Here is a 72089-nt window from a genome sequence, read left to right on the forward strand (position 1 = left end):
TTATAAATAAAGTAACTGCTTGCATGGTGTTCTATACTTTATTTTCATGCACCCGTGTCTTTCCTTGTTTCTTGTGGTGCTAGGGATTAAACACATCATCTTGTACATGGCAGGCAAATGTTATATCCTTGAGAGGCACCCCACACACCTCCTGGGTGTGTATGTGGTATATGAGTGTGTGTGCAGTATATTCAGATGCATGTTAGAGATAATGCATGTGGAGGCCAGAATATGCTGTTGGATGTACTGGATATTCACCTCTATCTCTCTCTACGTTTTGTCTCTGAGACAGCATCTTCATTGAACCTGGAGCTAGAGTAGAGGCTAGCTCTTCTTGTCTATCCTTCTCAAAACACTGGGGTAAAATGAGTATGCAGAGCTACATCTGGCTTTTTACCTCAGAGATGGGCATTTGAACTCATGTCCTTACTCTTGAGTAGCTAGCACTCTTATGTAATAAGCAATCTGAGCCCTGCCTATCCCATTCAATATTCAAACTGATAATTGAAATATATATGTACATATATGTAATTTTATTTTATTTTTTTACAACAAAAAATAAGTATTGGAACATTTGCCTTTGGATCTATAGATGGGCAAAAAGAGTTGATTTCTATGAGAAATCTTTCAAAACACAATATGTGATTTATGATTTTGTTTCCTATTCTTGCCAAGCAAATTACCTTTAAACTTGGGGCCTATGAGGACTATGTGTTAGTAGAATTCACTCAGAACTTGGGTAGGCTGGTTTTCAGTTTTATATATAGTAGTCACTTTAGAGAGATGGAAGCAGAGGCAGAGTAGACAGCATGGCTTCATTTGGTTGTTTAATAACATGTAGAGAATATTTTGGTAATAGAAAATTTACGTCATGATTCATATGGCTATGTACATATGGTCAACCTTGGGTCCTTTCTCTGGGTAGGTATGATGGCTGATTGGTTGATAGTGTCAGTTTAACACAGTCTAGAATTACCTAGGAGCCAAGCCTCTAGGAACATCTGTGAGGATTATCTAGAGTGGATTAATTGAGGTGGGAAAACCAACCCTAAATGTTAAGCAGGGCCATTTCATGAACTGGAGTCCTGGATTGAATAAAATGAGAAAGTATGAGCATGCTCATTAATCTCTGCTTCCTGACTACTTACTCAATGTGACCAGATGCCTCAAGCTCCTGCTAACAGGACTTTCTTGTGTGATGAACTGTGAGTCAAAACAATTCTTTTCTCCCTTCAGTTGCTTTTGTTGTGGCGTTTTTGTTTTGTTTTGTTTTCTGAGAAAGGGTTTCTCTGTGTAGTTCTAGTGTCTATCCTGGATCTCTCCCTGTAGACCAGGCTGGCCTTGAACTCACAGAGATCTACCTGCCTCTGCCTCCCCTGGGATTAAAGGCGAGCACCACAGACACCTTGCTTGTTGGGGGGATTTTCTACATCAATAAAGCATGTAATGAATGAGGTAGGTAACAGAAATAAACATTCCAAACAGCTAAAGAAAGCAGTACACTTTCCCAAGCTCAGACCCAGGAGTTGCACAGCACCATTTTGGCTGCATTCAATTGATTAACAAACTCCACAGTTGGGAGATTGTATGGGGAGAGGAAGGAGACCCAGTGGCTGGATGAGAGAACAGTGAGGTTATGAAGTGAGCAGAGGAACAGTCATTTCTGGAAACCTTGTTGGAAACCCAATCTGCTGCAGCTTGGTTCACCTGCTTTCATCATTTTTTTCCTGAATCTAACAGAGATGTAATCATGGTATGTAAAACATAACAAACTATATTGCCTCTCCCATAATGTTTCAGATCCATCCCCAACAAGATCCTGAGAAGGCCAGCTCCAGCTGTCAGCCACAGCGGCGTGAGTTCTAGGAGTATCAGGAAGCTAGACTCAGACCAAACTGGGAGTGACGGCTTCAACACAGAAGATAATTGCAGGGTGACCCAGGATGAAGAAGTTGGTTTCGTTTGGGTTTTTGTTGTTGTTTTATTTTTGCTTTATGTCCTACTTGCATTAGATTTTAAACGTGGGAGTTAATAGAGGAAAGGATGCTCAGAAAGACATCTGAGTATTACTATGCATGTCTCAGAGAGGCTCATGTTTCATCTCATCAGGTCTATAATTTCTCTGTAAAATAAATAGGAAACGGACCAATATAAATTTTGTGCTGTGAAGGTAGTCTTAGTAGTCTAGCTGATAGTTTACAGTCCCTTCTCTTAGAATATTCGATGATGCCTAAAGTGCGGCAGGAATCCAATTATGCTTTCCTATTGTCAACTGTGCTTTTACCTACATCTACTGTCTGGGAGAGAGGAGCTTGCATATTTATTCTTGTTTTTAACACCTTGATTATCTCACATACTTTTGCATTTTACCTTTTTATGTAAAATACCATTTCTCTCTTCACATGTACCAAATATAGAGGAAATACCTTCACTTTACAGGAAATGGAACTTTAATGGCACAATAAGATTCATTACTTGAGGATTTATGAACTAGGCAACCTTGGAATCAGAGATAACTAATTTTAGTTAAGCGGTCCCTTCCTTTGTTACACAGATAAAATAAATGGCACAAAACTGAAATATTAAAATTTTGTTTATTGCCACTGATAGTAGCTACCATAAAGCAAAGCAGCCCAGTTTTGGGGTCATGTTAAAATTTTGGGGTCCAATTCTAACATTGCTTCTGTCAAAATTACCATTCTCAATAAAGCAAAATAGTTTGAATTGTTCCCAGACCTTTCCTCAAAGTATTCCATTTAGCCTTTCAAAACTTATGGTGCAGTTTCAAAGGGAGTCAGTTACCCAGACAAATGAAACTGATGAATTAACTAACTTGTCTCTCCCTAACTGTTTTGATGAAACTCCATAAACAGGCTGTTCGTTACATTCCTCTGAGCTTTGAACAGTTTACTGTTTGTGATGATAAAAATGCAATGGGGAATACTTCATCCTATGCCAGATTCAAACTGAGTGAAACATGACAGAAGATTGATCTTCATAAAATATTTGCATATAAAATATCTGTTCAACACCATAATTCTAGAACCTGAATGAACTGGACTAGAATGCTACCATGTGACATGCTGCATGTTAATAGTAATCACAGTGTGTGTTTTCTTATCTGCATTTAAAATATTCCTCTTTCTGGGATCATTTTGTAAGTAATGTTCTAACTGATAACATGAAATGACAACTATAGAAACAGCCCCCACATACATCAGAAATACTTGTGTAAAAGTAATGTATATATTGAATATATTAGGGATTGAATGAATTTATTCTTTTTCCATTGTTTTCATTCAGATAATGTGTGTAATGTTAAAGCTTTTTATTCATCTTTTTTTAAATTTTAAATTTTTAAATAAGAAATAACATTTTTCCCCTTTGTTTTACATACTGATCACAGTTTCCCCTCAGAGGTGGTGTATTGAGGACATTTTTTTACTCTTTTATTTTTTTCTTTTTTCTTTAAAATTTTTGTTTTAGTTTTTTATATTTATTTAATTCACTTATCTTTCTTTTCATTTATTTTACATAATGACCCAATTTCTCCTCCCTCCTCTTCTACCTGATTCCCATCTACCTGCCTCCCCATCCACCCACTCCTCCTCCATCACCATTCAGAAAGGGGCAGGCCTCCCATGGGCTTGAATACAGCAGGGTACATCAAATTGAGGTAGGACCAAGCACCTCCCCCTGTATAAAGACTGGGCAAAGTAATCTAGCATGGGGAACAGGTTTCCAAAAGCCAGCTAAGTGCCAAGGACAGGTCCTGACCTTACCACTAAGAGCCCCACAAATAGACCAAGATATACAACTCTCACACACATGCAGAGTGTCTAGGTCACTTCCAGGCAGCTTCCCTAATTGTTGGTTCAGAGTCCATGTGGTCCCGGGAGCTCAGGTCAGCTTCTCTGTGGGTTCCTCTGTCATGATCTTGATCCCCCTTGCTGGTACAACCCCTCCCCCCATTCTTCAGGAGGATTCCCAGAGCTTGGCCCAGTGCTTGGCTCTGTGATGACAATTAGGGTAGTCACCAATCTGATTACAGTAGATGGCTAGTTCAGGCACCCTCTCCACTATTGCTAAGGGTCTTAGCTGGGATTATCCTTCCTGCCCCCAAGCTGCCTCCTGCACTCCACCTTCCTAACCTGATTGCTCAAGTTCCCATCACCCCTCGCACTCCCATTTTACTCAGAAGATCTCTTCTATTTTTGCTTCCAGAGAAATCCATGCATCCTTCTTTAGGCCCTCTTTGGTTTTGTTTGTTTTGTTTGTTTGTTTGTTTGTTTGTTGGAGGTAGAAAGTAGACTGCTGTTTGCAGGCACTGGGAGGAAAAAACGGGAGTTAGCGTTTGATGGGAACATCAAATGATGATACAAACATTGTTTAGATGAGTGATGGTGATAATTAAATGTGAATTAATGGCTAAAATAGTAATTTTAATGTTACCTATATTTTATCACAAGTAAACATTTTAACACTCTATGAAAGGCATGGTGCATTTCGGCAGCCAGGGTCCAGCCAGGAGAACAGAAACCATGTGAGTTGGACATAGAGAGGGATATATTCAGTGTCAGAAATTATTTAGACCTTGTTGGAGAACTGGAAAAGCAGGCAGAAAGTCTCCCCTACTGTGATGACCATGGAAGAACCAAGGGAAAGTTGGAATTATTAGCATGTGGACCCTTGGAGCAAGTGACAACATCCCTTCTCCTGACTTCATGGGAGAGTAGGAGGATCCTGTGGGAAATACTGGAGAGTTAGGGGCACCTGTAGGGGTGAGGCTGACAGGAAAAGCCAGGAGACAGGAGCGATCTAGCCCCCCTCATCAGGGTTCTAACCTCAGCCCTGCAGCCTCCTGATGGTTTTCAGAGCTCTAGTCACTAGCCTCAAGAAACAGAATCCAGGGGAGACTGTGGGTCCTTTAGCAGCTAGGTAGGTCCACCTCTCCTAGCAGGTGATCACTTGCTGTGATACCAGCACAGAGAAGCATCTGCAGACTCCCTGGCACAACATGCTGCTCTGGTGGTCAGCCAGATCTCAAATACCTTGGACAGAAATGCAAACTTTGGAATCCTCCTAGCCAAATCTTGGACTGACTTCTAATACATCCTAGGACTCGGTGCCCTTGGATCTCAGCTGAGAGAATGCCTTGGGCAGGCCTGAGGAACTTGGGGAACAGCCCTATTTAATATGGGTATATTAACTTGCTGTTGATTTTTGTTGGTGTGGTATAGTGGAGATGCATAGAGAGAGGCACAAAGACAATCTCTTCACAGAGTGTGGTAGCATTATGAGTGGTGTAGTGTGCCCAACTAATTTCTTACATCTGATAGACCTGTTTGTTTCTTTCTCTGTCCTTTGTCTTATTGTGTAGTGTGTGTGTGTGTACATGCATGCTAGTTCATAGGCATGTGTGTGTGTACATGCATGTGGACCCCAGAGTCTAGTTTCTTTAAATGTTCTTCACCTCACCTCATTGAGACAAAGTCACTCCTAGAACCTGGACCTTTCACCACTCCTGGCTCATTCATGTGTATGCTGTGGATCCCAACTCCAGGAGTGATGGCCCAGTATATAAAGTGTGTCTGCCACACAAGCTTGGGCCCTCTTTTTTATCTAGCCTTTCTAGGGCTGTGGATCATAGGTTGGTTATCCTGTACTTTACTCCTAATATCCACTTATGAGTGAGTATATACCATGTTTGTCTTCCTGGGTCTGGGTTACCTCTCTCAGAATTATTTTTTCTAGTTCCATCCATTTGCCTGCAAATTTCATGAGGTCATTATTATTATTATTATTATTATTATTATTATTATTATTATTTACAGCTAAGTAATACTCCATTGTGTAAACATACCACATTTTCCTTGTTCATTCTTCAGCTCAGGGGCATCTAAGTCATTTCCAGATTGTGACTATTATGAATAAAGCTTCTATGAACATAGTTGAACAAGTGTACTTGTGATATAATTGAGCATCTTTGGGGTATATGCCAAAGACTGGTTAGCTGAGTCTTGAGGTAGTTTGGTTCCCATTTTTCTGGGAAACTGCCATATTGATTTCCAAAGTGGCTGACACGTTTGTACTCTACCCAGCAGTGGAAGAGTATTCCCCATATTCCACATCCTCTCCAACATAAGCTGTCATCAGTGTTTTTGATCTTAGCCATTCTGACAGGTGTAAGACAAAATCTCAGAATTGTTTTGATTTGCATTTCCCTGATCACTAAGGATGTTGAACAATTCTTTAAGTGTATTTTAGCCCTTTGAGATTCTTCTGTTGAGAATTCTTGATTTAGATAGGTACCCCATTTTCTGTTTAGATCGGTACCCCATTTTTAGATTTGATTATTTGGTATTTTGATATCTAGTTTCTTGAGTTCTTTATATATTTTGGAGATCAGCTCTCTGTGAGATGTGGGGTTGGTGAAGATGTTTTCTCATTCTGCAGGCTGCCATTTTGTATTATTGACAGTGTCCTTCACCTTACAGAAGTTTTTCAGTTTCAGGAAGTTCCATTTATTGTTGATCTCAGTGTCTGTGCTCCTGGTGTTATATTCAAGAAATAGTCTCCTGTGCCAATGCATTCAAGGCTGCTTCCCGCTTTCTCTTCTATCAGGTTCAGTGTAACTGGGTTTGTGTTGAAGTCTTTGATGCACTTGGACTTGAGTTTTGTTCAGAGCAATAGATATGGATATATTTGCATTCTTCTACATGCTGACCTCCAGTTATGCCAGTATGATTTGTTGAAGATGCTTTCATTTTGCTGCTGGATACTTCTGGCTTCTTTGTTAAAAGTCAGGTGTTCATAGGTGTATGAATTTATATCAGGGTCATGGAGACTGACAAAAGTTTATGGACCATGCTTGTTTCCTGTATTATTTTTTAATTTAAATTTTAAAATTAATATTCACTAAAATTAACATTTTACATATATAATTATGCTGTGGATATTGCTCAGTGTAAATAAAGTTCTGATTGGCCAGTGGCCAGGCAGGAAGTATAGGCAGGACAAGCGAGTAGAGAATTCTGGGAAGTAGAAGGTTGGAGAGAGACACCGCCAGCCGCCGCCATGAAAAGCAACATGTAGACACCGGTAAGCCACAAGCCATGTGGCAAAGTATAGACTAACAGAAATGGGTTAATTTAAGATTAAAAAAAGTAGATAACAAGAAGCCTGCCACAGCCATACAGTTTGTAAACAATGTAAGTTTCTGTGTGCTTTCTTGGTTGGGTCTGAGCGACTGTGGGACTGGCGGGTAAGAGAGATTTGTCCTGACTGGGCCAGGCAGGAAAACTCTAACTACAAATGGCGCCCAACATGGGGCAAGAATTTCCACCTAAAACCTGAAAAAAAAGATTCTAAGACAGAGCTAAAAACAGCTTCCTAATTGTCTCTCTCAAGTTAGTGGCAGCCTGCTGGTTTGAGCTACTATGGCGGGTTCCTGGCGTGTGAGTATGACCTGCAGTGTGGCAGGAATGAGGAATCTACAAACGGCACTTTACTCTGCTGCGTGGTAGATTTAGCCTTTGCTAGTTTAAAAAAATAAAAAAAGTTTCTGGGCTATGCACTGCTTTGATAGAACTGCTTCTGATAGTTGATGGTACACATGGCTCCAGACCCAGAGCTGTTGGTAAACTGTACCACCGCCATGTTGGGAAACTGAGGTGGGTGGAGCCAGCAGCCACAGTGGCATTTCAGTCTTACAAAGATGGATATTACACAGAGAATCTGGTTTGTCTTGTCTTTGGGACTTTTAACTGCAGAAAAAGATTTTATCGTAAAAGCTGTTGAGTTAAATAAATATGTAAATTTTAAAGGGACCTTGACTTCAAAATTTGGATATAAGGATATGTTGCTTTGGAAAGGAGTCTCTGCTTTTGTTTCCACAGAAAGCCAGAGGCTGTGGATTTGTTCCAGATTAAGATATATCAGGTTTGATCAGCCAAGACCACCTGAAAGGTCTCCGATGACACCATGGCCCAGATGATCTGACATACAGAATGGTTTCAAGGCAACTGGCTCAGAGGTTCACCCTAATGGACTACTCTATAATCCTAAAATTTTCTTTGTGTCCCCATAAGATACAGCACCCCCTTCCAGCAGGAAGTAGTAAGAAAAACTACACCCACATTCCCAAAATTATCAAGCTGGCTTTGGAGATGGAATTGGCTCACTCCTTCTCTAAACCCAGACATATTGCTAAAAGAAATGGTTAAGAGAGTCTTGTGTCCCAAATCAGAAGAGCCCTCTGGTGTGGGACAGAGAAAAACCAATATTTTTCTTTAAAGCAGGTTGATTATAAATGAGATCTCTTTCTAAAGAAGAAAGGGGGATATGATACAGATATAATAGGATGAAAGGGTAGATTAAGAAACTTACTTCTAAAGAGCAACAACTTGTTTAAAATGTTTTACATTGGTATAGATTTTAGTCTATTGATACAAACTTAAAGTTAATTTTGTTAAACTGTGTGCATATTTCTACTCATGTTTAAGGCATTATGTTTGTATAGATCATTTAAATTGTAATGGATAATTAAAAATAGATTAATAATTAGTCATCTATGATAATCATACTTGTAGCCATGTTAGTTAAGTCTTCTAGGTAAACATAGAGATATTTCAGATAGATAGGTAATCTTCAAATACTTCAAAGACCTACAGAATATGACATTTAAAATATTTTTAAAATTTAGACTTTCTGGACAGTGAGACATGTCTGCTCCTGGCAGCACCGATTTACTTCAGAGAGGAGGATGGACATTGAAGACACTTCATATGGAGTTTATCTTCACCTTGGCAATAATAGCCATTTGGGCTAGAAACTGTTCTTGCCTGGACTGTTAATCGACTGGACATGCAGGACCCATAAAAAGGTGACCACTGAACTTTGCTTGACAAAATGGTCCTTGAGGTTCCTGCTTCACAGAGAAAACAGCCAGACATTCTACAGGACACTGAGAGAAGTGACCAAGAGACTCTAGCCCTGTGGGCTGAAGACAGATGCCCCAACTTTACAAAGGAACATTAGGTGACTGTCCAGGCTGCCAGCTGTCTCTGTCTACTCTTACAAGACTCCTGAAAAATGCTTACATCCTTCTCCCGGTTCTCAGGTAATATTATATCCTTCTGAGGTCTTTGATGTGGTTGAAGACTAGATAGTTATAATTTCCTCAGTTATGATAAAAGATACATTAGATATAAAACCTTGGACTCACAAATATAAGATAGGATATCTTCTTTAATATTGTAACTATAATTCTTGTTTGATAATTGTTTTGTTATATGTAATTGTACTATCTAAAAGTTAAAACCTTCCTTAAAAAAAAAAAAGAAAAGGGGAAGTGCTGTGGATATTGCTCTGTGTAAATAAAGTTCTGATTGGCCAGTGGCCAGGCAGGAAGTATAGGCAGGACAAGCGAGTAGAGAATTCTGGGAAGTAGAAGGTTGGAGAGAGACACCACCAGCCGCCGCCATGAAAAGCAACATGTAAAGACACTGGTAAGCCACAAGCCATGTGGCAAAGTATAGACTAACAGAAATGGGTTAATTTAAGATAAAAAAGTAGATAACAGGAAGCCTGCCACAGCCATACAGTTTGTAAACAAAGTAAATTTCTGTGTGCTTTCTTGGTTGGGTCTGAGCGACTGTGGGACTGGCGGGTAAGAGAGATTTGTCCTGACTGGGCCAGGCAGGAAAACTCTAACTACATAATTATATGAGCTTAAAATAGATAACATGAGATAAATGCTAGGTCAAGTATATATATATCTATATCTATATCTATATCTATATCTATATCTATATATATCTATATCTATCTATCTATCTATCTATCTATATATATATATATATACAGATAGAAAGATAGATGATATATAGATAGATTTGGGACAGATTGCAGATAGATGATTTATATATAAATATATTCTAGATAGATGATAAATAGACACTAGATACATGCTAGATAGGTAGAGAATGGTGGATACAGATAGATGATAGATAGATGATTGATAGATAGAGAGATAGATAAATAGATAGATTTATATAGCTTCTCTCACAATCAGAATAAACAGTTACTGATGCCTTAAAATTACTTTTATTTATTCTTTTATTGTCAACTGTCTCCCATGTTACTCCTGGCAACTATTAGCCAGGATCTGCCTGATAAGTATAGTCCTTACCTCTCATCAACAGACAGAGACCATTACAGAAACCCACAAGCAATCCTAATGCAGAGCTGTGTAGCCCAGTCCCAATGGATCTCTCTATAATACAGCATCTGTATCTGAGGCTCAGGGAATACTGTGGAAGGGGAGGCAGAAAGATCCAGAGGAACAGGGAGTTGGCAGTAAAATTTTATCTCTTAAGAATGTTAGAAGCTGTACTCATGAAGTCTCCCCCAAATGACTGCATAAACATCAGCTGAGCAAGGACAACAGCAAAAGACATGCTAAAGTGGACAGTGGGAAGAGTGTGAGGACTCACCCTACATACAGGACAGGCAATTAAGAAACACTGAGAGTTGGAGAAATAATCTTTTCCAGAAAAGAAAACACCAATTAGTTATCTCATACTAAATCTTCATCCATGAGAACATTCATGTAAGTACATTATGTAGACTGAAGAGATTTAATATAACACATATCATATCATATCACAGCCTATCATAATGTATTATATGTCACAACATTAATGAAAAAAGAGGCTATGAGTTTGAAAGGGAGCAAGCAGCAGTATATGAGAAAGTTTGGAGGGAAGAAAGAAATGGGAATAATGATGTAATTATATTGAAGTCTCAAATAATAAAAGAAATACCTAAAAATATAAATTTTAAAAAGTATATGTGGGCAGCAAAAATTGAACTTAATATCTTAAAAACAATAACAAAATATATAAATAAAAGTAGCAAAGTGCTTGCTCAACCCCAGCCAGGCTGTAGATTCAATATCCACTACCAAAACATAAAAAGAAACAGACAATAACATCAATACTTCTAAATCACAAAACATTAAACTCTGTCAATTTTTCATTGTGAAGATGTAATTAGTTCACTTCAGTTTCAAATTTTAAATTTTTCATTCAATGTTTTATATTTTTCTTGATATTATATTTAGAATGATACAGATTATTAAATCTCTATCTAGAGTTTCAACACAATTATATAGAGAGATATACATTTTTGATATTATTTTATTGCTGACATACATTTCTCATTGTTTCAGGCCTTCATAGCTCTTCTATGTGCTATAATTTTTTCTTTACCATCCATCCAGTGAAATATACTAAGCAGGTGATAGCTTGAACATTACAGGTCATTTTCTCTCAATGACTTTGTTTCATAAGTAATTATTTCATTTCCTAAGATCATCTCCTGTTAAAATATGTTGTACCCGTAGACTAAGCAATTGATGAGCACTATCTATAAGGCTACCTCATGGAATTAAAATAAATTGTTTGATTCCAGCATTTGTGATGTACTAAAATGGTTACTCTGTCATATGTTTATCATGTAGAGTTTCTCAGATGATTTGAGGGCAAGGCATAATTGTAAGCAATGCACTTTGCTCATTTTGTCATAGAAATATGGTATATGACATCTATTCATACAAATCATCTGTTTGCTCTAAGTTTTGTGTAAACTAGTTATTAGGTATAATAAAAAACAGCAGGTTAGAATTTAATGAAACTACCGATTAGAGACTCAAACTATTTTCATCATTTATATGAGAGATTCAAACTGCCTTTAAATTCTGTTTTCCCGAAAGTGTAGTAGGGGAGGAGTGGGAGGTGTTAGTGAAGTAATGCCGTCTGTGACAATGACTTTTATTATTGGAACTTGAGTAGGTAAAAATGTAAATCAGAATAATTTAAAAATTTGTGTTTAAAAATGGGATCCAATCTAAACATAACTAAAAATGATTACTGATGATAGCCTTCATCTTTTGCTATGAAATATTTTGAAGACTAATCACAATTTTCTTGAAAGATTGAAAATCCTATATCCTATATTTTTTGAAATTATTCTTTAATGTTTTATTAGCATGTATTTATATACACTATATAATAAAGGGTTTATGACTTCTGTGTATGTCCATAATGTATTTCTCATATTCATTCCCTCTTACTCTCTCTTGGCCCCTCCTTTTTTAAAAATAGTTTTGTTAATGTATTTTCTATTCCCAAGAAACCTCTTTTCTACTTTTATGTCTTTCTGTTTCTCTTCTCTGTCTGATTGTTAGTATGTCTGTCTCTCTGGTTTCTCTTTTTCTCTTTCTCCCTTTATGTGTGTCACCCAATGAGTTTCATCAGGGATATTTACTCCAGTATGAATGAGAATTTGTTTACAGGATCATGGGTATCTTACCAGAGGATAATAACTCTGAAGAAATGCTTCTCTCATTCCCCATCACTATTCTCTGTTCCTCAGTAAAGGATGGGTTGTCCATGAGATTTGGAGGTCAGCATTCCACACTGGTCTCTTTCTTCTCTTCTTCCCAGTTCATATTCCTTTTACTCTTGCTTGCATACTGTTCCCTGATCCTTGTAAAGTGTATTATAGATGTCTCATTTTGTCTCAAAACCAGTTATTCCCCATACTTTGACCAGTAATGAGTCTCTATACTTGCCACTGAGCATTGCAAAAAGCAAATTATCTCACCCACACTGACAGCAGAACTAATCTGTAGCATTAGCAGTTATCCAGGAGCCAGTTTGACAGGCATATGGTGTCTATTTAGCAAAATAATAGCAGTAGTTTCCTTGTAAAACCTTTGTGTCCAGGCTTATAATCCAGATGGGAACTCTTCTTTTGGAATGGGTATCAAATTCAATTAGGAGTCATTTGGTTATACCCATAAAAGATTTGCCATTATTGTGCTAGTGGGCACATCTTGCCTGGCTGGTCAGTAGTGTGACACACCCTGTCAACAGTTGAGGAAGATGCTGAAGGCACTGATCTTCCAGTAGCTTTCATAGTACCTTTTAATACTTTGAGGGGGGGATCTTTCAGCCCTGCTCCAGCTTGGTTCTGTATGTCTTGGAACCAACATGTGTGATATCATCAAGTCCTCAGAAATAGAAAGCAACCAAATGGAAGTGGCTAAAGACTATATTGTTTGGTGGCATTAAAACCTGCCCAACAGTTGATGGAGAAGCACCACAGCCCATGGATGAGATTTTCACCTAAGAACATATGGCTTCTGGCAATACTTTTGTCTACTCTCAGTGTGCCTCTGTTCAAATTATTTACTGTTTAATTTTTTGAATGATCTATTAAATACATTTTTACACATTGTGAGTTTTGATCGACTCTGGTCCTTCTCCCTAATATCACTGCTTCCCTAAAATTGCTTGTTTTTATATTATTTTTGGCATTAACATTTTGGCCTTCATTACAGATTTGAACCTATTTAGAATGTCATTTCATCTTTTGGGTCATATGCCTTGTTCTTTCTGAAAATAATAGAATTAACTTTATTTTATTTGTTAGTTACATCACAGGTTATATATTCACACAAGAGCATTGGGACCTTAGATTTCCCCTTTCTTCCCATAATTAAACATTCTAATCTTTAGCATTAATTTCCAACTTGGAATTACCATTTATAAAAGTTGTTTCTCTCCCTGGTCTTGTATGAGCTCAATATCCATTTTCTGTAACAATGCTAGTGTACCAGTCAGCATCACAACATTTGGTTCTGTCCTCTTCCAACTGATTGCTAATAACATTATCATTCTGAAATAGAAAACTAATTATAACACTGCTTCTTTGACCTTTTCTTTCTGCAGAATAAAGCGAAAACTACTCAGATTTAAATTCTCTTTATTTTGTAGTGGTGTTCTGTGTGGGAGAATTACACACATCACTGAACTCACATGGAGGTCAGAGGTCAAAATGCAGGTTCTGTTCTCACCATCGATCATTTACTTCCCATGGATCAAACTCAGGTTTTCAGCCTTGGTAGCATGCATCTTCACCCACTGAGCTAGCTCATTGGCTCACACATTTAATTCTAGAATCCTTGTTAATGTTTCATAGCCAACATTTGTAGCATTCATCTTCAAGATTCTAAGTACTCTGTAATCTTGACTCTCACAGGAATGAAGTTCTGTCCCTCCCCCCCCCACCTTATTTTCTTTGTGGTTGATGCCCTTCTGTCTTGAGTAATTCTTGCTCTTCTTCCTAGATGTGGAGTTGCTTAAATTCTCTTATCTGTACGTATTCATTGATTATAAAGTGAGTTCCTCTCTTTTCATCTCTCCCTTATTATTTGCAGGGCATAGATAGATCATAATTATCCTATAAACTTTTGATGTACTCTCTGCTATATACTATGCATTTCAATCCACATGTGTTGAGTGATAGAACTGATAATTGCATTTCACAGATTTTAAAAGGAAGCATCAGTGGTAAAATAATAAAAGTTCACAGATCAAGAAATCATTCAAAACAAATGTGAAGTTATAGACTTCAGAATGCATAAACTCATGATGATTAAGCTTGGAAAAAAATCAGTTTGCGTTGATAATTATTTTTGGCTAATAATAAGAAAAATATAAAAGAAAGCATCCAGCTTAGATTAGGAAACAGTTTTTTTTTTCCTTTCCAATCAGCAACAGTAACATGCACAGGCAAGGCAATGACTGCTGTTAAGGAAGACATATTTTATGGTTACATTTCTGTAGAAGCATGAACAGCACTCTCTAATCAGGGTCCATACAGTGAAGCACTGGATTCAACCAGGAGGAGGAATGAACAAGAGAAAGCCTGGAAAAACCTTTACTGTTGGTTTCTCAGGCAGAAATAATAATTTTGGAGGGGCCTCAGGCTTTAGATCGTGTGGGATGAATAGAGCAGGTCGATAGTAGCCTGGGGTATAAAAGGGTAGTTGACTGTGCAGACACAGGTTGCTCAGTTTGCATATAAATCATTCCCACATTTGGTTCCTATATGTGGGGATTACTCACCTTGGGAGAAGCAATGTCTCCAGTGTCAAAAGTACCTCAAGGTAGCAAAGTTTGAAGATAAAAAGAAGAGCTTGCTGGAACAATTAAAAAAAGAATAAAGCAGAATGAAATGCATCTCCATGTTAATGAAGTAAGAGCAGCTTCTCATCTCCTCCTTGCTTTTACAGAAGAAATAGAGAAACATTTTTCTTTGTAACCATTCATCTGTGTAAATTTATGAAATACATGAGTTAATATTGCTAGGAAACAGTTCTGAAGGAAGAGGCTTTGTTTGCATACAGCTCAAACAGTAAGCTCTCAGGATGGAAAGACTGAAAGCTCCCTTAAAAGCACAGAGAGAAGAAACAATTCCAGCAGTGAGCAGCAGAGCAAGCACACTTCAGCACAGAAAGAGTATGGTGATTCCTCAGTGCTGTCAAGACAAAGGATCCTGAGAAACAGTAGGGAGGAGCTGGGGCTAGGGAAAGCTTGCTTCTAATACCTTCTAGAATCTGGACCATGTTTTCTATCAAATTACTTGTGACTTATAGATTACTGGAGATAAAAACTGAGAGAATAAAACTTTGAATCATGAAATGGTAAATAATACAAAAGAATAGGCCGTCTACCATAACTAGGCAAGGCTTCTAGTGAAGGGACCGGGATACCAACTCAGCCAAATCTTTGATCTATAATTTGTCCTGCTGGGGTAAAGGTGACACAGATGTGCTGGAGTAAAGGTGGCACAGAACCTGTGGGAGTGGCCACCCAATGACTGGTACAACTTGAGACTCACACCACCAGAAGGAGCCTGAATGGCCAGGAACCACAGGCTGGATAGACCAGAGACCTAGGATAGAACCAAACATGACTGGGGGAAGTAAAGTCAAATGAAATGATTATAAACGATATTCTGCTATACTTGTAGACAAGAACCTAGCATAATCATCATCATAGAGGCTTTATCCAGTAACTGATGGGAGCAGATACAGAAACTCACAGCCAAACATTAGGCGGAGCTTGAAGAATTCTGCCAAAGAGGGGAAGGAAGGATTGTAGGAGCCAGATGGGTCAAGGACACCACAAGAACATGGGCCACATTATCAACTAACCAAGGCTCAGAGACTGAAGAGAGTGTGTATCGGTGTGACCTAAGTCCTCTGCAGATATATTATGGTTGTGCAGCTAGGTGTTATGGTAATAGTTTTTTTTTTTGTGCTGAGATGCGTTTTTTTTGTATGTTAATAACTAAAGTGCCTGGGGGGTCAGAGCTAATAGCAAGCCATTTAGCAGAAGTCTGGCAGTGGTAGCACATGCCCTTAATCCCAATCACATGATAGACAGATCTCTGTGCGTTCCAGGACACCACCAGCATGGAGACACATACCTTTAATCTGGAGGTCTGTATAGACAGGCAGTGACAAGGAAGTCATGTGGTTGGGTGTACAACCAATGAGAAGGCAGAACAGAAAGTCAATAAAAAGACAGACACACAGGAAATAGGTCTCTTTCTCAAGGGAAGGATAGCAGCGGCAGCAGGTGGTAAGAAGGTGGTTTTGGTCTCAGCTCTTAGCTACTGCTCTCTGACCTCTGGGGCTTTTAACTCTGCATTTGGCTCTGTGTTTCTTATTTAATAAAACCATTCAGAATTACATCTACAAGGTATTTTTATGGGACTCCTAACAGTGGGAGCAGGGACTGTCTCTCTGGTTCTTTTGCCTGTTCTTGGGACCCTTTTCCTACTATAGGATTGTTGTGTCCAGCCTTGATATGAGGTCTGTGCCTAGTCTTACTATGACTTGTTAGGCCATGTTCAGTGGATATCCCTGGGGGAGTAGATCTGTGGGAGAAGGGAGGTGGTGGGGGATAGACTGGAAGGATAGAGGACCAGGGATGGGGACTGCATCAGGATGTAATATATGAGAGAAGAATAAGTAAATAAATAAGAATAAAAAGAAAACATATTTCTTCAGGCTTTGTAAATGAAAACCACTTAAACCACTTGTTGGCATAACCTGCCCTGCTGCCCTACTGCTCTCTCTTCTGTGCAGTTAATCAACAGTGTTTTGTTTTGTTTTTTTCTCATGGATAAGTAGCTGCCTTTCACTTACATTCTACTGAGGTGTTCTGCCTGGGACATCATGGGTCTGCTACAGGATTCTTTGTATTAATGGCAGATCAATTTAAGACAGTGATTCTCAACCTTCCTAATGCTGCCACCCTTTTAATACAGTTCTTCATGTTGGGGTGACTACACTTCATAAAATTATTTTTGTTCATATTTTATAACTGTAATTCTGCTACAGTTATAAATTGTAATGTAAATATCTATGTTTCAGTTGGTCTTAGTCAACCCCTGTGAAAGGGTCATTGGCCCCCTAAAGAGGTCATGACCCACACGTTGGGAATCAATGATTTAAGATGTGAAATAATGCTTTCTTAAATTCTTGGCTCTGTGAGAAAGCACATATACCCTTATTTTACTAGTGATTCATTGATGTTGAAAACTTACTTCTGTTAAAAATCACATTCATGCATGTTTTTAGTCCTCACAGAAAATTAAGTAGAAATTTGTGGCTGTGTTACTTTCTCAGCTGAAACAAAAACAACTCCATAAAAGCTGCTATCACTGACCTTCATATAAAAGAGGATATGCTGGGTAACTATGGAATCAGGGGAGCGTTTTTCACTTCATTAGCTTTTCTTCTTTCTAGCCTCTTCAGTAAATATGCTTGACATAGCTGGAAGCTTCATCCCTCCATTGAAAGATATAGAAGTCCAGGCCCTTGCAGCCTGAGCCTTCACAGGCTCTTTAGCAGATTGGTAAAGGAAACAGAAATGAAAGCGATAGCTGATAGCTACAGCTACAGGTCTGGGGAGCTTGCAAATCAGTGACCAGTTGAATAGGAAGTGCACTCTTCGAGAGTTTTGTCAATCTAATTAGATTCTGGGGAACTGATTAGGCAGACTCTGGAATTCTTGCCTGTAGGATAATCACTCAGAGAAATGCTTTCTCTTCAGACTGGCTTTAATTCCTACCCTGGACACTGAGGCAGAAGAATAAGATGAGGATCTAGACCTCTGTCTCAAAACTGAGTAAGACTGAAGTGATAAGAAAAAACTAACCAAAGGTTGGAGGCGCTTCTGTGAAACCACTGCATCATTTCCCAAACTTACTCTTTACTTCTTGAGGTATGAGGACATGAGAATACTTTAACACAATTTTGCGGAGCAACAAAAATCATGAAAGGCATTTTTCTCATGTCTATGAATTCTTTAAAAACATTTGTGTCTCTGTAAAATGTGGTGACGAGAACCAAGGAAATAAGGCAGCATAATACCTATTTTCAAAGGAGGCAGAAAGCCTCTTCACAGCTACTTCATACTTGGTACTTGCTGAACACCTGGCTTGTGAAATGCACATGGCAGATCCATATGTGGAGATTTAGACAAGCTGCTGAGAACCTTGAAAACAAAGAACCAAATATCATCATTTTGCTAAATTTATAGTAATCAATAGCACTCCAGAAATAGTTTAATTGAAATCCCTGTAGCTATCTGTGAAAGATCATTTATCTACTTATTTATTTATTTACTTATTTATTTACTGAATTTTTCTCTCATACAATACAGTCCAAATGCAATTTCCCATCTATCCACTCCCCTGAGTCCCACCCTACACCTCCCCTCTCCCCCAGATACACTCCTCCTCCATTTCCCTTTAGAAAAGAGCAGGCCTCCCAGGGATAACTGAATATGGCATAACAAGTTACAATAAGACTAGGCTGGATGAGGCAACCCAGTAGGAAGAAAAGAGTCCCAAGGGCAGGCACAAACATCAAAGACAGTCCTCCACTCCCATTGTTAGTAGTGCGACAAAAACACAAAGCTACACAACTATAACATATATGCAGAGGACCAAGTGCAGACTCATACAGGCAAATTGCTACTTCAGTCTCTGTGAACCATGGTGAGCCCTGATTAGTTGATTCTATGGGCTGTGTTCCTGAGATCCTCAGCCCCTCTGGCTCCTATAGTCCCAAGCTGCCTCTTCTGCTGGGTTCTCGAAGCTCTGCCTGATGTTTGACTATGGTTCTTTGTATCTGCTCCTATCAATTACTGGATGAAGCCTCTCTGATGATGATTATGCTAGGCTCCTGTCTATGAGCATATCAGAATATCATTTGTAATCATTTCATTAACTTTTCTTCCCCAGACATGTTTGGTTCTATCCTAGGTCTCTGTGCTATCCACCCTCTGGTTCTTGACCATCCACACAGTGTTAGGCGTGGGAACCCTTCTCATGCTATGGTCCTCAAGTTAGAGTAATCATTGATTGGTTGGCTACTCTCCCAAGTTCTGTGCCACCATTATCTCAGCACATCTTATAGGCAGGACAAATTGTAGGTTGAAGGGTTTGGGGCTGGGTTGGTATCCCAGACCCACTACTAGAAGCCTTGCCTGGTTACAGAAGATGGCTGGTTCAGGCTCTGTAATCTGAATTACTAGGAGTCCTTACTAGGGAATTCCTAGCATTCATCATCAAACGACTAGGTAACTTCTTACTAATTTATTCACATCACTCACACAGGTATAGAGATATTCATAAAAGATTAATTTGAAAAAAGCTTTCTACAATAACCAAATATAATGTTTTGAGATACTATACCAGCTATAGTAATATTAATGGCTTCTATAAAGGTCAATTGCTTTCTTGGAAAGTTGGCAAGAAATAGATTAGCATACTAATCATAATATAAAATAGAATTGCCCTATTTCTGCTTATGGATCATCAGATATTAAGAAAATAAAATGACAAAAGGGTATTATATAAATGAGTTGACTTTTGTGTGTGCTGGAGATTGAACTTTGTACCTCAGGTGAGGTAGGCATATTTAAAAACTGTGCCACACCATAGCCTCATTCTAACTTGTTTATTTTATTTATTTGTATATGTAATTTTGGGACAAAGTCTTATAACATAGCTCCGGCCTCGCTGAAACTATCTGTCTCTGCCTCCTGAGTGGGAAATTAAAGGCTTGTGCCATCACATCCAGCTCAGATAAATTTATGAACAATTTTATTTAACATGACAACATTAGCAGCATGGGTAATTCATGATTTTTTTTTAATTTGAAGAATCTTTAAGGAAGTTAAAATTATTGTGAATCATCAACTTTTGTTCAAAATGGAAAACAAAAGATCTGTTGTTAGTTAGCCTTGGTTCTACAGTAAAATTGACTTTTTGCCTGTAAAAGCAATGGATTTGAAGCATGATAGTTTATCCTTTAAATCAGTACAGACACATGAAATGGATTTCTTTGTTGTGTTTTATGGTTTAGGAGTTTAACTGAACTAAGTAGTATAAGATTATGGGAAAATTATTGCTGTATTGGGCTGTTGACAATGTTTGCTTCTGACTTCAATAGTGCTATTTTTCATTTTATCCAAGGCAGCATTTTGTATTACTAAGATTTATCACTAAGTTCTTATGTAGCACTGCAAACACTGGAACAATCAATACTCTACTTCTGTTCATTAAACAGTATTCATTTTTATCATGTTTTATTATCATTACTATTTTCTTTATTAATTTATTTTAGAAACCAGGTTCCCATAGCATAGTCCAGACTGGTTTATAATTTACTATGTAGTCCATGCTGACCTCAAACATCCTCCTGTCTCATTTGACCAACAGCTAAGAGTCTAAGATTGTGGGAGTGTGCCACTAGTAACACAGTACTAATCTTTTGCTTTGTGTATGTGTATGTGTATGTGTATGTGTATGTGTATGTGTATGTGTCTCTGTGTGTTTAAACATAATGGTGAAATGAAGAACCAGCATTTTTTTTATCAACTTTAAAACCATAAACCATTCAGTAAAAATTTTTGGAACCATAGAAAATATTATTTCAGGTAATATTATTTGCTCAAGTGAAGAGTATTCCATTTCTATTTTTTCATTTGGAATCCTGACTAACTTCAGTATGATTTTCTGAACTGGATGAATTTGGTGGTCTAGACAATTCAAAGGCAGCAGATTCCTATTGCTATGTGAATACATTGTTACTTTTCAAGGGTCATGTGTCTAATGCTCATTATATCATCAGTTTCAATTCATAATTTATTAGCTGTTTCAAAATGTAGAATGACAATTTCATATTTCAATGTTGACAAATTTAAAGTGATTATATATATATGTGTGTGGGGGGGGGACTATGTTATATTAATGAACCAGGAAGAATTTCTTCATAGACTATCAATCTTTACACCCAATCTTTTGTCTTTAAACCTGGTCCCATATTCTAAGTACATTCAAGAACTATGTTCCCTTACACATTTGTGATAGAGAAAACCTGTGCTAAAGTATTTTTTTTTTTTTAATGCTCACTTCCATGGTCTCGCTAAGCTTAGATCTCTTTGGTTCAATGCAGTCTACCTATAACTTCATGTTAGATGTAGTCTTCCACTCAGTGAGTTCTTACTTACTCTCTCTGTCATCTATCTCAGTTGAGTTCTGTGAGCTAAGGTGTTAAGAATTTCTTAACTATAAATGCATTTTCAGTAGCCCCAAATAGGTGGTTAGCTGTGGCTGCTTGGTGGGCAACCAACTATAAAAATTTGAAGGTCACAAGTGGTTTTGATGGGGAAAAACTATAAATAATGATTATTCTAGAGGAAGTTGTTATCTTGATGGCCAACTATGTGTAAAAAAAGATAATTTTGGAATGAAGTAAAAAATAAAATGATAGACTTTCTCTTTACCACAGGCCTAATTCTCAGGGTCACTACTAACTTTGCAACAGATCACCTGCTGTAACTTTCCTTCCATTCTGTCTACTCCTCCTGTGGACCCCACAGACTATCCCTACCCTGGCCTTCCCTTCCTACCTATCCCCCAAATGGTGCAGACACCCTCTACTCAACCACAGGCCATGGCTGCCAATACACCAGGTGTGCTGCCCAAAGCCCTTCTATATTTCTCTGTTCCCCCAGACCCAACCATCAGAATCTCCTCGAATCCTGCAACAGACTATGTCCCCTGCCTTCTTTTCCTGAAGCCTCTAACACCAGCAAGCATTCCTCATGAACACACTAGCTGAGCAGGCCAGTAAAATAGGCAACATACAGCCATCATACTCGCAGAAAATCTAGAGAAAAAACAGAATCCAAGGAACAAAACAAATACCCAACAAAGCCAAATCCAGAAATCAGCACTTAAATTAGACCTATAATCATTCCAAACCAAGAAGTCTACAAGCCAGCACAAGAACAAAATCAACAACAGCCAGGGCAGTATGTAGCACCAGATCCCAGCTATCCTACCACAGGAGGCCTTGTATATTCCAACATTCCTGAAGCACAAGAAAATGATCTTAAAACACTTGTATGAAGATGTTTAGGGAAAATGAACAAATCCCTTGAAGAAACATAGGAAAGCACAAACCAATAATCAGAGGAAATGAATAAAATCCCTTAAAGAAAGCAGGGGAGAGGGGCATTGAAGGAAATGAATAAAACAGTTCAAGAACTCAAAATAGAAACAGAAGTAATAAAGAAAACATAAACTGAGTGAATCCTAGAGCTGGAAAACACAGGAATTTGAAGAGAAACAAGAGACACAAGCTTCACAGAGAGAATATATGAGATGGAAGAGGGAATCTCAGACACTGGAAACATGACATGGGAAATGGATTCATCAGTCAAAGAAAATGTTAAATCTAAAAAAAAATCCTGACTCAAAATATCCAGGAAATCTGGGACACTATGAAAAGATCAAATCTAAGAATATAGGAATAGATGAAGGAAAAGAATCCCAGCTCAAAGGCCGAGAAAATATTTTCAACAAAATTATAGAAGAAAGATCTCCTAACCTAAAGAAGGTGATTTCTTTAAACATAGAAGAAGCTTACAGAACACCAAATAGATTGGACCAGAAAAGAATTCCCATCACCACATAGTAATCAAAATACTAAAAATATAGAACAAAGAAAGGATATTAAAAACTGAAAAGGAAAAAGACTAAGGAACATAAAAAGGCAGACCCATTAAAATAGTACCTAATTTTTCAATGGAGACTGTAAAAGCCAGAAGGGTCTGGAGAGATACTGGTTAGACTATAACAGACCACAGATGCCAGCACAGATGACTATACCCAGCAAAACTTTCAATCACCATAGATGGAGAAAATAAAATATTCCATGATAAAGTCAAATTTAAACAATATCTATCTACAAACCCAGCTCTACACAAAGTGTTAGAAGGAAAAATCCAAACCAAGGGGTTTAATTATACCCATGAAAATACAGCAAATAAATAACCTCACACCACAAAAACAAACAGAATGCAAACTCTCCATCCTCTGTGCTCTTCCAATCTCTCTCTCTCTCTCTCTCTCTCTCTCTCTCTCTCTCTCTCTCTCTCTCTCTCTCTCTCTCTCTCTCTCTCTCTCACACACACACACACACACACACACACACACACACACACACAAACACAAAAAAATCAGGACCAACAATAATATCAAAATCACAAGTATTAACTATATTTGTCATTGATATCTTAGTATCAGTTGCTTCAGTTCCCCAATAAAAAAACACAAGTTAACAAAATGGACATAAAAACAGGATCCCATCTTTCTGCTGTATCCAAGAAGCACACCACAACAGCAAGGCTAGCTAACACTGTAGGGTAAATGGTTGGAAAAAGATATTCCAAGCATATGGAGTGAAGAAGCAAATTGGTGTGGCCATTTTAATATCTAAAAAAATGAACTTTAAATCGAAATTAATCAAAAGAAATTGGGAGGGACACTTATATACTCATGAAAGGAAAAAATCCACAAAAATGACATTTCAATTCTTAATATCTATGCCCCCAAACACAAGGACACCCATGTTTTAAAAAGAAACACTACTACAGCTTTTGACTCTCACACACTGGTAGTGGGAAACTTCAATACTCCACTCACACTAATGAACAGGTCATCCAGACAAAAATTATACAGAGAAATATAGACGCAAAGTAACATTGCAAATCAAAGGAACCTAACTGATATTTACAGAACACTTCACCTGAACACAAATTAATGTGCCTTCTTCTCAGCACCTCAAAGAACTTTCTCCAAAATGGCTGAATACTTGACATACAGCATGTCTCAGGACATAAAAGAAAATTGAAATAACTCCCTGCATCCTATCAGCTGGATATTAACAACAGAAATAGCAAGAAGTTTTCAAACTCCTGGAAACTGAATAACTCTCTACTGAATGAAAAATGGGTCAAGACAGAAATAAACAAAGAAATAAGAATTTCAAGACACCAACAAAAAATTGTATACACAGCACAGCTAAACTTATGAGACACAGTGGAAGTTGTGCTAAACAAAAAATTTATAGCACTAAGTGCCTACATAAAAATCTCATACTAGCAACTTAACAGCACACCTGAAATTTTAGAACAAAAATAAGTGAACACATCCAAGAGGATTAGTGGCAGGAAATAAACTGAGGGCTGAAATCAATAAAACAGAAACAAAGAGAACAATATGAAGAATCAGTGATTGAAGGAGAATGGGGAATCCAGAAGAAGAAGGAGAGAAAAGAGTGCAGGAATCAGTGGGGTTGGAGAACACCAGGAGTATTATGGCCCACTGAATGAACTAAGCAGGGCTCATATGAGCTCATGGAAGTGGCAAGTGTGGAGCCTTCATGGGTCTCCATCAGGTCCTCTGCTTATATGTTACACCTGTTGACTTGGTGTTTTGTGGGACTCCTGAGAGTGGGAACAGGAATATCTCTGACTCTTTTGCCTGCTCTTAGGACTCTTTTCCTCCTATTGTGCTACTTTGTCCAGCCTCTGTATGAGTGTTTTTGCCTTGTCTTGTTGGATTTTGTTTTGTTCTCTTTGGCTTTGGTCTCATGGAGGGTTGCTCATTTCTGAAGAGGGAATGGAGGAGGAGTGGACCTGGGGAAGAGGCCAGGTGAAGCAGGAGCTAGGAGTGGAAGAGGAAGGGGAAACTATGGTGGGGCTGCACTGTACGTAAGAAGAATATGTATTTTTGTAAAAGTTAAAAACAGGTTTATTATATAACCCAGCCATGCCATGCCTAGGTTTTTACTTCAAAAGGAAACGAAGGCATATTTATATATACAAACTTGTATAAAAATAATCATAGCAGCCTTATCCATAATAGCTAAAAATTAGAAATAGCATATGGGTCCATCATGTGGCAAGTGGATAGATTTCTCTCTATATATCCAATGAAATATTATTAAGAAATAAACAGAAGTGAAGTGCTAACATGTACTATAATGTGTATGAACCCTGAATATGTGAAAGATGATTCCACATATACAGTGTCAAGTAGGAAAATTTAGAGAAACAGGAGGCACATTAATCACGGTTGCCTACTATGACAAGAGAATGAGGGCATGAGATGGGTGGCAATATGATTTTGAGCATCTGTCTAGATGTTTAGAGTCTTTTTTGAGGAGTTAAGCTATAAATTACCATGTTTCAGTGGCCTTTTTTTTGTGGCTGGCCACAAGAATATATTATAGAGATTTAGCTGTCTATTAAAACTATACTTTGACTGGCCAAGGGTCTGTCAAAAGGCAAGCCATTTATTATGAATATTTGGTGTTATCCAACCCTTAATATTTCAGCTGTCTTCTGCTATGAAATCCTTGCATGCCCAAATATTCCCAAATTGGCAAACAGTTCAGCTCCTCAGACCTGCTGAACTTTTAGGTAACTAACTTCCCTGCTGGACCCAGTACTTGGATAAGGTCAAGTAGGCAAAGACAGCTGGCAGAGAAGCATAGCTTTGCTTCTTGTACAAATGAAGCTCAGACCATCCCCCTGCCTTGAAGCCTAGTGGTCTCTAGTGCAATAGACTGAGAACAAAAGAGGTTTTTACATGTCAAGGTGGAAGGTAGAGCAACATTCCTAAGGAGGTAGAGAACCACATGGCTAGGAAAAGAAAGACAGGTATTTTCTGGAGAGCAGACAGAAGGGAGAAGAGAAGAACACAGCAGTGACATAGATGGTAGATGCTAAGGCAGAACTCTTGAGCCAGGAGTAGAGAGCTGGCAGAAATGGAGGGAGAAGAAACAGAGGACAAAAATGAGATGAGAAGCATAAGACATTAATCGTTAGCAGAACTATGACAGGGAACCAGACAGAACTGTGGAGACAGGATTTCATCCCAGTGAAAACAAGTAGATGGACAAAGAGCTTGGTGTATCAAAATGTATTCTTGTCCTGAGTGCCTGACAGAGCTGTCGCTGTACTGATAGAATTTTGTCTTAGAGGAATAAAGTTAACAGACATGAGAGCATAGTGTACATAGAATTTTTTCCCTCGGATATCCCACGCTGGATGTAGCTAAACCCCCAGACTCTGGGTAGTTCTTAATTTTTGGATGAGTTTCCTTTTCCATCTTGCACGTATTCTAGATTAATAATTTGTTAAATGAAATAGTAAGCAGTTATAAATTACACTGACTGGATAGAAAAGCTTTTCCTCATTGGTTTGGATGACAGTGAAGGATTGTGCTCTTTATTGCTGAATTCCTGTGTATTTTTCTTGGGGATTTCTGTAGTTGATCTACTAAGATGATGCCTGTGTTATCTAGTGAATATAAATATCCATAGCCATTCATCTTGGTGAACTGGGTCCTTCAGATTTTTCAAGTAGAATTTTTCTCCTGTTTAATGTTTTTAAATCTGAAGTTTTCCTCATGTAAATGTCATTAAGGAAATTAATTGTTTCTTACATGTACTTGGGCCAGCCTTTCTGAGTTGAGTTTGTTTAAAACTGAGTATGTAAGTTACAACAGGGTTGGCTTCTGCTGTATAAGCCAATTCATAATTTAAAAAATAGATATATTATATATCTATATTATAATTAGATATAATTAGATCATACTATATTATCACATTTACTACATTTTATATATTTTGCTGTTGCTTTCCTGTTACCTCTGTTTAAGATTTGCTTATTTTCCATATATACTTATAAGTATTGTATATTATAAACAAACATGTATAAATAAAATGCTTAGAAAGGCAAAAAATCAATAATGAAATCACAAAAATGAAGAAAGTTTGCTTTTGGATTTGCTAATAGTGGAATAATAGCAAAAAAGAGGCTAGAATCAAGGAAGTCCAATCCCACTACTCCCCTACCCACCCCCCTTTACTCTTCTTTGCTAAAGTTAAATATATTCCTAGGATGCTTTCATTTGTCCTGGAACCTGTCTCTCTGATGACTTTCATTTAGGCTGTTCCCAATCCACTCATGGCTTTCAATTCCATTATGTCAGAAACCATGAGTATTGGAACCCTACTGTACCCATCGGTTTAGGCAATGAGTGATCTTTAGGTCAGATAATGAAATGTGAATTTGGAAAGTCAAAAGATGTACAATCTCAGGTCCTTAAGGATTTTATGTGTTGGCATCAGCATCTGGATTTCCAGAGAACTTTTAAGGATACATTATCTCCTTTGAGATTCTCTATAATAACAGTTGGCAGGTTTTATAAAAAAAACATTATTTATGGAAAACATTACTTTAAATGCTATATATTCTCTTTTACTTTTCCAATAAAATATGTACTAGGAATGCAGTATCTTATGAGAAATGTTTATGGATAATTTACAAATTGGACATTAAAAGCACATCACTCTTACCTAAGTAATTTCAAATATTTCTTTAATCAAAAACAGTCACAGTATAAAATTAAGATGCTGAGGACATAATAGGAAGCATTGTTTTAAAAAAATATACAGAAACAAAATTATGCCTGCACTCTAGATTTATTTATAAGTAGATATCTTATTATTTCAGTAATTCACAGCTTACTTCTAATAGGTTTTGTTATGCATTTCCTTTTTCTCCTACTTTAAATATGTCAAAAATTTATTGAATGTCTTATAATTTGTAAGAATATACATATTTTCAATTTTGTCCTAGTTTTAAAATGCAGTTACTGTATTTAATGTAGTCATTGCAACTAACATCATATTATTAATAGATTGGATGTTTTGAGAAAATATCTCACTGATTTTGTGAGCTTTTTTCTAAGTCAACTTCAGATCAACAGCATGGTGATATCAAGGAGATGGTTCTGAGAAACACTGTAATTGTGGATATCTCCTGAACCTATAAACATTTCTCTGATTGTTTTTCATAATGAAATAATGTCTTATGTGAGCTGCATGGGAAATCAGGCACAGCAGAATAGTGTAAGATGTTGCTTTTTTTTTAGATGGAATTTGTCTCTTAAAAATGAAATCACATACTTCATATTTTCCCAGTCTCAAATCTCTTTCCCTCTCCCGCTTTTCTGTTTCATATTTGCTCACTTCAGATCAGCCTTTACAATGAAATACTGTAAGAAAGGAGCGGTAAACTTTAAATCAAATATTAACTCCCATAAAGGGGCTCTCCATGGAAATTGATTCAATTACCAAATATCGTCGATACATGCAAATTCCTCTTCTAATGTCTTTGTCAGGTGCCTTAACTCAAGTAACAAGAAAATTAAAGACTATCCATTTTTCTTCATTCACTTTTGGGGTCGTGAACTATAAATTACATTGGCAAACTATCCTGTGCTCTTTGTGCTTGTAAGTGAATCTGAGAATAAGAGACAAGTCTCCCTGTTTCAGACTTGAGCAGTTTCCTAAACTCCCTGTTCTGGGTAAGACTCCTCCCCTGCTCTCTAATGCAGAGAAAGGAGAGCAGAAAAAGCTGAAGATATTAAGAACATTGCACCTTTGGAAGCAGCTAGAAAGTTAAACATTTCCTACAGAGGTTAATGTTGTCTACCCTAGGCATAAAGATGCCTTAGTAGAGCCTATGCGGCACACACCTTTACTTCCAGCACTTGGGAGGCAGGATCTCTGAGGCTAGCCTGGTGTACAGAATAAGAAGTTCCAGCACAGCCAGGGCTCCATAAAGAAACCCTGTCTCGAAAACCAAAAACCAAAAACCAAAAGCCAAAAACCAAAAACCAAAAACCAAAAACCAAAAACCAAAAACCAAAAACCAAAAACCAAAAACCAAAAACCAAAACAAACAAACAAACAAACAAACAAAAACAATAAAAACAAAACAAAAGCATATCCAGGGAAACCCTGCAGAGGCCGGGGGTGGAGAGTTTCAGGAGCCAGAGGGGTCCAAAACAGGCAGAATACACAGCCCAGAGAATCAACTAAGCAGAGAGCTTATAGGGGCTCCCAGAGACTGAAGTGAAAATCAGGCAGTATGCATGAGTCTGACCGAGGTCCTCTGCATACACACTATGTTTATGTAGTTGGTGTTTTTGTGGGACCCCTAGCAGTGAGAGAAGGGGATGCGTTTAACTTTTTGTTTTAAATTTATTTTATTATTATTATTATGTGTTTCAATTTTATACATCAGCCATGGGCTCCCCTGTCCTCCCCCCTCCTGCCTCTGCCCCCACTTTCCCCCCAGCCCCTCCCCTCCATTCCCATGTCCTCCAGGACCAAGACACCCCTGGGGATTCATTTAAACCTGGTGGATTCAGTACAGGCAGGTCCAGTCCCCTCCTTCCAGACTGAGCATGTGTCCCTGTGTAAGCCCAAGGTTCCAAACAGCCAGGTCATGCACTAAGGACAGGTCCTGGTCCCACAGACTGGGTGCCTCCCAAACAGATCCCAGGTGTCCAACTGTCGAGAAAGAGGAGGGACTGCGTTTAACTTTTGCCTGCTCTTGGGATCCTTTTCCTCATACTGGGTTGCCTACTCCAGCCATGATATGAGGGTTTGTGTGTGGTTTTATGGTACTTGTGTTTGGTTGATATCTCTGAGAAGCCTGCTCTTTTCTGAAGGGAAATGGAGAAAGAATGGATCTAGAACAGAGAAAGGAGGTTTGGGGGAGGGACTGGGAGGAGAGGAGGGAGGGAAAACTGCTGTGAGGAAGAAATAAATGAGAGAAGAATAAAAGGGAAAAATGCCTTAGTAGGGATTGAGAAGAGGGGAAGCCCATCTGTGGCTAGAACAGTATGGGCCTAGAACTCTCATTTGGAAATTTCCTGTTGGCCTGTTTAAGCAGGATGTTTTTTTCAGGCATGTCATGTCTGTTGGATGTTGTAAGCACTGGATTTTATGATGCCATTACTATTGTTTTTTTTTTTTTTTTTCCGTTTGAGCCATGTCAGTCATTTCTGCTGATGTTGTAATCATTCCATTTGAAGTTGTTTTTCTGTCTGCTACTCATTATTCAGTCTCTACGTTGCTTCCTACATGCTTAAGAAACTGATTCAATCAAAATCAAAAGCATAGCTATCATGAATTGTTTCCTGTAGTCAACAGTTTATAAGGCAAATATTTAGTAGGAATTTTCATTGAATCCTGTTAAAAAGTATTCCCACATTGACTAAGTTCAGGTGTTGTGAGTGAATCCTGGGTATTTGACAGGGAACAGCACAGACACAGAGCTGGTCCAAATATAGCATCTCCTCTCAAAATCCAGAGATTTGCTTTTGGATCTTGTAGATATTAATGGCCGTTGTACAAAAATGCATAGTATTTGCATAACATCCATATTCATCCTCCCATATATTTTAAATTATCTCTATTACTTATATATTATCTAATTCACTGTATTATAGAAATGGTTGTAATATTGAATTATTTACAACATAATTAAAAGGAAAAAATTCCTTACATGCTTGTTACAATGACTTTTTTTACCAAATCTTTTTGATTCACAATTTGGAAAATCTATATATATAAAATTTATTAAACATCAGCAGTATGCCTGAATGCAGGAAACACATGTTAGCCCAGAAATAAACAAACCAGCACCAAATATAATGTTATAGGGGAAAAAAGAAGCCCAGAAGAAGGAATTAAAAAGACAGGATCAAACTTGCGACTGAAGATCAGACAGAGGTTTTCCCTTTTTAAACTAATTTTTATTTAAACAGGTTTATTAGCTTTAACTAATGATGGGGAACATAGGTACTAACTTTTGGAGGATTAAATATTTTGTAAGTTTTGTTAACTTAGAGAATGTAGGCAGAATATATGAATATTTTTGTGCATTTATAGCTATTATAAATTTAAATGATATAAGAATATGGAGTGTGTGGCTTACACATGATAATTTTATAATATTTTTTGCTGTAATTCAATATAAACAATTATTCCTTGGTTTTTATTAATTTTAGCCAAACTCTTGTGTAGGTAGCTAAACAATGATTGTAAATGACAAAGGAATAATGGAGATTGAACATAAATATTAGTTGATATTTTCAATTACATAGATGAGAGAAAGTGAAACAATGAGACTTATGTTGCTACTGGATTATTCTTCAATGTATGTGACTTTTTTCTGAGTCATATATTTGCTTTAGAATGCTGGTAGATATTTCCTCTGGTTTTTTATGCTCTTTATAAAATAATAGCTTCTTACATTTAAACTATTGTAATAATATATTTATATTCAATCCTTAAAACCATTACATAAAATTGATAAGCTGACAGATTGTATCATTGGACAATTCTCATGGTGTTAATCAGCATATAGTGGCTATGTAAAATCAACAATGTGGTGAGATTGTAAAGTTGGGGAAAGATCTATAGTTGCTCATCATGGCATATTTCTACTATGCATATACAATAGCAGAAATACACTCCATAGTTAAATGCTATAAAATGCTGTATTTTGTTAATAGGATAATTTATATTGCAAAAATTGTGGACACTGTATTTGACATTCTCACATTCAATGAAAATTGGTCAAAGGCACAACAAGTATAAACCACGGTGAATAGACGTCCCTCATCTTTATTGCTTACAGGTAAGGTGACTAGTTTGTTGAACTATTTTGTTTGTACTAAATCTGATATTAAATATTTTGCCTTCTCTACAAAAGAATGCTCACTTTTAGATAGTTCTCAACTAAAGCCAATAATTGTTTTATGTGTTCATGGAATGAAATCTCCCGGTTTTCCCAAGTGACCATCCTCATTTATTTCTTAAAGACATGTTGAACACCTATTGTATAGGAAACAGAGACAAGGCATGTGAGCTATAAGTACAAATAAGCTATAGTGTCTTTTAGGGTATGATGGTGAAGAGGATGTGATGGGGAGGAGAATGTGGTAGTGGGGGGAACCTGAATATACAATATGAGTGTTCTGTAGTGAGTGTGTATTTCAGAATGTTAAAGAGTGGTCTTGTGTAGTGGGTAGCCATCCCAGCATTGGCCTGGAAGTTCCAACCCCCATTGATGCTTCGGTAATGGTCACGCCCACAAGGCGGGGCTGAGGGAGGAAGCAGAAGACCCAGGATGGAGAGGAGAGCTCTCTCTTGGCTCTGGGACGCTGGACACAGGAGGTAGCTCCGGAGAACACCGCTGGACTGCGCCATACCTTTGCCAGGCCCTACAACCTATCCCTTCATTTGTAAGCTACCCCACAAAATAAACCTCCCTTTTAACTACGTGGAGTGGCCTTAATAATTTCACCAATAGTCTTGGAGTAGACTTTGGTTTATAATTGAACACGTTTGCAAAATCATCCAGCCTGTTGCAATTGCTAAGGGAATTATAAAGGGAGGAAATAGAATTCTTAGGAAAATTTCTTCAAATATTTCATTTTCCCCCTGACTTTGAAAGGTTATTTTTTGTGTCTTTTTGAAAAATCTTGTGTTCACTTACTTGCATTCAAGATTACATTTTATTTTATGTCCTAAATATTTTTGTTAATGTACAACATTTATTTTGTGTTCCGTTTTTAAAAATTAAAATACAACACTACTTATAGTCTTTACAGAATATTTACAGCTCTGGCAAAAGTGAACAGAGTGCCGTGCCTGTGTCAATGTTAGCTTAAGCTGCCTCTTAATGCTAGTAGGCTTCTTCTGGTTCAAAGCTGTAAACAGAAGTAATATATGAAGAATGGGAGGTATGAGGAGATGAGAGAGGAGGATTGAGACTGAGTTCCATTTTTTTGTCAAGGGATACTTTATTGAGGACAAGCTACTTACATTTTCAACTGCAGCAACAATGCAACCACACAACTAATACTGTATTGTAATATGCTACAAATTAGCAACTAAAATTGACTTTTAAGTATATTCTCTTCTATCTGTGAAGGACAAATTTCTATATTATATGCATAAGATTTTGTTAAAGTTTAAATATCTAGATACCATTTTTATTAACTTAACAAGTTCTTTATTCTCAAGATCTTTTCCCCCCTAGAAAAGTCTTAGCCATGCCTGAACTGGAATCTTACAATAAACTAGATCACATCTTTGTAGCTGGAGTTTTTCTTTCCAGCTTCCACCAAGCCCCTGCAGTCTGACAGCCTATTTATAAAATAATCACTCAGATGCTTATATTACTTATAAACTGTATGGCCATGTCAGGCTTCTTGCTATCTCGTTCTTATATCTTAAATTAACCCATTTTTATTAGTCTATAAATTGCCACATGGCTCGTAGCTTACTGGTACCTTACATCTCGCTTGTCATGGTGGCGGCTGGCATGTCTCTCTCTCCCAGCATTCACTTCACCCAATTCTCTTCTCTGCTTGTCTCGCCTATACTCCTGGCTACTGGCCAATCAGTGTTTCATTTATTAACCAATCAGAGCAGCACATCCACAGCATAGAGAACAGCCCACAGCACATCTTTGTTCCATCTGTTTACCTATCATTCTATTCATCTAGCAGTGAATCATTCTATAGCTAATAATCGGTTCTTTGTACTTCTTCGCTCTATTTTAGCCTCTGTCTGTCTCTCTGTCTCTCTCTCTCCCCTTTCTCTCCTTCCTTACCTCCCTCCCTCTCCTACTCTGCCTTTCCAATTCCATGTTTCAGAAGCATAGTTGTTTATTAAAGGGCACAAATGAAGGCCTGTTAGTGGATTGGATGTGGTATGTAAAAGTAGAGTAGAAATGAAATGCTGTGCTGAGATGGAGAATCTGGAAAAATGACTAGGCTTGTCCACAACTTGACTAAACTCCTTTCATAAATTAGACTTTGGGCAAAGAATGTCAGTAGATGACAAAACTCTGTTAGAAAGCATCTCCATCTCTGGGGAAGACAAAGGAAGGCTTTGCTTTTACCATGTATATGAAACAACCCTATAGCCAATAACTATTTTACTAATAGAGTATGTAAAGGATAAAGATTCAAATGAAAACATCTTGATTCTAGAAGTATTTCATCTTACTTTTTTTTGGAGGTAAAATCTCATGCTTGGCTTAAATAAATGTTTTTATTAGTTCATCACAACATTTTACCAAGAAATACTACAAGAGATAAACTTTAAAATTCATGTGTGTGGCTTACTTAAAATCTAACATAAATGTAGATTAATTTTTAGATGAACAATGTAATCAAAATACAATGTAAAATACTTCAGGTTTTACCCAGATTTAAAAAATTAATATAATTATACCACTTCTGTTCCCCTGCTATCCCGCCAACTCCTTATTCTCCCTAATTAATAGCCTCCTTTAATTATTATTGTTACATGTATATATGAATAAATAAGTACGTATAACCAACAGTTTTTGTTTACAATGTGGCTTGGATATTTAAACTGGCCAATGCTTTATACTACAATATGAACACACTCTATTGAAAGAGTTAAAATATAATTTCTCATACATACAGAATAATATATTGATCACACATAGATCTATTTACTCAAGTTATATACCAGCAATAACAAGTAAGCTTTATTGCAAAAAAAATGTAAATGCATAGATAAAATGGTTAAACAAATTAAGATCACGGAACTTGTTGTCATATGTTACCCCTTAAAGGTGGGACACTGAACTAATGTTAAATAAAATGACAAAACTGAATGTTTTGGAAGAAATTCAGTTGTTTTCCTTATGGCCTTTACCAGTGATATTTCTAGCTTTAGTGCAGCTTTTGTTGACAATTAGCACATTTAAATGAGTACATCAGCAAAATTTTAAGTAGCAAAAGTCTGTGGTTGACTGGAGCCCTTTGGAACTGCTGAAGTTATAAATATTGAATTCAGGGACACCAAAGTTCTTGGATAATATTCATTATACTGCTACCATTGTAAAAAGCAGTCTGTTGGTGTGATGTAGGAAAAGATCAGTAAACCTCCTTCTTATTAGTTAATCAGAATATGAAAAAAATGGCTATTTTTGAAACTACTGAGCAACCAGTTTTGATCAAATTAAAATTGTTTTTCTTGGTGCCTGGGTCCTACCAGGGACACAGGCCATCCCGGGAGGACCTGACCAACTTGGCCCAAGTTTCCTGCCAATCAGCAGGCCCTGCAGGAAGGCTCACCTTTTCCAAGACTGCAGGCAGACACTGCAGTCTACACACCCTGCCCCCACACCCATCTGCTGGAGACCCCAGCCACTTCCTGAGAATCAGAGACCAGCCCCAAGCTTCCATCCTGCCCTGGAACTCCCATCTGGACCGAGACCAGAGGTACTCCCATTTGGACAAGAGGAGCTCCCATCTGGACAAAATAAGGAGACCCCAGGGACTTCCTGAGATTCAGAGTCCAGCCCCCCAGCTCCTATCCTGCCAGCACTCTCATCTGGACCAGTGCTCCCATCTGGACCAGATCTTCCATCTGGACCAGAGAGAGGCTACCTAAATCTGTCAGCTCTCTCTGGACCAAGTACACTGATAAGACCAAGAAAGAACCCAAGAGGAGATGGGCAGACTTCAAGGCAGAGGTACATACCACAAAATAAAGAGCAATACAGCATCACCGGAAACTAGCCCTTCTCCAACAGCTAGACCTAAACATCACTGAATGGAAGAAGAAGAAGAAAACAACCTTATAAGTAACATCATGAAGAGGCTAGAGCCTTATACAGAAGAAATAAAAAATAAAGTAGAGGAACAGACAAACAAAAAATGGGAAGAACGCTACAAAAAACTAGAGGAAAGGACAATTAAAGCAGAAGAAAACAATAAATCCTTGAATGAAAATCATGAAAAAGCAAGGGAAACAGTCCAAGACCTGAAGAGGGAAATAGAAAAAATGAAGAAGACACTAGCAGAAGGAATGTTGGAAATAGAAAATCTGAGAAAACAAACAGGAACTTCAGAGGCAAGTATAACCAACAGAATGTAAGAGATGGAAGAGAGGATCTCTGGTGTTGAAGATATTGTAGAAGAAATAGATTCATCAGTCAAAGAAAACACTAAAATCAACAAAGTCATGACTCAAAATGTCCAAGAATTTTGGGAAACCATGGAGAGAACAAACCTACAAATAATAGGGACAGAGGAAGGAGAAGAATCCCAACTCAAAGGCACAGAAAATATATTTAACAAGATCATAGAAGAAAATTTCCCAACTTATAGAAGGAAATGCCTATGAAGATACAAGAAGCCTATATAGAATACCAAACAGACTAGACCCCCCAAAAAAGTCCCCTTGTCACATCAGAATTAAACAACTAAACATACAGAATCAAGAAAGAATATTAAGGGCAGCAAAGGAAAAAGGCCAAGTGACTTATAAAGGCAAACCCATCAGAATAATACCTGATTTCTCAATGGAGACTTTGAAAGCCAGAAGGACCTGGACAGATGTAATGCAGACACTGAGAGACCATGGATGCCAGCCTAGACTAATATACCCAGCAAAACTTTCAATCACCATAGATGGAGTGAACAAGACCTTCCAAGACAAAACCAGATTTAAACAATACTTATCCACAAACCCAGCCCTACAGAAAGCACTAGAAGGAAAATTCCAACCTAAGGAAGGCAGACATATCCATGAAAATACAGGTAATAGAAAACACCACAGCAATAAACCCCAAAGAAGAGAAGTACACACACACTACCACCAAAAAATAAAAATAACAACAGGAATGAACTATCACTGGTCATTAATATCCCTTAATATCAATGGACTTAATTTACCTATAAAAAGACACAGAATGGATACGAAAACAGGACCCATCTTTCTGATGCATACATGAAACACACCTCAAATTCAAAGACAGACACCTCCTAAGAATAAAAGGCTGGGAAAAGTCTTTCCAATCAAATGGTCTTAAGAAGCAAGCTGGTGTAGCCATCCTAATATCCAGCAAAATAGACTTCAAACTAAAATCAATCAAAAGAGATGATGAAGGACATTACATACTCATCGCAGGAAAGATCCACCAAGATGAAGTCTCAATTCTGATCATTTATGCCCCAAACACAAGGGCACCCACATATGTAAAAGAAACATTACTAAAGCTTAAATCACATATAAAACCCCACATTAATAGTGGGAGACTTCAACACCCCACATTCACCTCTGGACATATCGGACAAATTGAAACTTAACAGAGACATAATGGACTTAACTGATGTTATGGCTCAAATGGACTTAATCAATATCTACAGAACATTCCACCCAAACAAAAAAGAATATACATTCTTCTCAGCACCCCATGGAACCCTCTCTAAAACTGACCACATACTTGGCCACAAAGCAAATCTCAACAGATAAAAAACAATTGGAATAACCTCCTGTGTTCTGTCGGACCAACATGGTTTAAAGTTAGATTTCAACAACAACAACAACAAAAAACTACAAAAATCCTACAGTCTCATAGAAACTGAATAATGTTCAGCTGAATCACCAATGGGTTAAGGAAGAAATAAAGAAAGAAACTAAAGGCTTCCTAGAGATCAATGAAAATGAATGCATCACATACCCATACTTAGGGGATACTATGAAAGCAGTGCTAAGAGAGAAATTCATAGCACTGAATGCCCACATAAAGAAGCTGGAGAAATCTCATGCCAGTGACTTGACAGCACACCTGAAAGCTCTTGAACAGGAAGAAGCAAAGTCTCCCAGGAGGAACAGATGCCAGGAAATTATCAAATTGAGAGCTGAAATCAATAAAATAGAAATAAAGAGAATAATACAAAGGATTAATGAAATAAAGAGTTGGTTCTTTGAGAAGATCAACAAGATAGACAAGCCCTTATCCAAACTAACCAAAAGACAGAGAGAGCATCCAAATTAACAAAATCAGAAATGAAAAGAGGGACATAACAACAGACAATGAGGAAATCCAGAGAATCATCAGGTCATACTTCAAAAACCTCTACTCCAGAAAACTGGAAAATCTAAAAGAAATGGATAATTTTCTGGATAGGTACCACATACCTAAGTTAAATCAAGACCAGATAAACCATTTAAATAGTCCAATAACTCCTAAGGAAATAAAATCAGTCTTTAAAAGTCTCCCAACCAAAAAAAGCCTTGGACCTGATGATTTCACTGCAGAATTCTACCAGATCTTCAAAGAAGACTTAATACCAATACTCTTTAAATTGTTCCACACAATAGAAGCAGAAGGCATATTACCAAACACTTTCTATGAGGCTACTATTATCCTGATTCCTAAATGAAACAAAGATGCAAGAAAAAAAGAGAACTACAGACCAATCTCACTCATGAACATTGATGCAAAAATACTCAATAAAATTATGGCAAACAGACTCCAAGAACATATCAAAACAATTATCCAACATGATCAAGTAGGCTTCATTCCAGGGATGCAAGGGTGGTTCAACATACAAAAGTCCGTCAATATAATACACCATATAAACAAACTCAAAGAAAAAAACCACATGATCATCTTACTAGATGCAGAAAAGGCATTTGACAAAATCCAACACCCCTTCATGATAAAGGTCTTGGAGCGATCAGGAGTACAGGTAATATACCTAAACATAATAAAGGCAATATACAGTAAGCCAACAGCCAACATCAAATTAAATGGAGAAAAACTCAAAGCAATACCACTAAAATTAGGAACAAGGCAAGGCTGTCCCCTCTCCCCCTACTTATTCAATATAGTACTTGAAGTTCTAGCCAGAGCTATAAGACAACATAAAGAGATTAAGGGGATACAAATTGGAAAGGAAGAACTCAAGCTCTCCCTTCTTGCAGATGACATGTTAGTATACATGAGTGACCCCAAAAATTCAACCAAGGAACTGATACAGCTAATAAAAACCTTCAGCAACATTGCAGGATACAAGATCAACTCAAAAAAATCAGTAGCCCTCCTATATACAGTAGACAAACAGGCTGAGAAGGAAATCAGAGATACATCACCCTTTACAATAGTCACAAATGATATAAAATACCTTGGGGTTACACTGACTAAGCATATGAAGGACCTATATGACAAGAACATTAAGTCCCTGAAAAAAGAAATTGAAGAAGATGTCAGAAAATGGAAAGATCTCAAATGCTCATGGATAGGCAGGATTTACATAGTAAAAATGTCAATCTTACCAAAAGCAATCTACAGATTCAACGCAATTCCCATCAAATTACCAACACAATTCTTCACAGATCTGCAAAGAATAATACTCAATTTCATATGGAAAAACAAAAAATCCAGGGTAGCCAAAACAATCCTGTACAATAAAACAACCTCTGGAGGCATCGCAATCCCCTACCTCAAGCTCTACTATAGAGCTATAGTAATAAAAACAGCTTGGTACTGGCATAAAAACCAACATGTGGACGAATGGAATCGAATTGAAGACCCTGACATTAACCCACACACCTATGAACATATAATTTTTGACAAAGAAGCCAAAAATGTACACTGAAAAACAGAAAGCATTTGTTTGTAATAGCCAGAACCTGGAAACAACCTAGATGCCCTTCAGCTGAAGAATGGATAAAGAAAATATGGTACATATACACAATGGAGTACTACTCAGCAGAGAAAAACAATGACATCATGAGGTTTGCAGGCAAATGGATGGATCTATAAAATATCATCCTGAGTGAGGTAACCCAGACTCAGAAGGACCTACAGGGTATGTACTCACTCATAGGAGGATACTAGATGTAAAACAAAGATGACTAGACTGCTTCATAACTCCAGGGAGGCTACCTTGAAAAGAGGACCATAGGAAAGACCCAGGGATCACCCAATGACAGAAAAATGGATGAGATCTACATGAACAACCTGGATGACAGTGGGAGTAATGAAGGGCAAGATTTGAGGGAAAGAAAGCTTAGGGGAGCAGGAGATCCAAGCTGGATCAAGAACAGAAAGGGAGAATGAGGAATAACAGACCATGATAAATGAAGACCACATGAGAACAGGAATAGGCAGAGTGCTCGAGAGGTCCCCAGAAATCCACAATGGTATGTCCTGTGTAGACTGCTGGCAACGGTCGAGAGAAAGCCTGATCTGACCGAGTCTGGTGATCAGATGACTAAACACCCTAACAGTTGTCTTGGAACTCTCATCCAATAACTGATGGAAGTGGATGCAGAGATCCTCAGCCAGGCCCCAGGTGGAGCTCCTGGTGTCCAAATGTCGAGAAAGAGAAGGGACTACAAGAGTGTGAATTGTTGAGACCAAGATTGGAAAAAGCACAGGGACAAATAGCCAAATGAATGGAAGCACATGAGTTATGAACCAAAGGCTGTGGAGCCCCCAGCTGGATCATGCCCTCTGGACAAGTGAGACAATTGAATAGCTTGATCTGTTTTGGAGATCAAGGACCTGTCTTTAGTGCATGAGCTGGCTATTTGGAACCTTGGGCTTACACGGGGACACTTTGCTCAGTCTGGAAGTGGGGGGACAGGACCAGCCTGTACTGAATCTACCAGGTTTAAATGAATCCCCAGGGGAGTCTTGATCCTGGAGGACATGGGAATGGAGGGGAGTGGCTGGGGGGAAGGTGGGGGGGGGGGCGGGAGGGGGAGTACAGGGGAACCCATGGCTGATGTATAAAATTAAAACACATAATAATACAGAAAAAATTGTTTTTCTTATAAATCATTTTTAAACATGTTTTATTTTGGAAAAATTCAGTTATACTCAATTCTTAGTAATTACACCAGAATAAAATAAAGAAGATACTTTTAGATACTCACAAAACAGAAATATACTTTGATTCATTTTCATGTGTCTAACACAGACTGCTCTTTAGGACAAATTCTTAAACTAAGCTTACAGCTATTAAAATCAATATAACTCATAGCTTATTCCAGAACAAAATAAACTTCAGTACTTCTCTGCCCTTTAAGTACATTTCAACATAAACGTGTAATTATGACATTTTATTTGTGTGAACGTAAACTACAGTTTTGTAAAATATACATTTTCGGGTCTCTTGAGCTCATAGAACTTAAGCATGGACAGAGCTCTGTGAGCATTGTTCAGAGTCCAGCTTACAAAACACAAGTCTTCTCAAGTCAAGGCTGAACTGATTTCTCTGAACATCAAATGACAGAGTTACATAAAGCAAGCTTGGAGAGTGGATGCAACCCTGGGTACTCAGCAAACCTGGAAAGGGAGGACTTTCTTAATCCGACTTTCACTCCCCCTGTGGGGCATCTCTGTCCTATCAGTGTTTTCTTTACTTATTCCCAGTTGGAAACCTCCATCACTGAAACTCATTTCCACAGCTGCTTCATAAAATGCCTTTCTGAATTGCATGTTTTCTTCTTCCTAGAAATTTTATTGCAGACAATCTCTGGTTTTAATTAGATGTTGTTTCCACTCTTATTTATAATTTTCCTTTCAAAGGAAGGAATTGTAATTATTGTGTCTATGTGAGAGGACTTCCTTCTCATCTGCAACATTTAGATGTTAAAAAAATTGACATGTTTCTCTGGAAAGAAATGTTTTTTTGTGTTATACTTTACTCATTCTTATAGGAGGAAAATATAATTAAATTGATATTGCTATCTTCAAAATAATGTAGATTACAATTTTCTAACCCTCTTTCATCTCACTGGAGTCCAGAATGAATTGAGTAACATACTTTTAAATTTCATATGCTTAAATGAAAAGATATTCATAAGCAAGAACATTGTTTAAGAACTAAGCTAAGAAAATAGATTTGAGGAACTTCCCTCGGTGTAGCTGCCAAGGTTCTTGGTGAATGTGTTAGCTAATTACATGAGAGGAAGCAACTTATGGAAGAATGGCTAAATCTGCTGCACAGTGTTTGGGTGATGGGGCTTCAGGTTTTGGTGCAGTCACTGATCACTTGAGAGCAGTACCATGCAATCAGAAACTGGACAGAAAGAAGAATTGGACTGTAAACTCAAGGTGAACACCTGCCAGCAACTGACTCCTTTTATCCTGGCTCCATCTCTTAAAGCTTCCTCCCCTGCTGGAGAAAAAGTGTTCAAATACAGGGGCCTGTTGGAGATGTTTTACATACAAATCATGGACATAGGTTTCAAGTATAGATATTTTTGCATGTACTTAATCTAACCAATGTTTTCATTGAATCTGGGGAACGAAAACATATCAATAAACATAACTGCATGAATATTTAGAGAAAACATTTTAGACATTACTTCATCTCTAGAGATTTTTCTGTTTTTGTTATTTTATAGGATATAATATTACTGACACTATCTGTCATTAGAGAGGACCTGTTATATAAAATCATACTTCAGTTTCACCAGTTTGCCTTTGGGGAGCATTTTCATCTCTTTTGATTTTTTTTCTATACAACATCTTCTGTGATTTCAGAGAAACCATATTCTTCACTGTTTTTATTCCCTCAACCTGATTTGTTTTTCCTCACTGTTTGGCTTCTGACATTGTCCCTGAAAGTACAGTTTTATGTCATTTGCTATATCTTTGCTAACAGATTTTGCTGTTGGTGTTTTTCAAACTTAAATACTTGTCATTCAGTTCCATTACTCAAAATTTTAGTATAGTACAACCAATAACAATAGGGTAGCCATGTCTCTTATCAATATATGCAACCTGAAGAGGCGCTAAGAAAATCCAAAATACTGTGCTAATGTGTAAATGTCATACAACTCAGACATGAAGTCTAAAAACTAATAATTACTGTTAACATGAAAACTCAGAGCCCGATTATTCCATGCTGAGAAGCTGCTAACTCAATTACATGGCCTGCAATGCAACATTATTCATCTAGACCAGTGGTTCTCAACTTTCCTAATACTGTGAGCCTTTGATATAGTTCCTCATGTTGTGGTGACTCCCAACCATGCAATTATTTTGTCGCTACTTTATAACTGTAATTTTGTAACTGTTATGAACCATGATGTAAATATTTTTAAAGATAAAGGTGTGCCCAAGAGGCTTTGACCCACATGTTGAGAACCGCTGATCTATACATTAGGATACACATTTTTCTTATTGTTAATCACACTATGGATACCTTCCAAAAATCCAATCTCCACAATGACAGCACAACAGGTTAATATAAACACTTGCTGCCATAGCTGAAAATTAAATCACCCTGGTTGTCTTTGAGTTGAGCAGGATCAAGTGTTTATGTGATATACTGAGATGTAATGAAAATTGGCTGTGCAAATTTTGGAAGGGCTACTTAAAGGGGTATTTAAGTTGCATAGTCCCTATTTCATGGAATCAGAAAATAAGGGTACCAACTGAATAAGAATAGCTAGCTTGTACCATGATATGGGAGCTGTTAAGATTAATGTAACTAAGCAAAAGAAGCTGTGTTTCTCGTCACTTGTGGATTTACTACATCAGGACAAGACCATTCATGTTACAGAAGAAATGAGTGGAGTGCTTTATTGGGAAGCAATTGCTTATTTTTTGTTTCTGTGACTTACAGTTCACCTTAAAAGATGCCTTTTTTTTTACAGGAGGAAAAAAAATGGGACTTTGATGTTATTTTTCTTTAAGATATGCTGCAAAGCTAGATCTTGAACTTATGGGTTGTTTTTCTTCATTTAATGCTGGGATATGGGTCAATACTGTGGGAAATCTGTATGCTGCCCAGTGTTGAAAGACATTCTTTAGTTTTTATAAACAGAATCCTAAGGTGGGACCTTTCCCTTTATTTCTCAGGCTCTTCTCTCATTCCTGACCTAACTTTTTTTCCTTTCTCTCTCTACCTTACATGTCTCCAAAGGCATTAAAGTAATCCTTGATGCCTTTTTGTACTCTAAGGACATCTTCTAGTCAGTTAGCAAATGCTTTCAGTTTAACCTTCAAAAACCCTGTAATTGCCCTCCACCCCATTTCTATGGCTCTATCTTGGCCCTTTGTGCACCTTGCAACAGCACTGGTTCCACATGGTGCTGTGATCTGTCTCCCCAGTTCCATGTGCTCAGAACGCTTCGCTTCATCACTTTCCAGAAATAGAACATGCAAAGTAGACACAATAATTTCCCATTTCACATCCATTTTCCATCCTTCTTAGTGGTACCGAGACTGTTTTCCCATGAGTTGTGTAGTCTAGGGCGGCCTCTGTGTCCCCCAGTATAGATGTTGAAACTTAGGAGACGTAACTCCGGCCACTCCGGCATCCTCCACCACACACACGGGAATAAGAACAGCTCACAGAAAGTGTTTCTTAAGGCAAACACGGCCTTGCAGCTTCTTGCTCTATTTCTCTCTACCTTAATGCCCTTTACTTTAGTACATTGTGTTTTTCTAAGAAACAAAAGTATATTACCTTCCCAGAGCTGGTTTCTTTAATTTGATTGTGATATTTGGAATTTTAAAAAATTCAGCGTACAAAACTGGGGAGATGCATTAGTGATTAATAACACTTGCTGTTCTTGCAGTTGACCCAGGGTTCCATACTCACGTGGAAGCTCTTGATTTTCCCAGTCCTAGCAATTGCAGTTCCAGGGGGCCTGGCACCCTGTTCTGGCCTCCCCTAGCCCCAGGCATGCATATAATGCACATATACCCCTGTAAACATAAAATAAATTAATAACTCTTAAAAATTTTAATGTGAGCTGGGGATTTAGCTCAATGGTAGAGCACTTGCCTAGCAAGCACAAGGTCCTCAGCTCAAAAAAAAAAGTTTAATGTAGTGTTTCTGTTCTTTCCTTTATCCTAAAGATCTTTCAGTTTTTTATGTTATTTTATTGGCTTTTTCAAAATTCACGTTTGATTTTATTACTGTCTTTCCACTCTGAATTTTTTGTTTTGTTTAGGCTTATTTAGAAGATGTTACTGTAGTCCTTATCTTTGGGGTATAGTTTTTTGTCAATTTATTTATTTATTTATTTACATTTCTGAGTGGATTGGTCCTTCTCTCCTTCCATTCTTTCCTTCTTTTTTGTTTTTCTTCCTTTTTTCTACCTGCATCTCTTTCTTTCTCTACTCCTTTGATCTTTGTGTTTTTCAAATTATTGCAACATCCGGTCTTACAGATTTTCCTCAAGGCTTGTAATAGAACAGAGGCTTCAACATGTTCAGCTTCTAATTCCATCATATGCAATTAGAAACTGTAGAGATATTAGTTGTTATTTCTAGAGTTTGTATCCTAGAAACATAATCTTCTACATATTGATGTTTTAGTATTATAGCTATATTTGTTCTTGTACAAAACCAGAACTTATAAGAAAGCTACTCTTTAAACACTCTGAGGTATTTTTTCTAGCCTAATGACCATCCTTTACAGTTTTCTCTCTTTTTTTTTGGACCCAGGAAAGAAGTTATTACATTTTAATACAAGAGACTAATGGATTCAGGTTTATTTTGTAACCTGTTATTTCTTCATTCTGATATTTTGCTTTGCAATTTTTAAGGAAATGCACATGTGTAATTAACTTTTGCAGTATTTACACATTGGTGCTGAACCCAGATCCTCTGCAAAATGAGCAAATGTTAATACCCTCAGAGCCAGGTCTCCAGTCCTGTACACTGAATTTTTTAAAATTCCAAATATTACAGTCAGATTCACATGCCTTAATATCTTCCTTCTTCTTTTCTTTAATATCTGATTTTAAGTGTTCATTTGATTTCATCATGCCCACTTGACTTAGATCATTTTCATATCCTAATCTTAGAATCAATTAACCGGTAACTCAACTACATTGGAAAATTGCTTTCTTTCTCATCCCTTATGCCTCAAAACTTCTTATTGATACAATGATATACCAGGACGCTTTCACAGTGCCAGAGGTAAGGATGAAGAATTTTTTAGGCCCATAATTCTATGTGTTTAAAACGTTACAGGAGTGCTTTTGGAGGAAGGAACTAAAAATTACTAATAAATAAGTATAAACAGAAGTAGGTAGATGACTGCAATCTTGTAACAGTGTAATGACATGGAATTCAAAGTAGAAGAGGAGGAGATGATGGTTTGTGGCCTAGAAGTCACCAAGAACAACCAAAAAGCATTGACTGTGCACAGACTTCCAGCAGTTATGAGAGACCATTATAGAGGAACGTTGCTAAGGACAATCAGAGACTTCCTGGCTTTGGTTAAAGCAAGGTGATTTGGATAATGTCCCTGTAGCACAGCTGAGGATAAAGACAATTTGCTGATGGCTTAAATTCTACAAGTCCCCGGAATGGGTATCTAGTTATTCTGTGGAAATGTGTCACTAGATTTGACAAAAGATCAATACAGAGTTAGAGTCCAGAGGCCGAGAAATGACAGGTACGCTAAGTTTTTTATTGTGACTGATGTGACCAAGGCTAAAAGCTTAGTACTAATTGAAGCATATGCTGGAGTGGCTTTGAAAGGGAAGAGGAGATTACGACCTCACCAAGGAACATGCAAGTGAGCTCAGACTCCAAGCCAAGGATAACAATGATAGGCTTTAGCAAATGTCCTAACTGCTGCAAGAGACAGCCACATCTCCTTCTCATAAGGCTGGTCTCTGAAGGCAGGGACCCTTGCTCCCCTTGTTGGGAGCTTGGGTTAGATTCAATAGTCCCTGTAAATGACAGAAGCTGGTGCACTCCACTGTACTCTTTTACATGTGAAAATACCACGTGACCCTCTTAGTTCTTCAGGTAGCAGTAGCTCTTCAGGCTCAGGCATCACCTCTCCTTATCCCTATCCCCTTCCAGGCAGATTTCCTGTTATTTTCTTAAGAACGAGTTATAAGAACTGCAGACATAGGTCATTTGGAAGAGTACATGCTTGATTGCACATTGTCCTTGTTTCAAACTCGGGACCGCATGAATGTAGTATGATTGTGTACACCTGTCATGACAGCACTTGGGAGATGGAAACACAAAGATTGGAAGATGGATGTTAACTCAGCTACATAGTGAGTTCAAAGCCAGTGTGGGCTACTTGAGAACCTGTCTTGAAAATGAACAAATATACAAACAAAACAACAAGCGAACACAACTGTGTACACATTCCCTTCATTTCCCTTCTTAATCAGTCTCTTAAAACTCGAGGAGTAATAGCTCTAGTTTATCTTCACTCTTTCCATTTTAATTATAAAGAACCTATTTTGGAGGGTGGGTCAAATTTACCTTAACCCTGTTATATTTTTGTATTGCTAAAGCCAGGTCCTTTCTATCTGCTTTGTGGATGCCTCTTATTGAGGAGGAGAATACCTTCTTCCTGTAAGGGAGAAAAAGGAACATAAATTACCAACATGTCAAAATGACACCCTGTTGCCTTTGTGACACAGAGCAAAGAATATCTGAAAATCAACTATATGAAGATGACAAATTGTATTACATAAAAGGTAACATTTTCTGAGCTGTAAAAAAATTGAGCAAAATAATTAAACATGTGAAATCAAACAATTAAAAAGAATCTATATTGTGTACAACAATGGACTAATATTTGTAAAGTTATTTTTCTATGTCAGTAAGATAAACAGTGAGTCACTGTAAAGAAAATAAGGAAGAAAGGGAAAGAACATTAAGTCATCAAAACAAGGAAGAATCAAAATGTGTGTCTTATAAGTAGATCTAAGGATGTGTTATTCTCACTAAATTGTGCACTTAGAATTAGTCTAAGTTAGCATAGGCAGGAGATAGTGTTTTCCATTTTTTCAGAGTGTCAGAGACCAATGGGGTTAGGGGGAGCAAAGTAAATTAAATAAAAAGGAGCATTGTAGAGAATGAAGGAAGATAGTCTTTGCATATTATTGTTGAAATATATTCTTTTACACTATAACACTATTTATTTCTGGTGAAATATATTTGGTCTCACAAATATGGAAGAAAATTTAAAGACTGTAATATTTTACTAACATCCATTCTGTAATTATTTTCCATTTTTCATTTGTACACATTAGTTATGAATTTGTACATACATCACTGTCTGTTTGCACCCACAGTGTTAATGAGGGCCTAAGATCCTATGCTGCACACTATGTATTGTGTGAGAGCCCCATGGCCTAGTGCCAACTAAAGTAACAAGCTGGAAGCACAAAATGTGGAAGAAATGTAATGGGAGAAATCCATGGAGTCTATTTAATGAGCAAAGGAATTTATTTTGGGGGTTAACCTATGACCATGGGAGATTTATCATAGGGTCTGGGAAAGCTGAGCTATGTCCCACGCTGATTGGCCTAGTCCAAGATCTCAGCATACAATATCTATCATGAGGAAGTGAAGGAGCCCTGCACTTGCATCCTAGGTCTTAAGGGTCCCCAGTGGCCATGCCCCAGGGTAGGTACTTCAAGGTCATAGGCAGGTGTAGCAGTTGGACATGTTTCTTTGAGACTTATGGTAAGAGCAGCATATCATGGGAGAACACTTGGCACAGAAAAGTCATTAACCAAATAGACAGAAAGAAAAGCAGAAAGAACCCACCTCCTACAATCCCATCCACAAATATTTTCTAAGGACTTGTCCCTTGAAGCTTTTGGTGGGTGTTTGTAATATTCTCTTATCTTTCTGCCTCACTCTGGCTAGATTGAAATTCCTGGGATCAAGCATTTAGGATCCTTCTGAGTTTCTACTCTGAATACTTACTGCTTTGTCCTTTTGCTTCTGGTCCTCAGGTTGGTGGTCATATCTCTAGAAAGAAGGAAAAAGAGCAGTGTCAGAGCTGTGGCATTAGCTGGCGGCAAAGCAGAAACATTCTTAAGGTCCTCTTGGGAGGATTCTTTGTAGTAGCATTGTCTAGAAATGAGCCCTGTGGCATCACAGAAGGAAAGCTGCAGAAAAAGAAAGTGATGCTTTGAATATCTTCAGAAGATCTTTAAGGCACTCCGAAGATGGATGATATGTTGGTGTTCCATAAAGTATCTTGATTTTCTTAGCAAGTGATATGGGTCAAAATAGAAAATAGGTAGCTAACTGAGAAATCTGACACGGACAATATTTGCATTTTAACAGAGAAAAAACAAACTATTAAATGTAAATAAAAATACATTTTGGGCACACATCTTTATGACCTGATATTTTCTCAAAGTTATGGTAGAGAATGTGTGTGGGGCTTGCTCCCAACTCTTTGTGATCCTTCTGCCTCAGTGCTGAGATTATAAGCATTAGCCACCACACCTGATTCCCAACGTTATATTTTTTAAGGATTTTATCATTTTATTTATTCTTCATATCTTGGGATTATATTCATGAACCTACCCATGCTGGACAAGAGCTCTATGAGTGAGCTACTACTAATTTAAATATCACCATTAAAAGACATTCATCAAATCGCAACACTACCTGCTAAAATATGTTTGTTAAAAGATTTTTCTATTAAACATTTGCGTTTTTGAGGGGACTGTTTTATTCCACTTACTAATAATATTATTTGAGCAATTCTTATAGTATTTCCCTTTCAAAACTTTATATGGTGAAGAAAGACATGACATGTAGATACTCCATTGGGTACAAGAGAGAGATGTTTGGATCTGGGGAATACATGTGTGCTCTGGAACAGAGAGATTCATCTGACTTATGGCAATGTCTTTATTTTAATGCTTTGGAAATTTGGTATTATTATACATTTAAGAGGTAATGAAGGATAACCATTGAATTTTTTGAAGAAAATATTTCAGAGAATGATCAATGTTTAATTTTATTTGTACTAAGAAACTAGAAAAAAAAAGCCCCAATTCAAAAAAATAATTTGTTTAAATAGTGCCAGTCATGGAAGTGCATACATTTCTGTCTTAGTTAGGGTTACTATTGCTTTAGTGACATACCATGACCAAAAACAAATTGGGAAGAAAAGGGTTTATTTGGCTTAAGTTTCCCAATCATAGTTCATCACTGAAGGAAGTCTGAACAAGAACTCAAACAGGACAGGAACCTGGAGACAGGACTTCATGCCTAGGCCATGAAAGGTTGCTGCTTACTGACTTGCTCACCCTGCCTTTTTATAGTACCTAGAACCACCACCCCAGGGGTGGACCTATCCACAATGGACTAGGCCCTTCCACATCAATAATTAATTAAGGAAATGCCCTACAGTTGAATACTATGAAGGCATTTTTCTCAATTGCGTTTCCTTGCTTTTAGATGACTCAGGCCACTGTCAAGCTGCAATAAAACTAGCCAGAGCAGTATCTGCAGAGTAAGTGTAGTGTGCTTCATAACATGAGTCTCAAACATGCACATTCTTGTCCATAGCATGCAAAAGATGTTTCTGACCCTTCTGCTAGTTACACTGTTAGTTTTAGTGCTATGCTTGTACCAGTTTTTTCTACTTGATCATTGTCTCAAAATAGGAGGAAAAACATTTTTCCTGATTTCATTGCTGCTCAGTTAAACTCTCTCTCTCTCTCTCTCTCTCTCTCTCTCTCTCTCTCTCTCTCTCTCCCTCTCTCTCTCCTTCTCTCTCTCTCTCCCTCTCTCTCTCTTTCTCTCCTTCTCTCCTTCTCTCTCTGTCTCTGTCTCTCTGTCTCTGTCTCTGTCTCTGTCTCTCTGAATTAAAGTACACTTAACTTCTAATTTGGTGAGGAATGTTCCACGTAAGTAAGCAGACTGACTCTGTCATTGACTAGGAAAACTGATACACATAGAAATTAAGATACCATTTATAGCATTATTTCCTGTCTTTTTATTTTAAATAGGCATATCCTAAAAATATTCTTTCAAAACAGCAGTATTTGAGAGTTTTTTTCTTGTGAGTAATAAGAACAAGCTTGTGTTGAAATTCTAGAAATGAATAAAGGGCAGGGAATAGCCAAATTAAGAAGCAGTTTGTGCCCGGCACTACAGAGGCCAAGTGCATCATATGGCCTAGCGGAGAGAGTGCTGCTATTATTCCAAATGGACAGAGTATTAAATCAGCTCCTAATGAAGTGCCATTTTACCCACTGATTAGTGCATCTCTCATACCATATCAGAGAAGCTTCTTTCTTTGCAGCAGATGACAAGTGACACAGAGATACACAATTGGTCAAGGTGCAGAGCATCGATCAACCCTCCTCTCAAGCTCAGATATCAGTGAGGAAGAAGGATGAGAAAAGTGATGAGTTAGAGGTAGTGGATGCCTACAGCAAATCCCGGGTTCCTAGATATACATGGCAGTTACACATTCTGTGTATATGATGACTGTATGCAGAAGTCCTGTGCAAGATGACACCAGGCAGCATACCACTATGGAGAGAGGAGGAGGTCAGGAAGTCTAACCACTATTTGAGAAGCTTTTGGCAGTTGGTAGCTACTGGGAGAAAGAGAATCAGTTTTCTTCAAGGATGCAGCCACTGAGAGGTTAGTCATGGTCCAGGAGATGGCCCAATACTCATGAGCATACTGGTAGCACGAGGCATTAAAGGGTTTAGTTAAAAATTTTTCAGAGATACCACAGGAAAATACTGGTGGTGTACAGAAGAGAGAAATTACAGGGAGAGTAAGGGTAGACATCATAAAACACCTTATAAGCATGTCTGAAATTCTGCCCATAAAAATGTAAATAAAAAAGTAAATGACCCCCAGCCAAAGAAAAAAGTGTATTATTGTCATTACTATGTTCTTTCAATTTCATAAAAGTTTAAATTTTCTAAAATATTTTGTCACTTCTTTTAAGTAAGTATCTAATTTAATACTGGAATATAATTTGACTATTGTCAATATTTTTGCTCTAGATAATAAAATATCATTAGAACATTTAACTTGGATATAAATTAGAGGAATAGACCATCCTCCAAGCATATATAAGTTTAAAATAGTAGACTTTTCAATTTATGTGATTAGTATGCCATTTTATTAAAAAAAAAACCTACATACCTACTTGAAAAAAATTACAAAATCTTTTTTTATAAAACATGTCTCTGTGATTAATATGAAGAACTGAAACATAAAATGCCTTTTAAGGAAACAATATTGTTGAAATTATAAAGGGAGAGTTGAATCTCTAAAAGGGTAATGCTAGACGTCCTTCAAACTCAAACTATAATCTAAATGCAAAGTATAATAATAAAATCACACATGATCCTATTATAGGAAAGAATTCAAGGACTGGTGCAAACGCCAGAAAGGTTTTTAAAGAATCAACTAGCTGAGTCTGGGCTTTAGCAATACCAATTTAGTTACAAATAGAACACTGAGAAAGTTCAATCAATAATATTGTTAACACAGGATCCCCAAGTGTTGACCTCAGTGAGTGGTAGGATGAATGCACAAATTAAGCTTACTTACCAGACCTTGCTATGCTGTGGGATGTCTTTCAGCATGCTGTGTTGCTCTGATTGGTTGATAAATAAAGCTGCATTGGCCTATGGCAAGGCAGCTTAGAGGCAGGTGGAAAATCCAAATATATGGAGAGAAGAAAGGAGAGCAGGGAGAGACCCCAGCCACCACCAAAGGAGCAGCAAGATGCCACAAGTGCTATGGGCATGTGGCAACCTATAGAATAATAGGAATGAGTTAAGTTATAAGAGCTAGTTAGCAAGAAGCCTACCATAGGCCATACAATTTGTGAATAATATTAAGCCTCTGAGTGATTATTTTATAAGCGGCTATGGGACCACAGAAACCTTCCAGCTACATTGGTATCTGTTTAATTTTTAGCTACTAGCAGGTCTTCAGATTTAAAGCAAATGAACAAAAAAAAAATCAACAACAAAAAAACAAACTCAAAATAGAAAGAAAAAGAATAGCCCCCTGGGAAATTCATCTCAGTACTATGTTGTATCTGATTATTTTGTGCCTTGAACTTAGGTACTTAGGCAGCCTCTATATGACAGATCTTGGTACTAGGAAAAGGACAGACTTCATTCAAGGATGACCAAAAAAACGTTCCTAGTATTAATAGATATAGGCTACATTTTACCCAAATTTGCAGCGACACTAGGAAAATATTAGTTATCCCCCAACTAGTAGGGAGAAAATGCTTAAAGTTTATTCATTTAATATTGATTAGACACTAGAAAGGGTACTGAATCTTTTTCATTGCAGTCACTTAAAATGTGGGCTGCCCAGATGGCTTAGCTGGCAAAGGCACTTGCCATGCAAACCTGAGCTTGATTCCTGGCACCCAAATAAATGTGGGAGGATAGAACTGGCTACAGCGCTGTAAGTTGAAATGGCACATATCCACACACTAACACTAACAAGAATAATATAATAGCAACATTCCAAAAGAATTCAGAATTTGAAATTTTAAAAACGGTTGCTCAAAGAAATTCTAGACAAATTATTATTCACATGCATCACATTGTTTATAACTATACGGTTTTAAAATTTGGTTACATTTCACCATAAAACTACAGTAATACACAAGTCATCTCTAAGTGCTAATCAGAAGACCGTTGCACTTTAAAAAGCAGTAACTGTGGGTTCTGCATGAGCTCCTTGAGAAAGCTTTCATGCAATAATTTTCTTCACACTGTTTTCTGTGTATAATAAAACTGCCAAATGAAACCTGGCTAGTTCAGCTCTTCCAGAGGACAGTGGAACTTATACTATCAGCTTATATGTTTTATAGTTTTCCTATAATTTTCTATTCTTGTCCAACATAAAATCTTACTGACTACTATTCCCTAATATAAATTTTCATTGCAAATGAAGTATCTTTTTTTTTTTTTTTTTTTTTTTTTTTTGAGACAGGGTCTCTCTGTGTATCCCTAGCTGTCCTAGAACACACTCTGTAGAAAAGGCTGGACTCAAACTCAGAAATCCACCTGTCTCTGTTAGGATTAAAGGCCTGTACCAGCACTGCCTATTTAAAAATGAAATATCTTAGTAGTAAGCAACACCCTCCAAACAAGTGGCATACTTTGTTTGAATGATATTTAGCTGCCAATTAAAGATTAAAGGAATTGTCATTATTTCTGTTGGTCTTTGTTTCTGCTCTTTTAGGGGGTCTGCCACCCAGCTCCCAAATAAATCACACACCGAGGCTTATTCTTAATTATAAATGCCCAGCCTTCGCTTGGCTTGGTCCTAGCCAGCTTTCCTTAACTTCGATTAGCCCATTTACCTTTTGCCTTTGGGCTTTTCCTTTTCTATTCCTGCACACCTTTCTTTGTTTCTTACTCCGAGGCTGGCTGTGTAGCTGGTTGGCTGACCCCTGGAGTCCTCCTGCATCTCTAGCTTCTTTGTCTTCTCCTAGATTTCTCTTTCTATTAAGTCTTTCTGCCTGCCATCCCTGCCTATCCTTTCTCCTGCCTCACCATTGGCCATCCAGCTCTTTATTAGACTATCAGGTGTTTTAGACAGGCACAGTAACACAGCTTCACAGAGTTGAACAAATGCATCACAAACAAAAGTAACACAATACCTTAAAATAATATTCCCCAACAATTTGTCTATATAAAATAATACAATTACTTTTTACTTTTTAATAACGTATGTTACTCCAAGTCTCACTGCTGAGCCAACATAACTGACGTAATGTTCCACTGCTGTGAGTGTGGAACAAGGCTGAAAGAGCACGGTAGCTTGAGCATGTGTCAGAAGCTGCTCAGCTACAGTTATTCAAGGGAGAAAAGGCAAACGGGATGGGTAAGAGCTTGGATAGGCACACCACCCTCATACCTGCAAGGATCTCCTTTTTTCCAAACAAATCCCCCAATTCTGCAGCAGATCTACCTATCCAGACTGAGTTGTTTATCCTTTGATGGACCAAATCATTGATTAGATTGGATCTCTTGTAACCTAATTTTTTTTTGGATGGAAGCATTTTCACAAAACACACAATGGTATAATATCCCAGGCACCCATTAGTCATACCAAATCTGTAAGACATGTTAACCTTTGAAAGTTCACCATTTATCAACTTTATCTCCAAACACATCTCCATAAACTACACTTGCTATCCAAATACAGACAATAATAAGATAATAATTTCAGCACATCCAGTATAACTATCCCATATATAAACCACGATAGATGAATTATTGGCCTATATGTCAACAAATTTAATGATGGTCAAAAATGAAAATACGAAGTTTCCTCTGAGGAGGAGCCATTGAACCTCTTAACTGAGAGTCTTTAGGGAGTGGGGTAGGTACACTGGGATACAATGTACAAGATCAAGATACAAGGGGACAGCATAAGCATTACTAATGTGAAAGAGGAGTAGTGAGACCAGAAGAATATAAGGGGCCAAATGAAACCCAGCAGGACAGACACTGAATCCCATTGAATCATTTCCGGCATTTCCAAACTCCTGAGCTCTCCTTTGTATTTATGCTTCACTGTCATGTCATCAGGCATCACCCCTCAGAGACTGCCCACAAGTCCTCTGTTCCTACCACACTTTGTGTTTCTTTCAAATCCTCCATAACATTTCAACAATTACATTCTATATTGCTGAGAAAGTAGCTTCACATTGACCAAGATCAAGATCTATTGCTCTATAGAATTATAAAAGAGACCTCTTAGATCATGGATTTATTGGTCTCTGGGAATATCAATGAATAAACTTGGAGAAGCCCATTCCTAAGTGGCTCTGTGGGGAATGATAGAAAAGTATATCACAAGCACATGAAAGGACGTGGTACACACATTTAATACACACACACACACACACACACACACACACACACACGTACACACACAAGATGACATGACTTCATTAACCCAAATTTTATATGGATGTTTCCTGCCAAGAATAATACTTTTATAATATTCCTAGACCTTTGCTTTTTTATTTATTTATTTTTGTAATTCTCACCATAAATATGGCTAAAAGCCACCAAGAATGTCCAACCTGAAGACTGACTCCCTGAAATTTACTGTATCAGATTACTTAGCCTACATCTTTAAATTTTTTCTCTCACAAAAGTCTCAAGGCATAGACACAATGAAGAGAAATTCTATCAGATTTTACTATAAACATCCCCTAGGTCAATTCTTAATAAAGTCCTTATGCTTGTCTTAAACCTCCTTATTGTATATGTTTCTCTGAGCATACTAATCTCCTGAGTTCCTACAAGAATTTTTCCTTAAGCTATGGTTGCAACACTATAAGCTTCCTCAAGTCTAAGTCTCCAAATATTTCAAAAATTTCCCAGAAGTCAGTTTTTTGTTTTGTTTTGTTTTGAGACAGGGTTTCTCTGTGTTGCTTTGGACCTTTCTTGGAACTCACTCAGTAGCCCAGGCTGGCCTTGAACTCACAGAGATCCACTTGCCTCTGCCTCCCAAGTGCTGGGATCAAAGGTATGTGCCACCACTGCCCGGCAAAAGAAGTCAGTTATAAATGCTGCTGAGTCATATAATCAGGGATAGTTACAACAATAACCCTGCTTCTGATAGCAGTTTTCTTTGTTAGAATTTCTTTTCTGAGAACAAATTCTTGACCAAAACAACTAAAATAAGAAACACTAATTTTTAGTTATAGTTTTGGAGATTGAAGACTATAGTCATCTTCAGGGCTTTGAGTCTGGAGAAATGTAAATGTCATGATAGTATATTTATATATCAGATTCTGCTTATTTTATGGTAGCCCAGAAGGACAGATAGCGAGTCTTGGCCAGAATTAATCAACTTTTAAAGTAGTACTTTTGAAGTGACTTGATTTCTCCACATAGGTCCCACCTTTCACAGCTCTGCTATTTGCTGAGAACCTATTTGAATTTTGAATCAATCAATAAATCAAAACATTTATAAGTTTGTGCTTCTCATAATCTTTGGGAAATGCCTTTCTATACATGTTCTGAATTATACTAACCTCTAAGTCATCTTTAAACATAACAGTATTGACAACTAAGATTAAATATAAAAGACTAAAATGCAAAAGCCCTGAAAACATTTCTATAAATTAAGACATCATGGAGCATAAGTTTGAGTAAGACTGAAAAATGTTTTGTATTAATTTATATACAACAAATTTTAGAGAAAAGATGTTTCTTTTTTTAATCAGCATTAGTTTCTAAGAGGTTTTTCTGTTCTGGATTCTGGCTATGTAAAATCATTGATGTCTAATTTCTTGAGTTCTTTATATATTCTGAATATCAGCCTTCTGTCAGATGTGGGATTGGTGAATAACTTTTCCCATTCTGTAGGTTGTTGCTTTGTCTTGTTGACCGTGTCCTTTGCTCTACAAAAGCTTCTCAGTTTCAACAGGTCCCATTGATTGATTGTTTCTCTCAGTGTCTGTGCTACTGGTGTTATATTTAGAAAGTGATGTCCGGTGCCAATGCATTCAAGACTAATTCCTACTTTCTTTTCTATCAGGTTCAAAGTAACTGGTTTATGTTGAGGTCTTTGATCCACTTGGACTTAAGTTTTATGCATGGTGCCAGGCGGTGGTGGCACACCCTTTTAATCCCAGCACTCAGGAGGCAGAGCCAGGCAGATCTCTGTGAGTTCGAGGCCAGCCTGGGCTACCAAGTGAGTTCCAGGAAAGGCACAAAGCTACACAGAGAAACCCTGTCTCAAAAAAACAAAAACAAAACAAAACAAAAAAAAAAAACAAAAAAAAGTTTTATGCACAGTGACAGATATGGATCTATTTGCAGCCTTCTACATGTTGACATCCAGTTATGCCAGTTGCAGGCAAATGGATCTAGAAAAAAATCATCCTGAGTGAAGTAGCCAAGACTCAGAAAGACAAACATGGTATGTACTCACTCATAGGAGGATACTAGATGTAAAACAAAGATGACTAGACTGCTACACAACTCCAGGGAGGCTACCTAAAAAACAGGACCCTAAGAAAGACACAGGGATTGCCCAAGACAGAGAAATGGATGAGATCTACATGAACAACCTGGACGACAGTGGGAGTAATGAAGGGCAAGGTTCAAGGGAAAGAGAGCTTAGGGGAGCAGGAGATCCCAGCTGGATCAAGAACAGAAAGGGAGAACAAGGAATAACAGACCAGCATAAATGAAGACCACATGAGAACAGGAAGAAGTAAAGTGCAAGAGGTCCCCAGAAATCCACAATGATATATCCACTGTAGACTACTGGCAATGGTAGAGAGAAAGCCTGATCTCACCTAGTCTGGTGATCAGATGGCCAAACACCCTAACTGTCATGCTGGAACTCTCATCTAATAACTGATGGAAGTGGATGCAGAGATCCTCAGCCAGGCCCCAGGTGGAGCTACACGAGTCCAATTGTTGAGAAAGAGGAGGGACTGTAAGAGTGTGAATTGTTGAGACCAAGGTTGGAAAAGCACAGGGACAAATAGCCAAACTAATGTAAACACATGAATTATGAACCAAAAGCTGTGGAGCCCCCAACTGGATCAGGCCCTCTGGATAAGTGAGACAATTGAGTAGCTTGAACTATTTGGGAGGCATCCAGGCTGTGGGACCTGGACCTGTCCTTAGTGCATGAGCTGGCTGTTTGGAACCTTGGGCTTTCACAGGGACACTTTGCTCAGCCTGGAAGGAGGGGACTGGACCTGCCTGTACTGAATTTACCAGGTTGAGCTGAATCCCCAGGGGATTATTTGCCCTGGAGGAGATGGGAATGGAGGGGAGGGGATGGGTAGAAGGTGGGGGGGGGGGGGAGGACAAGGGAACCCATGGCTGATGTGTAAAATTAAAACACAACTATAATAAAAAATAAAATAATTGTTGAAAGATGGAATTGGTCTCTGTTTTTAATAAATCTAGAAGAAAAACAATTGCCAGTAAGAACTACAGGAGGATATGAAGTGATATGATACTATCAAGACATACCATTAAATCTGATATAAAATGAGTGGAATGAAACAATGAACTCTTAATAGGAACTTTCATCAAAACAAGCACCTAGTTGAAGGCTTAATAAACAAATTACCTAGTAGTGGGAAAGCATTCCCTAGACACATCTAGGCAGAGGAAAGGGTATTAATGAATCCATAAAGTATGACAAACAGAGGACCTGAAAGAAACTGAAAATAATCTAATATTGGAAAAATCAGTTGCTCCTGTGGGAAGAACAAGTTTTCTGTTCTTACTACAGCCATTTAATATCTCATAGGAAAGAACAGGCCACGGGAGTACACAATGTTTCCTGGTACCATTTATAGTTTGCTGCCCTGCTGACCTGACCCTCTCTATGCGAAACCATCAGGATGGGCTCTCTATATCATTTTTATTGCTTCTAATATTTTTGATTAATATTCAATGAAACTTTAAAGATGATTTTTATAAAAGTCTTTGAAATTTCATTGTGCTTCATTCCTCAAGGTGTGTTAGAAGAATAAGGTAGCCTGGTAATGAGCTAATTGTTTAATTTTTTCTCAGTCTTTTGATGGGTGACTTATTGCTCCATTTCTGCTTAGACGTTACTATCCATGCTAGATTAAGATGACTTGCAAGGCCTTGTGATTTTAGTTCTCTGATAGACTCAACAAAAGTTATAATTCAGGTTTCTAGTAACTATTCCCTGTGGTGACATTTTATTTGTGCTGAGATATGGTGATATTTTATTTGTATGTTAATAAATAAAGTTTTCCTGGATATCAGAGGTCATAGCCAGCTATAAACAGAAGTCAGGTGGTGGTAGCACATGCCCTTAATCCGACCATATGGCAGGCAGAGTCTCTGTGTGGTCAAGGACACAGCCAAGCATGGTGACCCACACCTTTAATCCCAGTACTAACCATAGAGACCTGGAGGTCTATATATATAGGCAGTGATGAGGAAGTGAGGTGGCTGGGCTAAGAGCCAATGAGAAAGCAGAAGAGCAAGGCAATAAAGGTGCAGTTTAGACAGGAAGAAGCTACAGTGACATGGTGAGCTAAGGTTAGTTGGTGGCTATTACTCTGATCTCTATGGCTTTCACCTCTGTATTTGACTCTGTGTTTCTTATTTAATAAGACTGTTTAGAAATCTGTCTACAATTCCTCCATTCTTACTATTAGAGTAGTGTTCTTTATGATCTTTTTTTATTCTAAATAGATGGAAAAGGTTTGTGGTGTGTGTGTGTGTGTGTTTGTGTGTGTGTGTGTGTGTGTGTGTGTGTGTGTGTGTGTGTGTGCGTTTGCGTGTGTGTGTGTGTGTGTGTGTGTGTGTGTGTGTACATGCATGCATATGGTGTGTACTTAAAGACAGTTATGGAATACTTTTTCTCTAAGAGTGAGGCCCTTAATAAATTAGCCCACCCCCAAGTGGTCAGCCATATGCTCTCTCTCATTTTTAAATTGAAAATAGTTTTTTTCATTCAATATATTCTGATTACAGTGTCTCCTCTCCCAAGTTCTCCCAGATGCTCCCCACTTGCAACCCACCCAAACCTACACACTTTTGTTTACTCTTTCATTAGAATACCAAGTGACATATAAAATAATATTCATAATAATTAATAATCATATAAATTAATAAAAAACAAACCAGAACAGGACAAAACAAACAAAATGAAAATAGAGAAAGTAAAAGCACAAGGAACATATACAGATGCAGAGACACCCACATTTGTACAAACAGAAATCTAATAAAGACACAAAATCAGAAAACATACTATATAGTCAAAATATCTATAGTGTAAAACAAAGAAAATATACAGAGAAAGCATTGTGACAACAAAACCCTCCCAAAATACCATTGTCTTCATTTTGTGTTGGTCATCTTTTACTAAGCATGGGGCCTGTCCTTAAGAATGGTTTGTATACCCAATGAGATTCCTCTGCAGAAAATTACTTTTTCATTTTAGAGCAGACAACTATTGGATATTGATTCTGGGTACAGGTGGGAGCTTATGTCCATTTCCCCTATCAGTGCTGGTAACCTGTCTGGCTCAGACCTGTGTAAGACCTATGCATGTTGCCATAGTCTCTGTGAGCTCTCTCTGAGATGGTCCTGTGTTGCTAGAGTTTTCCTGCCTGGCCCACAGACAGGACCAATCTCTCTTACCTGCCAGGCCCATAGACGCTCAGACCCAACCAAGTAAACACACAGAAACTTACATTCTTTACAAACTGTATGGCCGTGGCAGGCTTTTTGTTATCTACTTCTTTTATCTTAAATTAACCCATTTCTGTTAGTCTATAAGTTGCCACGTGGCTCTTGGCTTAACAGTACCTTACATCTTCCTTGTCATGGTGGTGGCTGGCAGTATCTCTCTACCCAGCCTTCTACTTCCCACAATTCTCCCCTTCCTTGTCCCACCTACCCTATCCTTCCTGCCTGGCTACTGGCCAATTAGCACTTTATTTATTTTAACCAATCAGATCAACACATTTGACATACAGAACATCCCATAGCACTTCCCCTTTTCTTTTTTTCAAAAAGCAAGGTTTTAACTTTTATATAGTAAAATTTCAGATAATAAAACAATTATCAAGCAAGAATTGTAGTTACAATATTAAAGAAGATATCCTATCTATCTTATATTTGTGAGTCTAAGGTTTTATATCTAACTTATCTTTTATCATAACTGAGAAAATTATAATTATTTAGTCTTTAACCATATCAAAGACCTCAGAAAGATATACTATTACCTCAGAACAGGGAGAAGGATGCAAGCAACTTTCAGGAGTCTTGTAGGGTAGACAAAGACAGCTGGCAGCCTGAACAGTCACCTAATGTTCCTTTGTAAAGTTGGGGCATTTGTCTTCAGCCCTCAGGGCTAGAATTTCTTGGTCACTCTTTTTAGTGTCCTGTAGAATGTCTGGCAGTTTCCTCTGCAAAGAAGGAACCTGAAGGACCATTTTGTCAAGCAAAGTTCAGTGGTCACCTTTCTATGGGTCCTGCATGTCCAGTTGATCAAGCAGTCCAGGCAAGAACAGTTTCTTGCCCAAATGGCTATTTTTTGTCAAGGTGAAGATAAATTCCATATGAAGTGTCTTCAATGCCCATCCTCCTCTCTGAAATAAATTGGTGCTGCCAGGAGCATACATGTCTCACTGTTCAGAAAGTCTAAATTTTAAAAATATTTTAAATGCCATATTCTGTAGACCTTTGGAGTGTTTGATGATTACCTGTCTATCTGAAATATATCTATGTATACCTAGAAAACTTAATAGGACTATAAGTTTGACTATCATAGAAGACTAAATGATCTGTATTTCTTAATTATCCATTACAATCTAAATGAGTTGCATAAACATAATACCTCAATTGAGAGGAGAAATATATATACAGTATAAAAAAATTAACTTTAAATTTGTATCAATAGATTAAAATCTATACCAATGTAAGACATTTTAAACAAGTTGTTTTTCTTTAAAAGTAAGTTCATTAATCTACCCTTTCATCCTATTGTATCTATATCAGTCCTGCTGTGTTTGAAGGCTTTATTTCTTTAGTGTTTGTCACCCACTCTTGCTCTTACAATCTTTCTGATTCTTTTTTACATAGGACTTCCTGAGTCCTGAGGGGTCAGATTTGATGGAGATATCATATTTAGACTGAGTGTTCTGTACATTGAACAGCTGTGGGCCTTTTAGTTCCTATCTGCTTCAGGAGAAAGCTTCTTTGATGATAGCTGAGCAAGCCACTGGGCCTCTGCATGCTTCTTGTATTTTGACAGAAATCATTTTGTTTAGCTTAGGGAAATTTTCTTCTATAATTTTGTTAAAAATATTTCAGTGGGTTTGACCTGCATTTCTTTTCCTTTCCTTCATTTCTATTATATATAGTTTTTTTTTAATCTTACATTTTTGACTGAGATACCTATTACTTCTATCTTGTTTTCAGTGCTTGAGATCCTCTCTCCCACTCTCATATTATATTGATGAGGCTTGCCTCTGTTTGAGCTCACGAAATTTTCAATTCCCTGTCATCTCAGTTTAAGTTTTCATTAGTGATTCTATTTCTACTTTTGTGTCTTAAACTGTGTTCTTCATTTTATTCCACTGTTTTCTTGTGTTTTCATTAGTGGGTTTATTCACATCCTCTTTAACGTTCTTGAACATATTTCTAATAGTTATTTTTAAGTCTTTGCATTATGCTTCAAATATATTGCATTTTCCAGAGCCTAATGTATTAGCATCTGGGTATTAGTGGAGATATATTGTCCTGACTATTTTTGATTATGTTTTTACACTGGGCCTCTAGTTATCTGGGTATGGGGTGTTTGTAATTCTAGGTATTGATTAGTATTGTGACAGATAAATTAAAAGTTGAGAAAGGTGAGAAAAATAGTAAATAATTTTTCTAAACTATGTTCAAGGACATGAAGTAGTATGATTATATCCAAGGTACATGATTATGTTTTTTTTTTTTTATAAGAATAGGTGGGAACAAATTCTCAGCGAGACCAAATCTTGTATGATAGCATGGAACATATAAAAACAATATAGTCAAAGCAGCACTACTAAGAGTAGAGAAATGTGTATAATACATTTAACAAAGATTTAGGAGAAATAATTGCTACTGCTTAACAACTGATTAGGGATAATTTCCTGTGGGATTTTTTTCCTAATGCATACAGAGTGATTTTTATGCCACTGGATCTTTTCTTATTTTATCTGCTTTTCTTTCTTTTTCAAATGCAAATGATGTTATTATTTTAATTAATATATTGAAACCAAGGAATAATCTCAACCTGTCAGTTCAATCACAAACATATGCTCTTATGTTGTCAACGCAAGTATGTCCTGGCACTTACTTTTTCCAATTATAGATTCTTCTAGTCAGCTACTTTTAAAAAACAAAATAAAAGAATCCAAACTGCTCAGATACTTTTCCTTTTCTTCTTTCTTTTTCTCTGGAAGACATCAAGCTTCGACACCATTATCTAACTTGGAAGCACATACTGGAGTCTTGGCATATATTTGGAAAGCTTTCTCTCCAAAAGCCAGCAACAAACTGAAGCTACATGTAGATATTTAAGTTTTATCCTAGCAAAGAAAACAAGAGCCAGATACTAAAATTGTCAAAACACTTTCCTCCCTAAAATTTCTTTTAAGAGGATATTCAGTATAGAATTAGATTCAGTTATAAATGCAGTGTGGAAGAATGGCACCTTATAGGTAAGCAATCTAGTAGGGATCATTCGATAGAAATTTAATAAAAGGAAATATCAAGGGTAGGGAATGATATTTGCTAAATTGACAGAATAATATTTTTTTTCTGAAGTCAGGCCAGGGTGAGCAGATATTACCCAGGGTACAATGGGAGATGAAGAATTTGATCAGATATGTAAGGTGATCAAATGGCAGAGGAAAGACTTGACTCAATTGACCTGGCAGGATTTTTGCTAATACCAGAAGATATGGGGCCAAATATGCGAGCATAAAGCCATTGGATTGAGATAAATAGTCCTAAAAATTATTGGTTTAATGAGATCATCATATCAAATCACAGTGGCACATCTGACTTCTCGAATAGGCAGAATCCTTAAACTTTTTATTTTCATAAGACTTATTCTGTCCTTAGGAATTCTATAGCACTTAAATTAAAATCAATGCACGTTATTTAGTAAGCTTAGCATCAACATCCCTTAAATTGGTTCAGAGTATTTCTACAAATCATGAGCTAGAAAGAATCAATTACTATTTCTCAATATGTGTATATATATATATATATATATATATATATATATATATATATATATATATATATATATAGTATTTATCAGAAAAGTACCTTCACTTTTGAATTTTTATGTGGTCATATTTAATTTGGTCCCTTCCAAAGAATGGCATATTAATTGAGGGCCAACTTGGCAGTGCATGAGGCTCTGACTGTTTACAACTATGCAATCTGTCATCAGAAACCTGCATCAAACTCAGGATCCGTGGCCCTCATGCTGAGCAGGGGTCATGGACTGACAAGTCAAAGAGCAATGGAAGGAGAAAGGAGAGGCTGATTAATTAAGTTAGCTCAGGAAACATCCTCTGCATATTATCCCTTGTTAACTGCCCAGAGCTCTTAGACAATTCCCAAATGAAACATGTTCTCAGAAGGCAAGAGTAGGCAGTGGGAACATTTGAATTGTTTATCAAAACTTTAATTACAGGTGTTCTTTCATCTCTTCAGACTCTGCATTGCTTTGGCTTTGGTTTGAAGTCTGGGGAATTTCTTCATTTTTGACCATACTCTGGCCCATTATTGGCTTTGGGGAATTGAATTATTAGATGGAAGCCTTTGGATTCTTCCTGGACAGCGTTATTTTAATCCTGAAAGTCCAAGTTCTGAAATTCTGTATGTGAACCAAAGTTCTGAGATGAATAATGTCTTTCACTAAAGGTTCTGCAAAGGTAAGTGATTGGTTAGTATGTCAGTGATGTCAGAAGGCAGAAAAGTCACAAATGTATAACCAGATTGTCTTGGGGTATCTTCAGTCTTCTTACTAGGCATCATTGCCTTGCTCAGTAGCTGACCTAACATCTCTGTGAGCATTATGACTATGCCTCTAGTTCTAACCATCCACAGGGCTAGGAATGCTGTCAGAAAGCACCTGGGGCCTGTTGAAGAGTTTTACTGCTTACCTGTAACCTTTCTACCTAATGTTTCCATCAATGCAATTGAAAGGTGCCTTGATTTATGATTTTGTCCCATCATTGTACAAAATTCATCAGACTAGTAAATTGGAACATGGAACTTGAGGTAGCCTAAATCTGTGTTCCTGGGCCAAGGTCACTCATATATGGTTTCATATGTAATAAACTGTATCTTTTTGGTGAAAGCTATGTTTTGCTGTCTATGTTTGTTACTAGTAGAAAAAAAGAAAAAAAGAATGTTATTTGGAAAGCCTAATCAGATTAAAATAATAAAATTTGTTTTTTTGAAATGTATATATAGTAAATAATAATCCAACACAATAGCATTAAAATACATTATTAAAGCAGGGTTAAGAAGTCATAAATACATAGAAAATTGCCTTTTGTAGCCAGGCAGTGGTGGCACACATCTTTAATCCCAGCACCCAGTAGGCAGAACCAAGCAGATCTCTGTGGGTTTGAGCCAGCCTGGGCTACAGAGTGAGTTCCAGGAAAGGCACAAAGCTACATAGAGAAATCCTGTCTCGAAACGAACCTCCCCCCCCCCAAAAAAATGCCTTTTTTTTCTTTGCATTTTGTTATTTACTAAGGAAAGATGGGACTTCAACTAATTAAAGAGAAAATGAAAATTCACTATATGAAAGTTCAACATGGTTTGTTGGTTTGTTTAAAAAGGAAGATAAGTTTATAGCAATAAAAATACATTCTACCTTTCCTTTATGGGATTTTAATCTCGCTCAGCTGTCAATCACTCTCATTATTTTGGGCATATTTTCAAATAACCTAAATTGTTCCCACAGTGGCAGCCAAGCTCAATAAGCAGTAAACCATTGAAGACTGTTGATTTCACCAGAGACCTTAAGCAATGGAGTGGCTTCCTATTAAGAGACAGGAGGTAAGAAACCTCAATGGGAGCTTTCAACACAGAAGAAAAATATTCTCTGTAGTTTATCTGCAACATGCCCCATCTAAATCTCTTAAAAATCCCAAATGACCAACAACTGCAATAAAAACCTTCTTGATTTGAAAAAGAAACAAATTATTTTAGCATGCAAAAATTTGTATATTGAAATGCATTTATAGTTTATTCCTCTATTTTGAAAGACGTGGTAATTCCTTGGATAAAAGGCAAATTAGTGCAGATTTATTTAATATCTTTTAAAATGTATGCATAGTATATCTTAACTTGAACTGTTTTGTAAGATTTTGCCTGGCGGCATGCAAAATACAAATAAATACTTTGCCAATAATAATAGTTACATGGCTATATTTACATTATAAAATTGACATTCGCAAAAATTTTACAGTCAGGTATTCTTTTTATATCTGTAAACATATACACGAATGTTTTTTCTATTTGTATCTAGAACCAAATTAAATTAAGCTAGACTAAATCTAATGTAAATTTGAGGTCAACTTTCACCACTCTAGCTAGAGTCAGTGGGACCTGAGAGAAGGGATGCAGACTAAAGTCTCATGCAATAGCTGTCTTTACTCACAGCCTCAGACAATTTATACTGAGGGTTAATAAAGATCACATGAGTAAAGTTTTCATGAGTTCAGACTGCATGCAATCATAAAGACAAGCCACACATAGCAATATCATGTTTTTCAATAGTAGTATATAAAAGATAGTTTAAACATTTACTTGGATAACAACAACAAACAATAATGAGTAACCTGAAGTAAAGTCACTCCTATTTGTTACACTTGGGAGGAGCACAGAAACATGTTCCAAGAACAGTTCTGTGCTTTGAAAAAAATTGACATCACAAGACTCTTGTTTTCACAGGCACTCAGAATTCTCACATGAATCCATGCCTGGACTGTGATCTGACTGTCGACTATTTCTAATAAAGTGAAATTTAAATATATGTACACTGGGAAAAAAATTAAGTTAATAAAATCTAACCCAAATAACAAAGCTGTAAATTCTCCTATTGCAAGCTCTTCACTTAAGGTGGACAAAATAAAAATGAAACTTCCATTTAGTTTGTAGGTAACATGATTTAAAAACTAATGTATATGTAAGTTATTTACTTATTGTATATCATTTATAATTCTTTTCTAATATTTTTCCTTTAATTTTTCCTTTTTGTTGAATTTTGGGTATTGCATCCAGATTCTCTATCTCTTTCCATCTCTCCTTTATATTTTTCTCATATCTTAACAAAGTGATTTTCTTTGTAGTTTTATTTTATTAGTGTTGGTAAAGTTGTTTAACTGTATCCCCAAGGATTCATTTTCTTAATATTTTGAGCAAATATCTCATGAAATATATCAAGATGGGTAAGTAATAAATAACAAATCATGAATACATAAGACTTTACAGGTGACTCTCTATTTTAAAGACATTAGTTTCATATTACAGCCAAAATGAAAGCAATGTTACCATCTCAGCCACAGGTTGAAATATCATTAATGACAAATATAAAATGTGGATTGTGCTGTGGGGTAATGCTTTTGTACACAAAATGCTGATTGGCCAGAAGCCAGGACATATAGGCAGGATAAGAAGACAAGGAGAATTCTGGGGAGAGAAAGGCTGAGTGAGCAGATGCCAGCCTGCTGTCTAGGGAGCAACATGGAATGGCACACAGGTAAAGCCATGGAACATGTGGCAACATATAGATTAACAGAAATGGGCTGAGTTTAAGTGTAAGAGCTAGTCAGTGGTAGGCCTGAACTAATTGCCGAGCAGTTTTAATTAATATAAGCCTCTGTATGTTTATTTGAGTCTGAGTGGCTGTGGACCAGGCAGGACACAGGAAAACTTAAGCTACAGGATTGCCTTTTGTTTTTTAATTTAACGCCCTTATCAATAAACAAACTAATGACAGTATAACCTTATATATCTTAACAAATAAAGACAATGTTAGATATCAATAAAGAAATTAATATTTTATGTTTTTCAGTATAATCAAAGTAAATCACCACTTTCTATATAGTTAGTGCTTCCCATCTATTTTCCTATCTCCAATATACTATTCCATTTATAAACACTGTATTTATATAGTGCTTGATTTTCTCATCCAAGTTTAAAAAAACAGGTAGTTAAACCTGTTTATGTAACAATACCATTTTTCTATTACATTAAAGAATGCAAGTTTTTGTGGACAAAATAGTAATACTGGTAATTAAATTTAGCAGACAGTATTGGCAATCTGTAGTTGAGAATCTAAGTAGGTTGCTTTTTTCTTATTTGTTCTTAAATAATTATTTGTATATTCTAAAATAAAGTGTGTGTCTCTATCTCCAGCATCCTCAAGACTAGACTTCCTCCAGGTGAGATGGATTGTGAGCATCCCTGAAAATTCAACACAGTCCTACTCAAGACAGTGCTTGCTCTCAGTGAGCATCCTTGGCTGAATCTGCAAAGGCATGATGTCTAGAGAAGCCATCAAGCAAGCTGCCATCATGTGAAATGGCAGTCACAAAGAACATAGACAGGAGTAAGTCCCTGGATGACAGCCCTATCAGCATTTTTGAAACAGGCTCGATGAAGTCATGTGTTTGTTGACACACGGGTACTCCCCAGTTAATATACAGCCAAATCCCCAAAACAGGTGTTTAATATAAACAATATGTCTTTACTCATTATGCAAATAGAACCAAACTTACTTTTAAGCTTGTGAGAATGTTTTTGGACATGAAATCAGAGCCAAATTCCTAAATAGGTCTTTAAAGTAATAGTGGTTAGACCCTTTTGTATAACTTCATATTTCAGTGTTGGTGATTCTTATTCTTAAGATATGAATGAATGTCTTTTGTAGTCCACAAATGTTATGTTTAATGGAGTCATTGGCAGGGATTTTATGTACACGCTGTGGTTTGATTACTAAATCTCTTGTTCAAATTATTTTTAAACATCCAAATGAAATTAGTATTAAAATTATTTCCTTAGCATGAATTCCCAGTGGGCTTAGGGATGTGTGAGGTAGAGCCTTTCTCCATTAGGTATAAGATGGTTTGGCCAAGAGTAGAGAAAATATTAGTAACAAGATTACATATTCCCTTTTTGTATTTATTTATTTATTTAACTTTATTTTTATTTATTCTTTGCGTCTTTCACGCCCCTTGATTCCACTCATTTCCCTGTCCCTTAGCCTCCACCCTCTGTCCTTAAAACCTCTTCCCCAAAGTAAAATAAAATAATATTTAAGAGAAAAAAAAAAGAAAAAAAAAAAAAGGAAAACTCTCATCATGGAAGCTGTAGTGTGACACAGTGAGTCATGCAGTAAACGGTTTTATTCCTATATCTTTACTTGCAAGTGTTCACTGCAGAGTCGTTGGTCTGGTTCCAGGCCTCTGGCTTCTGCTATATCAATGACTGGGCCTTCACTGGACTCCCCTTGGATATCCTGTCGTTGCCCTGTGTCATGGAGATCCTGCAGCTTTGGGTCTGTTAAGCATGTGAAGCCCTTCACATGCTTCAGCAGATCTGCCCCTACCCCTCACTACTGCAGCACGAGGAAGAGCAGGCCCTGCAATAGGACAGACCCTGTTGGCAGAGGTGAGGGTGAGCCATCCATGAAGTTGTGAGCATGGGAGAGCTATCAGAGAGATGCCCCTCCCCTTATCCCTAGCCCCTCACTGTCTGTAACAGATGAGGGAGCTGACCCTCCCCCTTAGCAGCTGCATCACTCAGGAAAGTGGGCCCTTGCTCTTTGCCTGAGCAGCACAGTAGAGCTGACCCTGTTGGCAGAGGCATGGGTAAGCTGGCCCTGAGGATGTGAGAGTGGGACAGCTGGCCACACCCTCCTTGTCTGCCTTGTGATGGTGAGGACAAGGGAAAGATGACCTCCTCCCCCCTGCCCCTGTCACCTATGGTAGTGAGGGAGCTGACCCTCTTATCAACTGCAGCACTCAGGAATGTGGATCCTTCACCTCGCCTGGGCAGCACAGCAGAGCTGACCCTATTGACAGGGATGCCTGTGAACTGGTCCCAGAAGGTGAGCAGGGAAGATCTGGCCCTGCCCCTCATCTGCCATTTGGTGGTGTGGGTTGGGGAGAAATGCCTTTCCCCTTCCCTGTTCCTCCTTGCAGCCTGTGGCAGGTGGGAGTGCTGGTCCTGAGATCATACAGCAGGAGAGATGTCCCTGCCCCTCACCAGCTGCACCACTCTGGAGAGTGGCCCTTGCACCTCTCCTGGGCAACAGTGTAGAGTTGGTTCTCAATGTGGAAGTGCTAGAGTGCTGACCCTGAAAGCATGAAAACAGAACTTGTCACCCCTGCCCCCTTTGCTGCAAGGGGTGAACGAACAAGGACAGTGATGGAGAGCTTTGTTTCTTGTTTTTGTTTGCTTGTTTTTTTTGTTTTTTGTGAAACCTTCACACTGGTTACCATATTGGCTGCATTAGTTTACACTCCCACTGGAAACATAAGGGTTTATCTTTCCTTACATCTGTTTGTTATCTTGATGAGAGCCATTTGAACTAGGGTGAGACACAATCTCAAATGTCTTAATTTGCATTTCCCTGTAATAACTAAGGATGTGGATTTTTCACATATTTATTAACTATTTTTGCTTCTGTTAAGATATGGCTATAGAATTCATTATCTCATTTATATTTTTCTTTGTGCATTTAACATTTGCAACTCTATATATATTGTAGATATTATGACATTATCTGTTGAAGAGTGGGCTAAGATCACTTATACTTTGTAACGTGGCTCAACACTGGTAATTCTTGCACATACAGAAGATTGATAATTTCACACTGTCTCATATGCCAGTTACTGAGGCTAATTCTTTTGCTATTGTAGCAACTTACAGAAAGTTCCTGCTAATGACTGTATATAGTAATTTTGGGCCTTTTATTAAGGTCTTTGAACAATTTTAGTTGTATTTTTTTTCAGGATAAGAGATAAGGGTCTAATTTCTATCAACTTAAAAAAAAACTGCAATCACATCAAAGAAAAATGAGATCATTTATTTTGAAGCTAAATGTTAAAGACCACGACACAAGTTTCCCAAAACACCATATTCCTATCTAATGACAATTTACTGTAAGTTTTGTAGATACATAACAATATAAAGTCATAAATGAAGACACATTTCAAGTGAAAATATCAGGAAGACAGATAAGAGAAAAGTAGGGAAATATTTTATCTCGATTTCAGATGGTCTGTGATAATATTTTTAGCTTTCTGGTTGATGAAAGCTTGTGGTCTGTTACTTTACTACACCCTAAATCATCACATCCACACAAATCATGAGGCTGTTCACTCAGAGAGCCTACAAATAAACCTAATGAAAAGGTGAAAGTCCTCTACAATGACCACTTAAGACACTCAAGCAAGAAATTACAGAAGAGCATGAGAGAGTGCTCATGCTCATGGGTTGGCAATATTTTGAAAGAAAATAACTGTTCTACAAGGCACTGTACAGATTCAATGCATTTTTGGTTCCATTTGACCTCAAATCTGTCCATCCTCTCACTGTGAGTCTGTGTGGTCATTTACCAGGAAGGCAATGTTTCATGGACAAACCAGTAGTTGTTAGCTTGGTTGTTAATCCATCCAGTTACTTTTTCTTTCTAATGGTGAGTTGAAATCATTTTTCATTGACAGTGTTTTATTAATTTCTGCTGCTTTGTTGGTTGATGTTCTGGTTGGTGGTTAATAGCTAGCCCCACCCCAACCCCATTATCACTTGCAGCTTGCAGGTTTTCTAT

This window comes from Onychomys torridus, chromosome 6 (assembly GCF_903995425.1).
Source record: "Onychomys torridus chromosome 6, mOncTor1.1, whole genome shotgun sequence".
NCBI classification, from domain to species: domain Eukaryota; kingdom Metazoa; phylum Chordata; class Mammalia; order Rodentia; family Cricetidae; genus Onychomys; species Onychomys torridus.